This window comes from Bombyx mori, chromosome 19 (assembly GCF_030269925.1).
Source record: "Bombyx mori chromosome 19, ASM3026992v2".
NCBI lineage: Eukaryota > Metazoa > Arthropoda > Insecta > Lepidoptera > Bombycidae > Bombyx > Bombyx mori.
Genome location: NC_085125.1, coordinates 14,661,420 through 14,731,845, shown reverse-complemented (window position 1 = coordinate 14,731,845; position 70,426 = coordinate 14,661,420). Strand labels below are relative to the sequence as shown.

The window sequence follows — 70,426 nt, the reverse complement described above, 5'->3', positions numbered from 1 at the left end:
CGCCCGCCACTGACTTTGACAAGCCGTCGTCTTGCGGACTGGACGCTGCCTCTTCGGCGCAGTCCAGGGCCGCCTGCCGTGAGGCGAAAAATAAAAAGGAAAGGAAGCTAGAAGAGATTGAGCGCCTACAGAGAGCCCTGACGTTGGTGGGTCCCTCTGACCCCCTCCGATCTTGTCAGATAGTTGGCAAAATAGTTGCGACTATTGCAGCCAAATCGACTGGAGGCCTCAAGGGCACCGAAGTGTCGGCCATGAAATCGGCGGCCGCCACACTGGAGGAGAGGCTGCAGGACGTTGTGGACCGCACCACAACCGTGGAGACGGCGGGCTTGCGGCAGGAAGTGGCCCTGCTGCACACCCGCCTCGAGCAAGTATCGGCCGAGAATGGCCAACTTCAGGCGGCGAATGGGCAACTTAGAGTGGACATGGCCGAGTTGCGAACGATGGTTGCCGACCTCATTGAGCGGCAACGCAGCTCGGCCCCTGTCCTTCCTCCGCCCGAAGTAGAAGGCCTCACTGAGGTCGAGGAGCTGAGGCGGCAGCTCCTCATACAGGAAGCACGCAGCTCCAGGGTGGAGCGTGCGAGGCCGCCCCTCGCCCATGAGGCGAAAGGCAGTGCGCCCGTGCCAGCACCCCGGAAAACAGTGGCCGTCAGAACGTATGGCGGCCCTACAAAGGGCGCGACACCTGCGGCACGCCCGGTCGCCTCGGCTACTGTTCCGGCCAAGCCTGGACCATCGCGGAACCAACAAAATACGGGGGCACCAAAACCCGCCCCCTCAGGAGCACCAGTCACCGGCCAGCGGAAGACTAAGACGACTGCTCCTGCCCCGTCCCAGCCTGCGAAGGCGGGGCCCGGCAGGAGCCGAAATAAGAAGAAGGGGGGCGTCAACGCCGCCAAACCGGCCCCGACCCCCCTGCCCCGCCCACTGCCCCCTGCCCCGGCCAATATGGAAGAGGCCTGGACGACGGTAGTGCGGCGCGGGCCCAAAAAGGTGGCGGCGCCTCCTGCGCCGCGCCCCAAGCCCGCCCCTGCGGCCGCCGCTCCCCGCCAAGAGGGTCGAGCGGAGCCGAGGGGCCGAACTGGAAGAAGGAGGCCGCGCGCCCCGCGGTCGGCTGCAGTGGTAGTGGAGCTGCTGCCCGCCGGCAAAGAAAAGGGCATCACCTACCACGAGGTGATGACCCAGGCGCGCGGCGGCGTGAATGTGGACGCCCTCGGCGTGGAGGGGGGCATCAAGGTCCGGCAGACGGCCAACGGGGCTCGTCTTATAGAGTGCCCCGGCCCCAACACAAACGCCGCGGCCGAAAAATTGGCGGCCCGGCTGAGGGAGATCCTGCCGGACCCCGAGGTGGTGCGCATCGCGCGGCCCGTGAAGATGGGAGAAGTAAAAATCACGGGCCTCGACGAGTGCGCCACGAAAGAGGAGGTCGCCGCGGCCATCGCGTCGCAGGGCAACTGCGCCCTCGCCGACGTCAAAGTCGGAGAGCTCCGGGTGACATATTCCGGAACCCGGACGGCGTGGGCGCGTTGCCCGATTGCAACGGCGACCCTCCTCGCCACCCCTCCACAGGGGCGGCCTTCCGACAGCCCAGGAAGGCTGCGCGTGGGCTGGGTAGTGGCCCACGTGCAGCTGCAGGATGCCAGGCCGTGGCGCTGTCTTCGGTGCTTCGGCACCGGCCACGGCCTCGCCAAGTGCCCGTCGACCGTGGACCGCAGCGGCTTGTGTTTCCGCTGCGGCCAACCGGGGCACAAGGCAGCCTCCTGCACCACAGCCGCGCCGCACTGCGTCTTGTGCGACGCGGCCAAAAGGAAGGCCGACCACCGGGCCGGGGGCCCGGCGTGTAAATCCGCCCCCTCCTCTACAAAAACGAGGAGGGGCGGAAAGAAAAAGAAGCCGGCTGCAAAAAGGGCAGCCGGTGAGTCAGCTCCCGCCGCGGCACCAGAGCAGCCGCAAGGCGGGACAGACGAGGGAGTGATGGACGTAGCCCCGTAATGGGTTGCGTCCATCGCTTCCTCCAAAGTAATTTGAACCACTCCGCCAGGGCACAGGATCTCCTCGTCCACACCATGGCGGAGTGGTCAATCGACGTCGCTGTCGCCGCGGAGCCGTACTTCGTCCCCACCGACCAGGACTGCTGGATCGGGGACGTCGACGGCTCCGTGGCCATTGTGTTGAGACAGTCCGCGGCGTTACCCCCCTTGGATATGGTGGCCAGGGGACCCGGGTACGTCGCGGCTAGGATCGACGGGACCGTCGTGATCGGGGCGTACTTTTCTCCGAACAGGAGCCTCGCCGAGTTCGAGCGGTTTCTGGGCGGGCTCGAGGCGCTTTTACACCGCCTCGGGTCCCGCCCTGTCATCGTAGCGGGGGACTTCAATGCCAAGTGCACGGCTTGGGGTTCCCCCCGCACGGATGCGCGAGGCGAGGCCCTTTCGGAGTGGGCGATCGCGACCAGCCTCTGTCTCCTAAACAGAGGCACGGTCGCGACTTGCGTGCGGTGGAACGGGGAATCCCACGTGGACGTGACGTTCGCGTCCCCGTCCGCCGTGCGCCGCACCCGCGGCTGGCGCGTACTCGAGGGGGCGGAGACGCTCTCGGACCACAGATACGTCCGATTTGAGCTCTCCGCCTCCTCCTTGTCTTCGTCGTCAGCCGCAGCCGCCCGCGGTGAGGAGGAGCTCCCGCAAGGTGCGCCCCGTTCGTTCCCCAGGTGGGCCTTGAAAAGGATGAACAAGGAGTTGCTGATGGAGGCGGCCGCTGTTGCTGCGTGGGCGCCAAAACCCGCGCGGCTCGCGGACGTGGATGCGGAGGTCGACTGGTTCCGGGGCACCATGGCAAACATTTGCGATGCCGCCATGCCCCGGGTCGGCCCCCGAGCACCACGTGGGGGTGCGTTCTGGTGGTCGCCCGAGATCGCAAGACTCCGCGAGGAGAGCGTGAGGGCGCGCCGCCGGAGCGCACGCCACCGCCGCCGCCGTCGTCGCGACGCTGCGTTCGCGGAGACGGCGGCCCAGCTGCACGCTGACTGTCGTCAAAAGCAGACGGCGCTGCAGCTGGCCATCGGCGAGGCCAAGAAGCAGAGCATGAAGACTCTCCTGGAGTCGCTCGACGAAGATCCCTGGGGGCGCCCATACAAGATGGTTCGCAGGAAACTGCAGCCGTGGGCGCTCCCCGTGACCGAGCGGCTCCAGCCTCGGCAGCTGCGGGAAATTGTTGCGGCACTCTTCCCGCCGGCAGCAGGGGGGGACTTTGAGCCCCCCCAGATGGACGCCACGTGGGGCACGCCACCGCGTCGCCCCAGCGTTCCCGCTGCCGAGGAGCCCCCTCCCCCTATCACGGGGGCGGAGATCCATGCGGCCGTGTCCAGAATGAGAGCGAAGGACGCGGCCCCCGGCCCTGACGGCGTTCACGGCCGGGTCTGGAGCTTGGCCTTCGAGGCCCTAGGGGACCGGCTCGGGGGGCTTTTCGAAGCGTGCCTCGAGTCGGGACGGTTCCCGTCGAAATGGAAGACGGGCAGACTGGTCCTTCTGCGGAAGGACGGGCGCCCCGCGGACTCACCCGCGGGCTATCGCCCCATCGTGTTGCTGGACGAAGCGGGCAAGATGCTCGAGAGGATCGTCGCGGCCCGCATCGTCCGGCACCTGACCGAGACGGGTCCCGATCTTTCGGCGGAGCAGTACGGCTTCAGAGAGGGCCGCTCGACTATCGACGCGATTCTGCGCGTGAGGGCCCTCTCCGACGAAGCCGTATCCCGGGGCGGGGTGGCGATGGCGTTATCCTTAGATGTAAGGAACGCCTTCAACACCCTGCCCTGGTCGGTGATCGCGGGGGCGCTGGAGTATCACGGCGTCCCCGCATACCTCCGCCGACTGATCGGCTCCTACCTCGAGGGCAGGTCGATCCAGTGCATCGGACACGGTGGGGCGATGTACCGCTTCCCCGTCGAGCGCGGTGTTCCGCAGGGGTCCGTCCTGGGCCCCCTGCTGTGGAACATCGGCTACGACTGGGTCCTGCGGGGCGTCATTCGGGGACCCCTCCCCGGGCTCAGCGTAATTTGTTACGCTGACGACACGTTGGTCGTGGCTCCGGGGAGGGACTACCGGGAGTCTGCCCGTCTGGCGTGCGCAGGCGTGGCACACGTCGTCACTAGGATCCGACGGTTGGGGCTCGAGGTGGCGCTCGACAAAACCCAGGCCCTGCTCTTTCACGGGCCGGGACGAGCGCCGCCTGTGGGTGCCCACCTCGTGATCGGAGGCGTCTGCGTCGGGGTCGGGGTGACCGGTCTTCGGTACCTCGGCCTCGAACTGGACGGTCGGTGGAACTTCCGCGCTCACTTTGAGAAGTTGGGCCCTCGGCTGATGGCAACGGCCGGCTCTTTGAGCCGGCTCCTTCCAAACGTCGGGGGTCCCGATCAGGTGGCGCGCCGCCTCTACATGGGGGTGGTGCGGTCGATGGCACTATACGGCGCTCCCGTATGGTGCCACGCCCTGACCCGCGAGAACGTCGCCGCGCTGCGACGTCCGCAGCGCGCGATCGCGGTCAGGGCGATTCGAGGATACCGCACCGTCTCCTTCGAGGCGGCGTGCTTGCTCGCCGGGGCGCCACCCTGGGACCTGGAGGCGGAGGCGCTCGCTGCCGATTACAGGTGGCGTAGCGACCTCCGCTCTAGGGGGGAAGGGCGCCCCGGCGAAGGAGTAGTTCGAGCGCGGAGGCTCCAATCTCGGCGGTCCGTGCTGGAGGCGTGGTCTCGCCGCTTGGCGGACCCGTCGGCCGGCCTCCGTACCGTCGAGGCGGTCCGTCCGGTCCTCGCGGACTGGGTGGGCCGCGACCGCGGATGCCTCACCTTCCGGCTAACGCAGATGCTTACCGGCCATGGTTGTTTCGGCCGGTACTTGCACAAGATAGCCGGAAGGGAACCGACGGCGCAGTGCCACCACTGCGCGGACCGCGACGAGGAAGACACAGCGGAACACACGCTGGCGCGTTGCTCTGGATTCGACGAGCAACGCGCCGCCCTCGTCGCGGTCATTGGAGAGGACCTCTCGCTGCCGCGCGTCGTGGCTACGATGCTCGGCAGCGACGCGTCCTGGAAGGCGATGCTCGACTTCTGCGAGTCCACCATATCGCAGAAGGAGGCGGCGGAGCGAGAGAGGGAGAGCTCTTCCCTTTCCGCACCGATCCGTCGCCGTCGAGCCGGGGGCCGGAGGCGGGAATACGCCCGTACGTCCCGGCCCCTGTAGGTGGTGGCCTCCCCCCGGTGAAGGTCAAGGGGCGACCTGAGGGGGTGAGGCCGCGCGGCGCACTACCAGCACTCTAGCGCGCTGCCGTGGAGTGAATAGAGCGACCGGTCGACGGTGTATCGCGTCCCGACCCGGCAGGCTGGTTCTGGTCCAGCGGGGTATTCCGGGACACCAGCGGCACCGTCTGGGCGGCCCGACGGGCTGCCGTACCGAGACGGCCGACGTTTCAGAGCCTTCGATTCGCCTCGAAGGCTCCGTCGGCTGGGCGTCCTTGGGGTGAGCCGCGCCGTCTGGTTGTAGTGTTGACCGCGGTAGCCCCCCTACCTCATCCGGGTTCTGACCTCGGAGGGGATCGGACGTCGGGTGTAAGAGTGCAGGGGAGTCGTTTAGTGGGTGGGTCCTAAAATCCTTGGGCCCGCGGTCTGCTCACAACACCATGCAGATCGTTGAGTCTCACATACCCCGCGCGCCCCTTTTGCGCGGGGACCTCGTAGGAGGTTCGGCCCTCTACCCGAAAAAAAAAAAAAAAAAAAAAAAAAAAAAAAAAAAAAAAAAAAAAAAAAAAAAAAAAAAAAAAAAAAAAAAAAAGGTGAGAGGAAATGACCCGAGGGACCTGGGCGGTCCCCCCGGCGCGCACTCTGCGTGGCCGGGGGCTCCGTCTGTGGGGGAGTTTTGCTGGACTTCCACCGGGCGCGTCCGTAGGTGGCGGATAACGGGATCCTCTGGGAACAGTCCCACTCCCAGGGGTATCGTCCGATCTTTTTCGTTGCAAGGATTCTTAGGTGTTAGGGAGGTACGTTAGGTGTAGGAGTAGGGTAGCCTAGTTAGGCCTTGCAACGAAAGAGATCGGATGACGCGGACCAAAACCAGCAGGGGGAGTTGCGGGCTCTCCACGCCCTTCACTCGCTGAAGGGTGTTCCTCCTGGAGACGCTCGGGCTCCCTCTCTTTTCCCCTTTCTTCCCCCTTTTTCTTTTTTCTTCGGGTCACGTCCGACCCGTTTCGGACGTAACCCACGGGTGGTGGTGGGCCACTTTTGGCCTGCCCTTTGATGGAGAAGTGAGCCGGCGTTGCTTACGCATCTTCCGGCCGCTGGTCGCCATGTCCCCGGCTTCGGCTACAGGGGCACGCCCTCCAGAGGGGGGTACCGGTATACCGGCGTGGCTTCGTCGTCGTTGCTCGTTTGAGCGTTGGGCGGTGGTCTGTCGTGTTGCTCGTTGCACTCGGCGGGCTGCCGGCCAACCCGTAATCCTCACCGCGTGGGGGACGGGGGCCGCTGCCGCGAGGCACGGGGCCGCGAGGACGTAAACCTCTTTAAAAAATGCCCCAATCCTAAGCTCTGGTGCCCGGCGATGGGATGAATGGCTGGAGGGAGTCCAGTCCCAAGGGTACCAACCAGACCCCAGGGGACCGACCCCTGGTTAATAAAAAAGGACAAAATGAAATATGGCACCTGTTAAAGATTTATTACCCCAGGAGGGTACCTCCCGCTCCGCGGGGGGAGAATCCCTCCGTGCGGTCGAGCAATCGGCCGCACGCTGCCCCACCGTTTCTGGGGGGGGCAAACAATGCCAAAACGTAGTGGGCGACAACACGGGTCGCGTAAGGGACAGAGTCCCAACCGTGGTCCTAGAGCGCTGCGAAAGCTTAATCTCGCTATACTCGGCACGGAGCTCCGCGAGGGGCGACGCGTCTAGTGGGCGGGAGACGCCAGTGCTGTTCGCAGACAGCGTGCAAAAGCGGACTCGGCGGAAGAGGAAGTCGGCTCGTCAGCCGGCATCTGTTCCTCCGTCCGACTCCTCGGAGGGTGAGCCCGCCAGCGCCAAATATATGGCGTTGGCGGAAGGGCCGGCGGCTGCTGCGGCGCCGCCTGCCACCGATTGCGACACAATCTCTTTCCGCGGACTGGACGCTGCCTCCTTGGCGCAGTCCAGAGCCGCCTGCCGAAAGGCACAAAACGGGACAGAGGTGGGAGAGGTCGAGCGACTGGAGCGCTCCCTAACGGAGGTGGGTCCTTCTGACCCCCTCCGAGCGTGCAATATTGTCAAGGAGATGGTTGCCACTATAGCCAAAAAATCGGCTAAAGGACTTAAAGGCGATTATGTGCGGGCACTAAAATCCGGAGCGGCGACCCTGGAAGAGAGACTGCAGGACGTCGTAGACCGCACCACAACCACGGAGACGGCGGGCTTGCGGCAGGAAGTGGCCCTGCAGCACGTCCGCCTCGAGCAACTGGCCAAAGAGAATGGCCAACTTCGGGCGGAGAACGGACAGCTCCGCGTCGACATGGCCGAGTTGCGAACGATGGTTGCCGACCTCGTTGAGCGGCAACGCAGCTCGGCCCCTGTCCTTCCTCTGCCCGAAGCAGCAGAACCTGGCGATGAGGCCGAAGAGCTGAGGCGGCGGCTCTTAATCTTGGATGCACGCAGCTCCAAGGTGGAGCGTGCGAGACCGCCCCTCGCTCACGAGGTGAAGGGAAGTGTGCCTGTGCCAGCACCCCGCAGGGCCGCTACAAAAACATACAGCGGCCCTAAGAAGACAGCAACATCCGTGCAGATTCCCGCCGTGACTGTTTCTACGTCTGCGGCTACAAGGGCTTCGAAACCAGCCCCCACGAAAAAACCGGCGTCCGCTCCTGCCCCGCCCCAACCTGCGAAGGCAGGGCCCGGCAGGAGCCGAAACAAGAAGAAGGGGGGCGTCAACGCCGCCAAACCGGCACCGACCCCCCAGCCCCGCCCGCTGCCCCCGGCCCCGGCCAACATGGACGAGGCCTGGACGACGGTGGTGCGGCGAGGGCCAAAAAAGGTAGCGGCGCCTGCCGCGCCGCGCCCCAAGCCCGCCCCTGCGGCCACCGCTCCCCGCCAAGAGGGTCGAGCGGAGCCGAGGGGCCGACCTGGACGAAGGAGGCCGCGCGCCCCGCGGTCGGCTGCAGTGGTAGTGGAGCTGCTGCCGGCCGGCAAAGAAAAGGGCATCACCTACCACGAGGTGATGACCCAGGCGCGCGGCGGCGTGAATGTGGACGCCCTCGGCGTGGAGGGGGGCATCAAGGTCCGGCAGACGGCCAACGGGGCTCGTCTTATAGAGTGCCCCGGCCCCAACACAAACGCCGCGGCCGAAAAATTGGCGGCCCGGCTGAGGGAAATCCTGCCGGATCCCGAGGTGGTGCGCATCGCGCGGCCCGTAAAAATGGCGGAGGTGAAAATTACGGGCCTCGACGAGTGTGCCACGAAGGAGGAGGTCGCCTCGGCCATCGCGTCGCAGGGCAACTGCGCCCTCGCCGACGTCAAAGTCGGGGAGCTCCGGGTAACCTACTCTGGTACCCGGACGGCGTGGGCGCGTTGCCCGATTGCAACGGCGACCCTCCTGGCCACCCCTCCACAGGGGCGGCCTTCCGACAGCCCAGGAAGGCTGCGCGTGGGCTGGGTAGTGGCCCACGTGCAGCTGCAGGATGCCAGGCCGTGGCGCTGTCTTCGGTGCTTCGGCACCGGCCACGGCCTCGCCAAGTGCCCCTCGACCGTGGACCGCAGCGGCTTGTGTTTCCGCTGCGGCCAACCGGGGCACAAGGCAGCCTCCTGCACCACAGCCGCGCCGCACTGCGTCTTGTGCGACGCGGCCAAAAGGAAGGCCGACCACCGGGCCGGGGGCCCGGCGTGTAAATCCGCCCCCTCCTTTACAAAAACGAGGAGGGGCGGAAAGAAAAAGAAGCCGGCTGCAAAAAGGGCAGCCGGTGAGTCAGTTCCCGCCGCGGCTGTTGTCGAGCCGCAGGGCGGGACAGACGAGGGAGCGATGGACGTAGCCCCGTAATGGGTTGCGTCCACCGCTTCCTCCAGTGCAACTTGAACCACTCCGCCAGGGCACAGGATCTCCTCGTCCACACAATGGCGGAGTGGTCAATCGACGTCGCTGTCGCCGCGGAGCCGTACTTCGTCCCCACCGACCAGGACTGCTGGATGGGGGACGTCGACGGCTCCGTGGCCATTGTGTTGAGACAGTCCGCGGCGTTACCCCCCTTGGATATGGTGGCCAGGGGACCCGGGTACGTCGCGGCTAGGATCGACGGGACCGTCGTGATCGGGGCGTACTTTTCTCCGAACAGGAGCCTCGCCGAATTCGAACGGTTTCTGGGCGGGCTCGAGGCGCTTTTACACCGCCTCGGGTCCCGCCCTGTCATCGTCGCGGGGGACTTCAATGCCAAGTGCACGGCTTGGGGTTCCCCCCGCACGGATGCGCGAGGCGAGGCCCTTTCGGAGTGGGCGATCGCGACCGGCCTCTGTCTCCTAAACAGAGGCACGGTCGCGACTTGCGTGCGGTGGAACGGGCAATCTCACGTGGACGTGACGTTCGCGTCCCCGTCCGCCGTGCGCCGCACCCGCGGCTGGCGCGTACTCGAGGGGGCGGAGACGCTCTCGGACCACAGATACGTCCGATTCGAGCTCTCCGCCTCCTCCTTGTCGTCGTCGTCAGCCGCGGGCGCCCGCGGTGAGGAAGAGCTCCCGCAAGGTGCGCCCCGTTCGTTCCCCAGGTGGGCCTTGAAACGAATGAACAAGGAGTTGCTGATGGAGGCGGCCGCTGTTGCTGCGTGGGCGCCAAAACCCGCGCGGCTCGCGGACGTGGATGCGGAGGTCGACTGGTTCCGGGGCACCATGGCAAACATTTGTGATGCCGCCATGCCCCGGGTCGGCCCCCGAGCACCACGTGGGGGTGCATTCTGGTGGTCGCCCGAGATCGCAAGACTCCGAGAGGAGTGCGTGAGGGCGCGCCGCCGGAGCGCACGCCACCGCCGCCGCCGTAGTCGCGACGCAACGTTCGCGGAGACGGCGGCCCGGCTGCACGCTGACTGTCGTCAAAAGCAGACGGCGTTGCAGCTGGCCATCGGCGAGGCCAAGAAGCAGAGCATGAAGACTCTCCTGGAGTCGCTCGACGAAGATCCCTGGGGGCGCCCATACAAGATGGTTCGCAGGAAACTGCAGCCGTGGGCGCTCCCGGTGACCGAGCGGCTCCAGCCTCGGCAGCTGCGGGAAATAGTTTCCGCGCTTTTCCCGCCAGCAGCGGGGGGAGACTTTGAGCCCCCCCAGATGGACGCCACGTGGGGCACGCCTCCGCGTCGCCCCAGCGTTCCCGCTGCCGAGGAGCCCCCTCCCCCTATCACGGGGGCGGAGATCCATGCGGCCGTGTCCAGAATGAGAGCGAAGGACGTGGCCCCCGGCCCTGACGGTGTTCACGGCCGGGTCTGGAGCTTGGCCTTCGAGGCCCTAGGGGACCGGCTCGGGGGGCTTTTCGAAGCGTGCCTCGAGTCGGGACGGTTCCCGTCGAAATGGAAGACGGGCAGACTGGTCCTTCTGCGGAAGGACGGGCGCCCCGCGGACTCACCCGCGGGCTATCGCCCCATCGTGTTGCTGGACGAAGCGGGCAAGATGCTCGAGAGGATCGTCGCGGCCCGCATCGTCCGGCACCTGACCGAGACGGGTCCCGATCTTTCGGCGGAGCAATACGGCTTCAGAGAGGGCCGCTCGACTATCGACGCAATTCTGCGCGTGCGGGCCCTCTCCGATGAAGCCGTATCCCGGGGCGGGGTGGCGATGGCGTTATCCTTAGATGTAAGGAACGCCTTCAACACCCTGCCCTGGTCGGTGATCGCGGGGGCGCTGGAGTATCACGGCGTCCCCGCATACCTCCGCCGACTGATCGGCTCCTACCTCGAGGGCAGGTCGATCCAGTGCATCGGACACGGTGGGGCGATGTACCGCTTCCCCGTCGAGCGCGGTGTTCCGCAGGGGTCCGTCCTGGGCCCCCTGCTGTGGAACATCGGCTACGACTGGGTCCTGCGGGGCGTCATTCGGGGTCCCCTCCCCGGGCTGAGCGTAATTTGTTACGCCGACGACACGTTGGTCGTGGCTCCGGGGAGGGACTACCGGGAGTCTGCCCGTCTGGCGTGCGCAGGCGTGGCACACGTCGTCACAAGGATCCGACGGCTGGGACTCGAGGTGGCGCTCGACAAAACCCAGGCCCTGTTGTTTCACGGGCCGGGACGAGCGCCGCCTCTGGGTGCCCACCTCGTGATCGGAGGCGTCCGCGTCGGGGTCGGGGTGACCGGTCTTCGGTACCTCGGCCTTGAACTGGATGGTCGGTGGAACTTCCGCGCTCACTTTGCGAAGTTGGGCCCTCGACTGATGGCGACGGCCGGCTCTTTGAGCCGGCTGCTTCCAAACGTCGGGGGTCCCGATCAGGTGGCGCGCCGCCTCTACATGGGGGTGGTGCGGTCGATGGCACTATACGGCGCGCCCGTATGGTGCCGCGCCCTGACCCGCCAGAACGTCGCCGCGCTGCGACGTCCGCAGCGCGCGATCGCGGTCAGGGCGATCCGAGGATACCGCACCGTCTCCTTCGAGGCGGCGTGCTTGCTCGCCGGGGCGCCACCCTGGGACCTGGAAGCGGAGGCGCTCGCTGCCGATTACCGGTGGCGTAGCGACCTCCGCTCTAGGGGGGAAGGGCGCCCCAGCGAAGGTGTAGTTCGAGCGCGGAGGCTCCACTCTCGGCGGTCCGTGCTGGAGGCGTGGTCTCGCCGCTTGGCGGACCCGTCGGCCGGCCTCCGAACCGTCGAGGCGGTCCGCCCGGTTCTCGCGGACTGGGTGGGCCGCGACCGCGGATGCCTCACCTTCCGGCTAACGCAGATGCTTACCGGCCATGGTTGTTTCGGCCGGTACTTGCACAAGATAGCCGGAAGGGAACCGACGGCGCAGTGCCACCACTGCGCGGACCGCGACGAGGAAGACACAGCGGAACACACATTGGCGCGTTGCTCTGGATTTGACGAGCAACGCGCCGCCCTCGTCGCGGTCATAGGAGAGGACCTCTCGCTGCCGCGCGTCGTGGCTACGATGCTCGGCAGCGACGCGTCCTGGAAGGCGATGCTCGACTTCTGCGAGTCCACCATCTCGCAGAAGGAGGCGGCGGAGCGAGAGAGGGAGAGCTCTTCCCTTTCCGCACCGATCCGTCGCCGTCGAGCCGGGGGCCGGAGGCGGGAATACGCCCGTACGTCCCGGCCCCTGTAGGTGGCGGCCTCCCCCCGGTGAAGGTCAAGGGGCGACCTGAGGGGGTGAGGCCGCGCGGCGCGCTACCAGCACTCTAGCGCGCTGCCGTGGAGTGAATAGAGCGACCGGTCGACGGTGTATCGCGTCCCGACCCGGCAGGCTGGTTCTGGTCCAGCGGGGTATTCCGGGACACCAGCGGCACCGTCTGGGCGGCCCGACGGGCTGCCGTACCGAGACGGCCGACGTTTCAGAGCCTTCGATTCGCCTCGAAGGCTCCGTCGGCTGGGCGTCCTTGGGGTGAGCCGCGCCGTCTGGTTGTAGTGTTGACCGCGGTAGCCCCCCTACCTCATCCGGGTTCTGACCTCGGAGGGGATCGGACGTCGGGTGTAAGAGTGCAGAGGAGTCGTTTAGTGGGTGGGCTCTAAAATCCTTGGGCCCGCGGTCTGCTCACAACACCATGCAGATCGTTGAGTCTCACATACCCCGGCGCCCCTTTTGCGCGGGGACCTCGTAGGAGGTTCGGCCCTCTACCCGAAAAAAAAAAAAAAAAAAAAAAAAAAAGGTGAGAGGAAATGAAGTCTCAATTTAAGATTGGGGATTTATTAATAACATCATGTAGCAAGACTAAAGGATCAGAAATTGGCTGCAAGAATAACTGCATGGGAAGGGCCACAAGGGAAAAGAAAAAAGGGTCGCCCGATATCAAAATGGGAGAACGATATAAAAGCTATCGCTGGCCCTTGGTGGATACAGGTAGCCCAAAACAAAACCAAATGGAAGGCTTGCAGGAGGCCTTCACCGTGTTGAATGGATTCCTGCTAAACATTCGTGAAAATAAACAAACATTAAATACCTGTTTACTTTGTATTTTAGCAGGAAATAAAAAGCTTTTTATTTTATTGTAGTATTATTTAATATAACATAACAAATCGAAATAGCCTCGCATGCACACGCACACTGATTTGAATGCAATGTATGAGCCAATTGTGGGAGATACTGTAAAGCGTAAATAATTCATGAATGGAAAATAAACATAGGCCTGGAGAATTCAGTCATCCTGTCAATAAAACAATTCGCACATTGGGTAGTTTTTATTTTGTTGCACTGTTGGGTATGCAGCACGTCACACGTGTCGTTAAAGGAACGAATACATTACACAAGACCAAAGCAATATAATACACTTAATATATGACCCAAGTTAAATTGCGTAGTAGTAGACTTTTGACGGGAAATGCGAGGAGTGAATACGTGTGATTTGTTACATTTTTTCTATTTAGTGTTTCTTCAGGTTTAAGTTAAACTGTGGTTTATTAACTGTTATAATGGAGTTTGAATATGAAAGTAATGGCAGGCAACACTTGACACATGTAAGGTTACCAATTTCGAATATTGGAATTAAATAAATGTTTAAAACAGAAATAATTGTCTTCTCTTCAGTGAAGACAATGACTTCTCATCTAGACACGGTCAGAGAAACATCTTAGAGTTTTATAAAAATAAAATATTATAATAGTGTAATAGTGTACAAAGTATTTGCAATATAATTATATTGACCATGAAGCAAAGTGTTTTTAAATAGCCCCTCACCTACAGAACCCGATCCCCTCAAATTTAACTGTCCGATATGTTTAATATCTGTGAAAGTGCACAAATGTGGGAAAATGAAACAAATCCGCTGGACGTAATTTCTCGGGATCCTCCAAAAAGTCCACTGAAAAAATCTCAGTAAATGACCACCATTTTACTAAGGTTATATTTTATCCCATATCAACTCATTTTATTTAATTTCATCCCAGTTGATTAATGTCTCAAATTAATCATCTTCATTTCATTTCACTCCATATTATCATTTTTCATTAAAAACTTCTATTGTTGATCGAAGATTAAAAATAAGAATATGAATTTAAATAAGACATGACTTAAAGGTCTTAGTGACCAGGTCATAAAATCCCTTAAAAAAATCATAAAAATTGTTTTCATCAACATTAAAATAAGACTTGACTTAAAGGTCTTAGTTACCAGGTCATAAAATCCATAAAAAAGTAACATATTGGTCAACAATTTTTAGATGAAATCTAAGACAAGTTTGATGTCTAAAAAGAGCTAAAAATGGAAAATTTTCAATCAATATATTCAATTAAAGGATTAATTACGAATGAACAAAGAACAATAGCCTAATTAGAATTACAAAAAATACGAAAATGTCATTCTTGCGCGGTTCAGAGAATTACGTGTGGAGCACGACCAGTGTCCTCGGGAAAGGAGCGACAGGTGCTGTATTCCAAGGGGTTAACAAGAACAACGGAGAACCTGTGGCTGTGAAAACCTTCAACCAACTCAGCCACATGAGACCTCATGATGTACAGATGCGAGAGTTCGAAGTTTTAAAAAAAGTTAAACATGAGAACATAGTTAAACTGCTCGCAATTGAAGAGGAACAAGAAGGGCGGGGTAAAGTAATTGTGATGGAGCTTTGCACGGGTGGCAGTCTATTTAATATTTTAGATGACCCTGAAAACACATATGGTCTTCAAGAGTATGAGTTTCTCCTGGTCTTAGAGCACTTGACGGCTGGTATGAAACATTTAAGAGATAACAATCTAGTACATAGAGATCTTAAGCCTGGGAACATCATGAAGTATATTAATGAGGATGGTACTACAACATACAAGCTCACAGACTTTGGAGCAGCAAGGGAGTTACAAGAGGAGGAGCAGTTTGTATCGCTATATGGTACAGAGGAGTACTTACACCCAGACATGTATGAAAGGGCTGTCTTAAGGAAACCTGTGGGAAAAAGTTTTGGTGCTACAGTGGACCTTTGGTCAATAGGTGTGACATTATATCATGTGGCTACAGGACAACTACCCTTTAGGCCATATGGAGGAAGACGAAATAAAGAAACTATGTTTTATATCACAACTAAGAAGGCTTCTGGTGTCATATCTGTGAGTTTAATTTAAGATTCCAATAAAATAATTCACAAAATTACTATCGAAAAATCAAAATATAGTTGATGCTGTTGATACAACCATAAATATCAAATGTTCTGATTTATTTGTTTATTACTTGAAATTGATTCTTTAATTGACTTTTTCACTAAAATACTAGAAAAGTGAAAGGTTTGAAATATGAATATTTTCAATCATCTTCAAAAGAAACTGTATTATTTCAATAGGGGACACAAACAACTGAGAATGGTCCTATTGATTGGGCAAGAGAACTTCCACCACACTGCCAACTCAGTGTTGGTCTTCGCAAGTTAGTTACACCTCTCTTGGCTGGATTGTTGGAGGTGGATCCTCACAGGATATGGACATTTGAAAGGTTCTTCTCTGAAGTGCAAGTTGTGACCTCCACTAAGCCTGTCCATGTGTTTTATGTTAATAAAGCCACAAGTATAAAGGTAAAATAATAAAATATAATTATTAAAAACATCCAATACATCTGAACTACGTAAACAATACAATTGTGTGTTCTGAATTCATTTATTGCTTTGATGCTTAACTGCCAAGGAGTATGTTCAGAAAAAGTAACACCTTGTGGTAGAGCCTCTTGTGAGCCCGCACAGGTAGGTATCACCAAGCTGCAGATTTCTGCTGTGAAACAGTAATGTGTTTCGGTTTGAAGGGTGGGGCTGCCGGTGGATTATAAAACTGAGACTGACAACTCATGTCTCAAGGTGAGTGATGGCATTTACATTGTTTTCTATGGGTTCTGATAACCACTTAACACCAAGTGGGCCGTGAACTCATCAACCTATCAAAGCAATAAAAAACCTTCACTCAAGTAACACCAGTAACAACTGAATTTAACTTGTTTATTGATTTGGCCCATCTAACGGCAAGTGATTACTATTGTTCATGGACAGCAACAATGCCAAGGATATAGCCAAGCTGCTATCTACTACTGAGGACTACTTCCAAACTTTCTTAGAAGAAGAATATTACTGTCACGGTGCTTAGGGAACACTAGTAGTTTATACCATGGTAAAAAGGACATGGCTTAAAAGACAAACTATTATTACTTTATTGGTAAGTAATGCAAAGGCAAAAAACTACATAAAATGAGTATTGCGGGGTCAAAATTCTAATTGGAGGTTTTAAATTTGCCTCATTACAACTGAATATGGTTTTTAAAATAAACTGAAAACATTATCATTAGCCAGTATTGAACTTGTGTTCTCTAGCATACTTATCCATGCTTGATAAGCACAGTTCAATTCATAATTTCAAATGTTGTACATTTTGGAATGATTCTGCTGCAGAAGGAAGTTAATAATTACAAATGCCGCATCTAATTACCTCCAAACATTGCTTAAGACCTTGTTACAAGTTGACCTGAATTCTTGAAACAATCACCCACAATTATAGTTAGATAAAGAATATATATTGCACTATGCTAGTATAAATGTTGTTAAATAGATTTATATTAATTAGTTTCGTTCTACATTTATACCTACCTACAAACCAGAAAAATTGCAAAATAATTCACTTATGAACAATGGTCTGCCAATCATCACTACATATATATCTAAAATGGGATACAACAGAAATAAGCAGAAGCTTACTATCGATCCATGCAGACTCTCAAAGAGCGTGTTCCATGACAGTGCATTGTGTTTTCACTTATGTTTAATGTTAGGTCTCATATCACAAGGGACAGTGCACTGTAAAGCTGCTGTCCCAAAACATGTCTTGTTGGATCCACTCTCCATGCTTTTAGGCTCTTCAGTCATCGTCCTCATCAAATTCGTCGACTACGACGAACAGTTTGACGAGCGAACTAACCCATAGACACAACCCACTGAGTTTCTCGCTGGATCTTCTCAGTGCGATTCCGAACCAGTGGTAGATTCTGCAAAGCACTGCTCTTACTAGGGTTAGTGTTAACAAATTCTCCCAGGTTAAGCCTGTAAGCTCACCAACCCACCCACGAGAAGCTGGAATAGCCCCTTAGGCTACCAGCGAATAGGTATAGAGTTAATGTTAGGTTTGTACTATTCTCTACTCAATATATTTGCATACAACTTAATTTTGGTATATGTAATAAATTTTAATATATTTTTGCATTTACATTTTTATGCATATACACAATCATATCAGTTTTTTATTATGGAGAATGAACATCATAATTGATTTACAATTAAAATTCTTTCGGCTTAATCTTATAGTATGAAAAAAATGTAACAAAAATATAATTGGTGGATCAAAGAACTAATAATAGAAAAATAAAAAGTCACTAAGACAAAACATACGTAATTTCAATGACCTCAATCTTGTTAACTGTTAGTTCAGTTAAGTTTCGTAGTCTGTGTGTTACGTTTCAAACTTAGTTTCAAAATCATGTCAGTAAAGTTGCTTAGGGCTTCAGAAGAGACAACATGACATTTTCTATGAACCGTCACCGTATTTAAATTTATTGTACCACAGTATTAGAATTAACTTGAAAGTCTAGGATTGTAATTGTGCATTGTGTTCTTGTTTCGATAGGTATTTTTAAAACTGGAGGAGAAATACGAACATCTCCAGACGTACGTTTGCGAACAGACGAGCGTCGTGGCAGAGTCTCAGATCTTACTGTACAAAGATTGGCTGCTCACCTCCGAAGTGAACGAGAACACGCCCGGGAAGAGCTACCCCGACACGAGCGCCGACGAGCCGCTCCTGCTGTTCAACAAGAACAACAACAACGTCAGCATGCCGGCCGAGCCCGACCCGCCCAAGTTCCCCGTGTTCCCCAACATGGTCTCCGTTGAGAACGACGCCAGTCAGGCCAAGGTCAGTTCCGGGGCGAAGGTAACGCGGGGACCGCGAACTACTTACGTGCAGTGACTGAATCGATGATCGGACGCAGACGGCGTGCAGCGTCGGGCACGTGATGCGGCGCCGCGTGGAGGCGCTGTGTGCCGCCTCCGAGCTCTGCGGAGCCTGCGTGCGGCGCTGGGGCGCTCTGCTGGCCGCCCGCCTCCGCGCCGTGGCCGCCCGCGCCGAGCACCTGCACGCCAGGGCGCAGGCGCTGCACATGGCGGCTCGCGCGCTGGAGCTGGCGGGCGGCGCGGCGGGCGGGGGCGCGGGGGCGGGCGCGCTGGCCGCCGAGACCGGTGCACTGCACGCGGGGGCGGCGGCGCTGGTGGCGCGGCACGCGGGGGGCGGCGGGCTGGCGGCGGAGTGGGAGGCGGGGGTGGCGGGGGCGGCGTGCCCGGCGGAGCTGCGGCTGGCGCAGCGGGCGCGCGCGCTGGTGGAGCGGCTGCGGGACTCGTGGCAGCACCTGGTGCGGGACCGCGCCACGCGCTCGCTCACCTACAACGACGAGCAGTTCCACGTGCTGGAGCGCATCACGGTGGCGGAGACGGGGCGCCGCCTGCGGGCGCTGCTGCTCCGGGCGGCGCCGCTCGCGAGGGCGAGGGCCGACGCTATAGCCGACTGGTGCGTATGTTCTTCCGACTGCGAACACACCTATCTTCTGACTTCTGCATACTAAATCCAACTTGTATCTTTAACTCCAGTCATTTTCATTGAAATAAGAAGTAGATTGATTATTTTCGCAAGTACACTAGACAGCAAGACCTGCCCTTGACCGGTCCATGTCTTCCCGCAGGTACAAGGTGGCGCAGACAGTCTACCTGCAGACGCAGATCTTAGACAAGGACGTCTCCGCAGCCGAAATTAAGCTGGTCGCGTTGACGGAGAGGTTGCAAGATGCCGAATTGAAGATTCGCGACGCCGTCAGTGAAGCGGTATGTTGTCCCGGGGCCGCACGAGACAGTCGCACAAACTCAGCGTCGCTGCATCTGGCGCGTAATTCAGACCGCTATCGATCCGCTAACAGAACTATTTGTTCGACCTCGTTGTGTGACTTCACGTTGCTCCACAGTTTTGACGACAAGGCCTGGGTTTTTGTTTTTACAGAAAAATGCATCAAAAACTTCTGCAGCGGTGAAGATTGAAGCCAGCGCTGAGGGCGGAGTCCCAGGGCTCCGCGCGCTGGACGCGGCGCACGACGAGCTCGGCGCGGTCCTCCGCCACAACTCCACGCTGCTCGCGCGCCTAACCGCCCTCACACACCACCTGCAGCCCTAGCACTCCGCCCCCGCCCTCTGCACTCCTGGGTCTCCACATCGAGTCAACCTCTCTGAGGAACTTTGTCAGCAATTCGAATCCATCCAGCTCCCTTGCATCAGCGATGTCGACGATGAGGACGGGGAGAGTCTCTCTGTGCACTGCAGTACACCATCCCCCGGAGCGCGCAGCGGGGGCGGGGGCGGGGGCGGGGCGCGGGGCGGGGCGGGCAACAAGGCCAGTTGTGCTGTCGCGTAGACTTGGAGCCACCGTCTGTACTCGACTGACCTCCCGATCAAATTTTAATTGTATTATTCATATGAAGACTGAAAATGTGTTCCTTGACTAAACGTTCCTTAGTCCGCTCGGTATGATGATCTTATTTCATGTAGAAGGACATGTTGTCAGATGTGTAAAATATTAATTAAGTATAAGTTAAATAAAGTGTATTATAAATTTAAAATAGGATTTGTGAGTAGTTGTAAATAATAAAAAATAAATATTATAGAATGCTCTTTCAGTGTCGCAAGTTGGTCCGTGCGGCCGACTGAGCGATTCGTTTTACTATCATTCCTGTAAAATAAGCAACAAAGTGACTGATTAACAATGGCGTCCCGGAAGTAAACGTTTCAAGTATATATACGTCTAACAGAATTCAAGGATCAGCGGGCACCAGAGGGTGGGTCTGCTCATAACTACTCAAGGAAAAAAGATACCAAATATTTTTTTAAATTACAGCAAAAATTAAATCTTTCGAAAATTAATGTTAAGACATTTTTAACCTCAACGACCACATTTTTTCAAATATTTCTATTTCAAATTCAATTTATTCAATTTTTTTATAACGGAATCTTAAGTAGCACTTCTATCTATCACAACTTTTATAAATCTCCAAGTGCATGTAATTTCAAAAATCAAACGAAATTTATTTTTTCCCTAAAATGTTGAAAGATTTTTACTTCCGTCTACTTTGTCTAGAATAGTCTACAATCTAGATGATACTATGGCCAGTTTTTTTTAAATCAACGCAACTATCTATGATTCCAAAATGGTACAATAATCTAGGGAAATTAACCAACAAAAAAAAGTTCACTATTTCTAAACGAGAACCAAATCACAAATTGTTGTTGTTGACAGTATATGAACAAGCACAGCCTTTTAACACAGTAGTTCCCCGGACTGCGCGACCCGTGGATGCAATTAAAACTACTTTAACGGATTGATATCGCGTTTTTATTGTCATTATATTACTTCCCACGTTACAATCCCCGGCACGTAACTTGGCAAGAGTCGTTAAATGGGCACAAGTCGTTTTTTAGGTCTCTGGTCGTCAAGCGGGCCGCGGGAAATGACGTAGTACCTACCGTTCCGAGCGTGCGATTGGTGCGTCAGTCAACCCTTGCCTCTCGCACCGCGTCTACGTTCCGTTCGCTCCCGGTTACACTTGCGTGTACTAAAGTTGTATCCTTTGTTTATGTTGAGTTTTTGTTACGAGTTGTTATTATTGTTTTTATTTTAAATTTAGTTTTTGTTCCGAGTTTTATTGTTTTAAATTTGATTGCAATGCCAAGACCAAATACCATTTTACGCAGACATGCCAGAAAAATGGTTTATGATGTGTACTGTCGCAATTATGCGGAAAGGTAAAAAAAATTGAGACTGACTACAGTCAAAGTGACTACATAGTCGATTCAGTCACTGAACGTTATATTATTTACGCCAGTGACAACAGCGACTCTTCCAGCGACGAGACTTATATCGAGGATGAGGAGCCAACTCCTTCCACCAGCTCAGGTGCTACCATAAATTTAATGCAAGGAGTAGCACTATTAGAAAATGATATTGACGACGGCAACACATAATTTTTAATATTATGTATATTTTTTAAATAAACTTCTTAACTTTTATTTATTTATTTTATTTTAACACAATACACTTCACGATTTTTTTTCTTTTCTTTAGCTTTCTTCTAAACAGACATGATTAAAACTAATTATGGTAATAACCGTAGAATAATGCGGGTAATAAGTGACAATTTTTTGTTGCATTAAGTGCACTATGCCCGACCTTTTTTAATTTTTTTATTTGCGTAGATGGGTGTACAAGCTCATAGCCCGCTTGGTGTTAAGTGGTTACTGAAGCCCATAGACATCTACAACGTAAATGCGCCACCTAACTTGAGATCTAAGTTCTAAGGTCTCAGTATAGTTACAACGGCTGCCCCACTCTTCAAACCCAAACGCATCACTGCTTCACCCTATCCGGTCCTACCACCAATAATTACGCAAATTATAATTTTGCTTGTTTGATTTTTATTACAGGATGTTATTCCTTCACCGTGGAAGTCAATCGTGAACATTTGTTGAGTACGTATTTCATTAGAAAAATTTTAGAAACATTAGAAAACCTTACCCCCACTGCGCCAAAACCTTGCCAACTTACGTGTCGGCGAGTATACGAATGCATTAGATGTCCTGGTCGCGGAAAACCGAGTTATTATTTGTCGATATTTGAACATTGCGCTAACTGATTGCGATAACTATCTTTCTATAAAAATATTTCTAGACTCTTTTCATTTCTCGTAGAACGAAATAACAGTATTTTAACGTAGTGACAATGAGAACCGCGAGATCGCGTACTGTAAAATTAGTTATAATTAAACTTCATAATATTTAAATCGGGCCAAAAAATCTTTGAAGGGTAATAAACTAAGTCATTGTCATTGACGATGCACACAAAAAAAACTGTACTATAATACACTTTATTGTACGTCTCAAGTTAATTGGAACAAATATACTAAATACATAAAAATATTAAAATAATCAGACACCCAAAATATTAAAAATTATAAAAATTCGATTTTTACATCCAACATATAAAACTCTTGTAAAATATCTTTAAAATGTTGACAGCATCACTAAAAGTGAAGAGAGAGGATGTATAATTAGTTAGGTAAATTACACTACAGTTTCCTTGAGATGTAGGTTCGTCACGGCGATAACGAATAACGTCGTGTAAACAAATGCAAACAGCGCGGCCCTCTACGCAGCGAAAGTAAATTAAACAATCATATTTATATATTTAAAAATATCTCTTAAAAATTTTATAATTTTTATTATTTAAAAAAATTCATAATAAACATTCTTCAATAAACTCAATTGATATAATAATATATAGTAATAATTTTTTTTAAACAATATTCCTAGCCTTCTCTATCTCATAATAATAGCGAAATAAAACTTATTCAAATTCATAAATATTTGGTCCGAGAATTCAAGGTAACGTTCGGAACGAAACAATTTGCCGAAACACCCATCGCTACGTTCAGCCATGTCATTGATAATGTCAATGCACACAGGCAGCCAGACTGCGGCAACCGAAACATTTGAGCAGCCAGTTATAGCGGCCAATCGACGTCCATTTATGATCCTTTCGTCGAGCGATTTGGACTTTTATCTCGCAAAAAAACGCAAAGCCAAGAAAAACCACTGGATTAATTCTCTTTTTCTAGAACGGCACTCAAAAAGCTTATTCTATAGTATACTATTTTAGAGATGTATGCAGCGGCTTGGCTCTGCCCCTGGCATTGCTGAAGTGCATGGGCGACGGTAACCGCTCACGATCGGGTGGGCCGTATGCTCGTCTGCCTACAAGGGCAATAAAAAAAAAGATGTTCATAAATATCCAGATTGGTTTTTTTAAATACAAGAGATTGTACAAGCATGCTGTGTCATATAACGAATATGCATTGGGTGTTACAGCAGGTCGCGGGGACTGACAGCGGCAGTGCGCGGGGAGCCCCCACCCGGGCGTCGCGGCGGCGGACTCCACTACGCTTACTTATAGCTAGATAGAGTACAGGGTGCTGTGTCGGCGGCTACGAGTAGGGCTTGTCGTACAGCTTGTCCCGGGAGCGGTCGAGCGCGCGGTACTGGCGGTGTTGTGCCTGCACGGCGTGGAACTGTGCTAGCAGGGCGCCGTAGTCCAGGGGCTCGTCGTCGGCCGCCTCGGAGCCCTCCCTCTCGTCACCTCTGGAAACGATCACACCGGCTTGGAGGAACTTACATACAGAAAAGGGCCGTTCGGAGGGTGTGCGGAGGGATTCAGTTTCCTCTGTATTTTGTACCGTATATTTCATGGAGTAATCCGTACTGCTTGGAGCCACTGTGTTCATTCACAGTGAATTTCTAAAGAAATTTTTTCCAAGTACCATCCGGTTTTGGAATGAGCTCCTCTCCACGGTGCTTCCCGAACGCTATGGCATGATGTGCTTCTTCAAACGAAGCTTGCGGAAAGTTCTTAACGATAGGTAGCGGCTTGACTATGCCCCTGGCATTGCAAACGTCCATGGGCGACGACCATCAGGTGGGCTGTATGTTCGTTTGTCTACAAGGGCTATAAAAATAACACGTGTGGCACGCGGGGACTGCCGTAGTAAAGCTATTGCATAGCATTTTTTATCAACTTATGCCATTATAATTAGACAATAATAATTTAATATTAAGATAATAATAAAATAAGATCACGCTATAGTTACAAACGTTAACAAAAGCAAAAAATTTACTGTCCCCTTCACACTCACAAGCTAGACCGCGCGAGAGAGAGATGAGCAGACTTTTCATGATGCGCATGCAGTGTGACGTCACGCCGTGCGCCTATTCACAAACACTACACAAGCGCAACGTGAGAATGTGTTGAACGCGAGCTACATGGTAGGCGGAGTGTTAGGTCTTATTTTCGTTACGAAATTTCTTGGTTCGGTCGAGGCGCGCACAAAACCCGCGATAAAAGCTATGCAATAGCTTAAAAAAACAAGTATTTATTAGGAAGGTAGTTGGTTGTCCGTACCGCGGGCGGTGCGGCTGGTGCGGCGGCGGCAGGCAGTGCAGGCGGGCCCGCAGCGCGTGGAAGGCGTCGGACTGCGGCAGCAGCATGAGCAGGCCGAACAGCGCGGCGCGCAGGCCGGCGCTGTGCTCGCCCACCAGCTCCAGGCGCAGGTAGGCGAATATGGGCGACTCAATGAGCTGCACCAGCTTGTCCACCTCCGTCAGGAACTCCACGGTTATCTCGAGGTCGCCGCTGCGCCGCGCCGGTTAAGGTCATGCTCGAGCCGTTCAGTGGAAAAGGTATATACGCGTATTCATCGCATCATTTTGATCCTTTGTTTTTTCTATTTAGTGATCGCGAGGGGTCATAACTAGATTCGCCGAGTGAGTAGGTGAGCTCACGGGGCTCTTACCTGTTGACGTTGCTAACACTAGCCCTAGCAAGAGCCGTGCTTCACAGAATTTACCACTATAATCGCAATCGCGACCCACTGAGAAGATCCGGCGAGAAACTCAGTAAGCCGTTAGTTCACTGGTGATAGGACCTCTTGTGATTTCGCACGGGTAGGTACCACCACCCTGCCTATTTCTGCCGTGAAGCAGTAATGCGTTTCGGATTGAAGGGTGGGGCAGCCGTTGTAACTATACTGAGACTTTAAAACTTAGATCTCAAGTTAGGTGGCGCATTTATGTTGTAGATGTCTATGGGCTCCAGTAACCACTTAACACCAAGCGGGCTGGGAGCTTGTCCACCCAACTAAGCAATAAAAAAAAAAGTTAATGGATCGAGAGGATCCGTAACGATGTGTTTAAGACGACTTCGACCGTTTACCATTCGGTCCGCAGGATCGGGAATGATTCTAATCCAATAACGTTTTGAATTGTTATCATTTAAAGTCGGTAGAGATCTTAAGGTCAGTCTTTCTCTTTCTCACCACATACGACAGACATAGTGTGGGGCGCGGGTACATTGACGTCATCGTTGACAACTATTGTTAGCATTACAGACATGATGTTATTGCATCGGATTGTGGAGCAGCTTCCTGTCGATTGAATTAGATTCCGCCTGTGTGGGTTGCGAAGGATACAAGGTGGCGATGAGCGTGTTGCAGTGCCGGTAGTGGTGCGCCAGCAGACACAGCGCCAGCAGCGACACGGGGCTGTGGCACCAGCAGCCGTGCAGCGCCAGGAACAGCGAGCGGCTCCACTGCAACAAGCGCCGCGTGAGCCCCGGCCCGCGGGGGCGCCGCCCTCCGCCCGCGCACACTCACCGGCTTGCTGCGGTCCTTCAGCAGCGCCCGCAGCTCGTATAGCTCGGCGGACGTCAGCAGTATGGTGTTGAGGATGTCCACCATGGTGGTCACGAAGCGGAGATTCTTCTCCTGCTGCAGAATGTTCGCTAGGGCCCTGTATATGTCCTCCGCGTTCAGCAGGACGCACAGCTGCCTGCAACATGGGCGCGCAGCCAGCACATGTCATTAACTTTCCACTGTCCTGTACTTTACTGCAATTAACTCTATTCAAAAGTTAAGTTCGCCTTTTGTGCACTGAGATTGTTCCGTTTTAATGTAATACTAACATGCGCGTGGAGTGCATCATAATATTTCAAATACATAATAAAGCGAGTTCCGACCAACGTCAAATTTTGTGCAGCCGCTACTCGAGGCACAGGAAGAACACTTTTTACTCAGAAATAAAAGCTTTTTTTTAATAACAAAGAATTAAAAGGGTAAAAACAGACAAATACAAATTTATACCTGATAATGAAAGCTCCTCTGTCTTCCAACAGGTTCTCGTCTGCCGCCAAAAGCCTCAATAAAGCTTGTAGGAACTTGTAGTAGTAAGGACTAGACTGCAAATCTCCTGATCCAAAAAAATACTTTGTTGATATTTAGTGGTTAGGTCACGTCACGGCGGCCGCGTGAATAATTACTTCTAGTTAAACTATTATAGTTAGACTAGGGATGGAAACAAACAAATCTTGCCTCTTTATAATATTAGTATAGAAAATAAGACATCATTTAAAGGTCTTAGTTACCAGGTCTAAAAATCCCTTAAAAAAAAAGATAACAATGTGTGGCAGAGGAGACTGACCGGCGGCGGAGCAGATCTCTGCCAGCACGGCGAGCGCGCGCCGCAGCACGTCGTGCGCCGCGTCCGTGAGGCTGCCCACCGCGCCCGCCCACACGCGCTCCGTCTCGCCGCACATCTGCCGCAACCCACAACCAACAACCGACTCAACCTACGCCCTCAATCTCATCTTTTTTTATTTATTGCTTAATTGGGTAGACGAGCTCACAGCCTACCTGGTGTTAAGTGGTTACTGGAGCCCATAGACATCTATAAGTAAAAGCCGCCACCCACCTTGAGATACGAGTCCTACCTGTGCGAACTCACAAGAGGTCCTACCGTCGGCAAGAAATCCGAATTCTAGCGAAGAATCATTTTGTCTATTGAGATCGTTACAATTTTTAAATAAGTTCAGTCGCGACCCGGCAGCTCTCTGCAACTTGTTCATATTTATGATATTTATTGATGTGTTATCGGCAACTCAAAAAACGCGACAAGGGTCACGTGTTATTGCAGCACCAGCAAGGGTTGCCTGTATACGGTTTTTTTCGCTGGTAACCTAAGAGGCTATTCCAGCTACGCCCGGACGAGTAGGTGAGCTGAAAGAATGCAGCGGCTTTGCTGGGTCGGAAATCACACACCATCAGGGCGGGCCATATACTCGTCTGCCAAGGCTAGGTACGCCTTCGGGCTCGAACCGCTCGGTAATTATAGGGGGTGGGGTTACACACCTTGTAAACACTTTATTGGATGGAAATTTAGTTGTGCCCTATTCGTTATTACAATAGGATGCTACGAAATATAAAGGGACCTGTTTGGGGAGCTTATTGTATAAGTGAAGGATCCAATCCAGGGCGGCCACTTTAGTGTGCACGGAGCTGTGGTGCAGCATCTGCGTCAGCACCCCCACCACGGCCTCCAGGTTGAGCGCGCCCCCCTCCTCGCCCGCCGCCTCCTCACCACCAGCCTCCTCGCTCTCGGCAGCCAACAGTTTGATCAGTTGAAAGTTGACCGTGGCCGCCGTCTCCCGTATGCCTGTACGCTCTCGTTAAGGAAAACTTCGTTTGTTTCCGTCCTGGTGTTAGTTGCGTTAGTTGGGGCGCGTGGCCGGTGGCTGCAGATACATGGACAAAGGATACTCTTCCTTGGCTCGTCGGAGTATGCGTGGCAGGGCAGCACGGCGCACAGGATGCCCGAGGCGAAGGGCAGCATGGCGGCGCCGGCCAGCTCCACGAACTCCTTGAGCCACGTAATCGCCGTCAGCTGCGGACCCGACAACTTTACAATCAACGACTCTTTACAACTCCTTAGAGATTGATATTGTCATTGTATCATACGACGTTTGAAAACTAAGCACCTTGATACTGAAAGACTGACGAATTAGTGACAGGCACTGCAGGACCCGCCTACCTTACCTGCAGCAGTTCCTCGGGCGACTGCGCGTGTATGATAAGGATGTTGATCATGGCTTGGAAGTCTACTTTGGCTGGCTCTTTCTTAATGCTGCGGAGGAACTCGTTCAGCTGGACATCGCACCTGTAACGCCAGACATAGCTACGTCGGTACTTTGTGCTCACCGTGACAAACGTGATCAGGATTATTTAGGGCTTGGTAGAGAACGGAATACTCGTGGGTTATGCATATGACAATAACATTTATGCTTTGAGTATTTCTCAGTATTGAAAATTTAGGTTAGTCACGGCGAATAGATAAGAGACATGTGTTTTCCCTCTCTCACCTTAAGCAAAGCACTCAAAACAAGCCGAACTTACATCCTTCTGATCTCCGGGTTAGGATCGTCTAGCATCTTGAAGAGCCCGTCCAGTAAGTCCGGGAGATGGGCCAGCACGTTGAGGTCGGGCACGGCGTCCAGCACCGCCACCCAGGACACGGCGAGCTGGCGCGCCGGCGCCGAGCGCGTGTACATGCGCTCTCGCACCAGCCCCACCAGCGACGACAGCTCCACGGACCCGCTCTCGGTCACGATGTCCTGCCGAATACACTCATGGTATTGACGAAGCAAAACGGAGCTGTGCTTGCGGCTACGCTCGCATTATGTTATTTGTATCAAAAAATGTGATTTAAGCCATAGCGCAAACTGAAATAACTAACGACGCCCTCTACGAGTCCTACTGTACTCAGTAGGCGGCGGCGTAGGAAGCGCCCGTGGTTTTTAAAACTGTATTAACATTATATTCTGTAAATAAATGTAATGTTTTTCTTTAGTTATAGACCAAATATTAAAAATTCGAACTTGTAATATATTGGATATTCTTCCTTTTTTTTTTTATTGTGTATATGGGTGGACGAGCTCACAGCCCACCTAGTGTTAAGTGGTCCACGGAGCCCATAGACATCTACCACATCTTATTCAATTTTGCAAAGTTTAATGGGCGATATTTAACTCATAGATTAAGCAATTCACACACACATGCTTTCTATGTTTACACTAAATTTATTTTGCTTTATATATATGTCTCTATGCAATAATAAAAAATGTCAACATTATAAATTTTTGTGAATTTTATGATAATCATACATTATCTGTAATATACATTTTCAACAGCAGTCACAAATAAGAGTCATTTTACATATATGAAACTTGTGTTATCACATTCCTGTATTAACTACATTTTGCATGGCTTCTCCTTATCAGCCCACAGACATCCAGTCCACTGGCTTCACTTAAATTAATTTAAAAAAGTGTGTTCCTGGGGACAGTGGATGAAAGTGTCCTTTTCTGTCAACTTAAAATTATAGTACTTTCATATTTACATAGAATTAAATTTGACACTAAATTTTGAGTAATTTTTTCAATAACTTGTATTAAATATTTTAGGATATTACTAAAATGAAAATTGCTGCTTAACTCTACTGAACAACAGAGCTAATCCAACTATCACCTATTTGTCAAGAATTTAAATAATTAATAACCTGCCAATAATATATTTGGATTGTTAAAATCAAGCATGCTGTCATGGACACATTTTAAACTAATTCCTCTCAGCTAAGAAAACAAAAGTAATGTGGGACGCCCCCTGACTAGGTGTTGCGATGACCTCCAAACGGTGGCCGGAAAGAAGTGGATGAGGAGAGCCGTAGACCAGACTCAGTGGTGTGGATTGGGAAAGGCCTATGTCCAGCAGTGGACGACTGTGGGCTGTTGATGATGATGATGATGATGAAGAAAATAAAGGGAAGCTCTTTTTACCACAATACCTTGAGCAATCTATCCAACAATTCAGCAGCATGCTTCACCTGCTGCTCAGGATCAGCAGCGAGTTTAGCCAGCGCATCGAAAATTACAGGGAACTGTGATAAAGAAGCGCCTCGGACAATCTTCAGCACGTTGAACAATGCCTCAGCTGCTTGGTACCTTACACGAGATTCGCTCTCGCTGAAGCAAGCCACTATTGGATTTGTTAATTCTGGTAAGTAATCTACTGATGCCTGCAAATAATATAGAACTGTATACAGGATATGACAGCAATGCCTAATTCTGTAAGAGTAATATTTATTATTGATTTTATGTTTATATGTTAGATAGTATATTCTCCATAAATAATAGTCAAATTAAAAAATCTTAAGATTATGTAATTCATGGTATTTGATGTAATACATTTTGTAAAGTTAAAAGTGGAACTGATAGACATGCTGAAATAAACAATATTAGTGTACCAAATGTACCTTGCCAAGCCCCACTGCTACAGTAGACAGACCCATAAGTGCTCCGTTTTTCATATTAGGATTAGTTGAAGACATCAAGTCCTGGCCCAAGACTTTGATCAATTTTTTTATTTGGCTAGTATTTTTTGCATCATTAAAATCTTTCACCATCCTGAAAACATTTTCCAGACCATCACTTAACTATTGTTTGTGATAACCACACATATTGTTGCATCAACAATTTTATTTGAATTAGTAAAAGCTCTTTATTTGCAGGGTATAAGTTCCGTAAATATGCTGCAGATATGGAATGGTAATTTACATAAGTATATGAGATTATAGTGGATATGTTCCCAGGTAACAAAATAAAAACAAGTACTTACATAAAAAAAACAAAATTTAATATAAGTTTTTGTCTTAAAGTTTTTGAATATAGGAATTAGGTTGCATTTTTTTATCCGCAAATAGTGAAAATGCATATGAAGGAAGCACAAATCAGGAGCTTTTACTGTTCTTGTACATTGGTTCACATTTAAAAGTACATACTTTAAGCTATAACAATAAATATCTAGTAGCTTCAAGGTGGTGGAACATAAACTGTGGAACCCATTCTGTGGAGAAACTGATGACAATTTAAGATAGAAACATTCTCATCTGCAACGGCTTGTCCTCAGTGAGCCAAAACCTATTCATTGGACTCACAATGTATAGAATGACTGATGAACATCCCCTTCGACATACTAAATTGGTGAGCTTTTTCCACTGCTTAATATTTTAAACATTCCACTTTGTTATTAATTTTATTAGAATAAAAACAAACTTTCATTCATATAGAATGATAATCTATTTATTAATTTGATAGAACTATAGCCTATTTAAAAATAATTGTATTTTGTAATGAATCTGTATCTGTGACAGTTGGAATGAACAAAAGATAGTGAGGGCATCTGTTTCATTTTTATAACATTAATTTAAGGCTGCTAGCACATTTTGGATATGTAAATTTCGTTTCATCTTCTAATATTTACTTATTTATAAATTTTGACCAACAACAGTGCATCAATTTTACCATTATACAATTTTTTTAACTAAAAACTTGATTTTCTAAGAGATTAAAAAATTATCAAAATTCAACAAATAGTAATTGGAGAAGTAAAATAGCAAAATTGAAGTCTAACAACAAAATTTGGTGAAACAATCGCACGGGTAGGTACCACCTCCCTGCCTATTTCTGCCGTAAAGCAGTAATGTATTTCGGTTTAAAGGGTGGGGCAACCGTTGTAACTATACTGAGATCTTTAGAACTTATATCCCAAGGTGGGTGGCGCATTTACGTTGTAGATGTCTATAGGCTCCAGTAACCACTTAACACCAGGTGGGCTGTGCGCTTGTCCCATCTAAGCAATAAAAAAATAAAAAAGGATTGAGTTTAGGAAATGGGCTGGGAAATGGGATTAAGAGGAACACGATGAAATGATTATGAAAATGAAAGAATTACTTCTCAATCTCGACTCCAGCAACTTTTCTCTTCTCATATAATTTGTCGCAAAGCCCACGAACACAAGCTATGCTCAGCGGTGCGTAGTCTCGCTCGGACATCGTGTATGGAATAGTTTATTTGAAATTTACAGAAACAGTAAAAATAATCTAATGATGAGCAATCCACGAAATCAATAAAAACTAAAACTACAAAACCATATTTTTTTTATAACTTTAAATTGACACATTTGAATAAATAATTACATAATTTATAATTTTAAAACCGAAGTGGAAATATGAATTCAATAAACTTTTGAAAACAAATGTACATTTACAAAACCCTTTGTTTATTTTGCAGTTGTCAAAAACATAGATAATAATACACTTTTTTTTATTGCTCGATTCTCTTCTTTGTCGAATGACTCTGCCAATGTCAGGTAGATAAAATAAGTGATATCAGTACACTTATTGAGTCAAAAATGTAAATTTCAGTACAGTTCAAATTTCAAATGTACGCTGTAATATCATTATTAAATCAATATTTCTTATCATTCTTTTTTCGGATAATTTCATATTATTTGCCTATAAAGTCCATAAAACACTTGTTATATAAAAAAGGAACGGAGTAAAATGAAATTCAGTTGGTTTTTAATTGTAATCAGTTTTAATTAAAGGACACGAAATAGCATTTCACTAAAATTGTGAGAATTTACTGAAACTTAAATGTATATAATATATGTAGTTATTGAAAGAGTTGCAGAATTCCCGTCCAGTTTTTTTACTTCATTAAAAGTGCCATTTTACACAAACTGAACTATTATCCAATAATAGTTATTCAACTTTTGTAGTAGTATTTGTACTTTTTATGAACAAAAAATTGGAAGAAAACAAAATTCAAAATAATTTCTTTCTTACGGCTTGGTGGTTGGAACTTAAAACTTCGTTTGTCGGGTCAGTTAGGTTTTCTATTTTCCGTAGTTATTGGTTTCTTGAAAATATCTTACTGTTGTAATTTTAACATTTTAGACACTTTTTACGACTATTACACATTGCTTTATATTTGTAGTTTTCCAATTACAGAGCATAATGCGACTCAGTGACGCACAATGCCGAATTATGCTGAAGCTTAATTGGAACGTGAATTAGTTTTCAAATACATCAGCAGAGTGCGCTAAGTTAGCACAGTTTTAATTAACATTGATTATTTCTAAGAAACTACGACGAAACGAAAGCCTTACAATTTTTTTCAACATTAAATAATATTACTAACGATAATATAAACAAAATTTCGATCAATGCCAACTTAAAGAAAAAACACTTGTCAATTTTCTGTCACTGAGTCGGTATCGATTGCGAGTATCACGCGAGAGCAGTACTTTTGAGAGTGCTCGATTGTGCGAAGCGTTGCTGTAGTTGGAACATTCAACGTTGAGCATAATGCGCTCTTGTGCTGTAATTGGAAAACTACCATAGTAGTCTATGCGGCATCATGCGTAAAGATCTAATAATAGTCTCCCCAGACCATGGAGTTAATAAATACCTACTAACTCTATGCCCCAGACCGATAGTGAATATATCAGTGGTGACATCTCTATTCACTATCATATTCATAGATTAAAGACTTTATATTGTTATCTCTCTTGAAGTCTGTGTGTAGTGTCGACTATTGAGCTGTCTTATTTACACGTAATATTTATTTTGATTTTGGTACACTAAAATAAATTTTCGGCGGTGATACTCATTATCAAATGTCGTTGAGATCTAAGCTATGTTGTGGCGCGAGTGATAAATTACCACAATAGTAGAAAAAAGTAACAAATATGCCCGGGACTTTAGTAGACAGGCTGCCCTTGCCGAATCTCAAGGTTTACACAGCGGGAAGTGTTTTACTTCTTTCAATAGCTGTCTATCATGCCACGATTGTGACTAGTGATCCAAACTGGCGCGCCAATATCACTCTACAGCGTCAGGAAGCATTGGCTGAGCCTGATGGAGAGGCGCAGCTGGTAGACCAAGCTGAAGTAATGCCGGCGCTAAACCTGAATGCCACCAGGAACTTGAACGAGCGCATGGTGGTAATAATAACCTTCATGATGCAGGAACCGCTTTGTATGTGGGTAAGTAATTCAAAATAGAAATTTATTCGGAAAAAAACCTCATTAAATAATAATAAAAAATACTCAAATTGTTAAAAGATTTATGAACAGTAAAAAAACGTATAATAAAATTTAGAAGAGAGTAGTTTTTAGTTCATTAATAAATAACTCCATAAAATATTAAAATCTGTCTAAAGATGGTTGACTCTGCTTTTATGTTTGACAGGCATTACTCAAAATTATTTACTTCAAACTAGCTGCTTACTAGTTTGCTTATGCTGTAATTTTGCTTTTTAATTGTCAAAGTAACAACAGTTGGAAAGTTCTGGAACAAAAGTAAAATACTAGTAAATGACTCATTACTTAAATCTACGCCAGGTAGTGATCAAGTGTCTTGTTGAGAAGGTGCACACTTGGCCCACCTAGAGAGTTACTTGTTTTCTTGTTTAAAGCTACTGAAAAAAACTAAAAATACCATTTGTTTTGTAAATGTGATTTTCTTATAGTTGGGTAAAGTCATCTAATATGAATGCAGAAGAAGAAAATTAACAATGTAAAAACATTTGCTGAAGGACATGGTGTCCGTTAAAATAGATAAATTGAAAGCTTATTTTCCTGCCTCCTTATTATAAAACTCGTTAAAATTATCAAATTCATTCAGATTAAGGGACAATTCCTTTGCTTAATGAATTTGATAATCAGATAGTAAGTAGAGTTAATTCAAGTTGTGCACTTTTAGTCAATCTACAAACAATCTACAGCTCTACAATTTACTGCACAGGTAATAAGTGATTATTTGAGATCATGGATGTCACTGTGTCAATGCTGCCTTCAACTTTGATACATGGAGTTGAAGTCTAAATGGGGTTCTATAACTAATGCACGCTAAAAGAAAAAAGTAGAAAAATTAAAATTCTGTATTGTTTAAAAGTAATCTGGATGCCATTCATAAACATGTAGATTTCATGGACACTTCCTAACTTAATTACCTAATTTGCATTTGGAAAAAAATAGTGTGCTTATGATGTCATGGGGTGCCAATGTAGTTCCATTTTTTTATTTATTTATTTAATTTATTTATTTAAATAAGCACTGCCACATCACAAACATCTAACATTGAAAATAAATTTAAACAATTTAATTTATGGCCTGATGCATGTGACAACAATGGCGTACATAGCATTGGCAATTCATCGGCTCGAATCGGCATCGGCATCGGTTCCATGGTAATGTCTATTTTCATTGCCTTTGGGGTCTTAAAAACGGGCCACTTTGTGACTGTATAGAGACCATGAGGGCCAGAGCCTTCTTGCCATCTTGTACAGACAGAACTGTACAAGTTTGGCAACAATGATGTGGGGTCAACTCTGTTTCAGCAAGTCCAAGTGAAGAGTTATTGTGTGCTTGAGCAAAGCATTACCTATTCATAGATGTGTTGGTTGTAGATTTCAATGCTCATCGCCAAGAGTGAATGTAATCCATAATCACCAGTTTTACAAGTCCAGTCTTTCACCACTAAGTTAGTCTAATGAGAGCTTAAGTGTCAGAGCGAGTAGGAAGGCATCTTGATTTATGTCTTTGCCTCCAACTCGGGTTTGAACTTCAAAGGGGCATTACCATCCAATGATCCTGGTCTGTTAGCTGCCTTTGATCTGTATGATTTCTGTCTGCTGAATGAATAGAATCACATCCCCAAAGTAGTGCTAAAAATGATAAATAAAAAGATAAATATGTCAACAAATAAATGATCATTCGTTTTTTTGTTACTATCTGCGATGGGCAGACTAGTTTGTTACACAAATGGTTATTGGCCTCAAGACATAGCTCTCTTGCTCGTCAAATTGGGAATCATAACTTTCTGTAGAAATAAACAGAGATACTCCTTCGTAGGAGTTCACAACATACCCATCCCTATAATTGTTTGAAAAAAAACAAACATTTGTTGAAACAGTTGATGGCCGTTTGTCAGTAACTTTCACGCAATTACCGTTCAAAATTGTAGTCTATAAAGTTTCAATTCCGTCGAATGTATAATGATCGAATTCAGACAAGGTTAAATAGTTACATATACAAAAACATCGGACGTACTCGGAGTTTTTGTTTCTAATCTTAAATTTATTTTGCTAAACTCATTCCTATACTCCATATTGCATTTCAAGAGATCATTTTTGTCACGTACTATCTATCACTTGACTAAAATTCTGTCTCGCTGTGACCGCGAGAACATTGCAACACTTACTTATTGTGACGTAAGGAACGGTCGTAGGGGTTTAGCAGTACTATTAGTATTACTGATGTCCAACAGCTCTGCATGGAAAATAAATCATTTTAAATATTAACCAACTATGTAAAATTACCTAATTATTCTAATATTGACACGGCCGCGCAGCGTAAACAACTCCGCTCACACACAAACACAAATTCCCGCCTACACACAAACATGTGAAGAAGGAACCAAATGAATATTATTTGATCACCTTCAATAAAACATACGTATGATATATGTAAGTTGTTTACCTCGAATCACAACTTCCTCTAAGGTTCAAGAAGTTCAACAAACTTAAACAATCACACACCTACTCTCAGTACAATTTATATATTATGTATAACAATATGACAATGTACAGATCCTTGTTGCCGTTATTTTGACAACATAATATTATTTATTTTAAATATTCCGTATATTGTTCGAGATGATACCGGCATCTCGTTTTTACCATCGCACCGCCCGCCACCACCCATACTACCTGGAGCCACTGCGGTCATCCACAGTGCGTTTCCAGAGGTCTTTTTTGCCACGTACCATCCGGCTATGGAATGAGCTCCCCTCCACGGTGTTTCCCGAGCGCTATGACATGTCCTTCTTCAAACGAGGCTTGTGGAGAGTATTAAACGGTAGGCAGTGGCTTGGCTCTGCCCCTGGCATTGCTGAAGTCCATGGGCGACGGTAACCACTCACCATCAGGTGGGCCGTATGCTCGTCTGCCAACAAGGGCAATAAAAAAAAACTACTCAATTTACAAATTCGAAATTTTGTGAGGATGTATTTTGGTTACCCTTTCACGAAAAAAATACTGGACACGTATTTTATTTAAATTTCTCAATTTATGCTTAGGTATACATCAAAATAGCACAAGCTATAATACAGCACGATCAATGTAGGATAGATGACGCTCATAGTTATAGCAGACCGGGACCGTATTCAATTCGTTCGAAATAAAATCATTCCAACCTTTAGATATAAGTACTAAGATTTTTTCGTTCTGTTCTGACATTTTGAAATGTCCAGTTTGATCAAACGGTCTGCATACCATTGGTCCACGATCTGACGTAGATGTAACGACCGGTTCACCAAATGTACTCATGGAAAATGGAATGCGATCCTACTCTTCAAACAACGGATTGTGTGACGTTTGTGATGCAGCTCTGTACGAAGTTCCGTCCTGACACAGCCATCGCCGTAGTTCCCTCTTCCCATCAAAGTTTAAATTGATGTAATATTTATTAATTCTCCATTCATAATGCTATCGAGATTCACACATTCGTTCATAGCATTGGAATTCATACGACATCCATTATAAATTATAAATATAATTTTACTAGTTCCAGTTTGAATGCAATTTTGCATAAATATCTCCACGAAACAAAACAGAACGAATAATAAACTGGTTAAAACATAAATTTCAACAAAATAAAGCGCGTCGGAAACTCGAAAATATTGACCTCATTTGAGTGAAAGCTTAGATTTCATTTATTCGAAATTTTAAAAGAACATTTTGTGTTCTAGAACGGATTTAAACCGTTCTAGAACTTTCGATTGTCGACGGACGGTCCGGGCCCTCATAATATTGAGATATTCTGCTTCATTAGAGAAAAAAAACAAGTTTTAAGCAACAAAATAGCAAGCAACACTACTCAAATAATATTCACTATGAATCGACGTCGAATGTCAACAACACAGTCTTTCCAATAAAAATAGCAGAAAACTGGCTTACGGCCACAACGTGGACTTCAGTTCACGCGCAGTGACTTTAATAAACATAGAACAGTACTTTCCGAATAATAATAAGATCCGCTCTTCAAAACATAACCGACTTCTAGTAAATGTTTTTATTTTATTTCATAGATATTCAAATTCAAATTCAAATTCAAAATCATTTATTTCAACTTGGATGTCATCAAAAACACACTTGTTGAATGTCAAAATGTAAAAGAAAATGTTAACTCTACCACCGGTTCCAAAAAAAGCCACAGTCCTGAGAAGAACCTGCGAAACAAACTCAGCGGGCTTTTTTTTTTTTTTGTATTTTCTCAACTATTTTCTTTTCTTTTTTTTTTAAACGCACGTATAGTAATAGAAGGAGCTCATAATTCATCTAGTGCTTAGTGGTTACTGAAGCTTATAACCATCACAAGTTGAATGCCTCCCCCACCTTGAGGTATGAAGTCAATCTCTCACGAAACTAACTTCTCTCCGCTATACCCGCACAGCTGACGTCTATGAACGAAGCTGATTCAGTAAGATAATTTCACGCTGCCCACTGGAAGCTAAAAAACCGTAAACAATTCATTCAGATTGTTTTAGGTTACATTAACAAATAATGGCGGTCTCATAATAATATGGTCCATCCGTGTTAGCGAGCAAGTTTCCGGATACCTCTCTAATGAGGATTTTAGAACGAACGATCAGATCCCCTACAAAATCAACGCTTGTGAGGCTTGTGGGCCCGCGACAGTATCTGCTAAAACCACTCCTTCGTCTTTTGCTTCATAAGTGCCTCAAAGGCTAGTCTATGAGCATCAATTTAACAGAGATGGAATACAGCTTAATCTAATAATTAAATACAACATGAATTCAATGCCTTAAATTAATTTACCTTTCAAAAATTGTAATCAGAAACCAACAGTATATTAATGTGGATTGTGTACACATTGACTAATCCGAATAGCTACGCATGTAGTTAATAATTTGCGCGCTTTTCAAATTTGAATTGATATAATCAATTTTTCATCATGAAATCATTTGAGTCGGGCGATGGCATCTAACAGATGTTGCCTCCGAATCTAGCGTATTTGTGTTGTTCGGACAATCTTCTACGGAAACATTCTGTGGGATGATATGATGATGATTGGAATCAATTACACTTTTTTTAATTGCTTAGATTGATGGACGAGCTCACTGCCCAAGCCTTCCAAGGTTTTTATAGTACCACGGCTTCCTCACCCTTGAAACTAAAACGTATTACTGTTTCACGACAAATAGGCCACGACCTATCCGTGCGGACTCACAAGACGTCCTACCGATATTAAATATGAAAATTATAATTTTTCGTTTTTTATTACACGATGTTATTCCTTCACCGTGGAAGCAAATCGTGAACATTTGTTAAGTACGTATTTCGGTAGAAAAATTGGTGGCCGCCTGCAGGATTCGAACACGTGCACATACGACACGCAAGTCTGCGTCGTCCCTGTAGTTCTGTGTGCTTAGTGCGAGTTTTTTAACGTTCTCGATAGCGTAAAAGTATAACAGTGCCCCTAGCGGCAAATGTAGGCAAACGTTCGAACTCCTTACAAAGAACAATGCCCATTTTCTATGGGCGTTTGGGCCCCTAAAAAAAGTTGTCGGGTGATGATGATTTTAACTTAATTTGATAGACAAAGAAATATCGTTTCATATTCAGAAAACGATTTTTATATTCTCACCCAGGTTTAAGAGAAATCTGTTTTTTTCTGCAGCTAAAATTAAGTTGTTATTTGTTTTCTTCGAAATCAATACTCGCTCTCATCATTATTTACAGTATTAAATAAGTTAATTGTGCTTAATGTTGCTAGAAATAAGCCCTTACGTACATTTTATTATTATTATATCCTCATAATAATAATAAAATGAAATGAAATCCGGAAGCCGGCAACGATATTGTTGTTGTTGTTTTTAAATTCGCCAACAAGCAGGCAAAGAGCGTAGCCTATACAGCCTAGTCTGTCATAGTTATATTTTTATATATTTTTTATGTTAATAAAAATCCGGTGTGTTTCTATTTATTGCTTTTTGGGAGTTTTGACGTCAACTTGATGAATAGCACATTGAGTGAGCGTGAATTTCCGCAACCTTTTATCTTGAAAAAAAAAACAGTCACTGCTATGTTAGCCACAGTTTTATTCCAATGCCTCAATAATCGTGAACAACGATTATTGACATTTAATACACAAAACAACACCCAATTTGTATATTATACATCACAATAAGCTATTAAAAAAACATAAAATAAAACTTCAAGTGACGCTTCACTCGGGTTGCTGCCAAAACTCTCTGATCATATATAATAAGAATAGAGTAATGGTAGGCCATTGATATTTTTACTAATGGAATCATTAATATCTAAAAATATTAAATAATTCATGGTTTTAAGTAATAATTATTATTACAATACATAAATATTGAATTGAACAACAATAAACTAAAAAGTCTGTGAATTATAACCATTAGCATTTTTTTTAATTTGTTGTTCAAGTCACAGACAACTTTTTCGTTTGTCAGCATATAAGTTTACTATAAGGCTGTATGGGCTAATTTTCCCTTTGTCTATTGGCGAATTTAAAAACTATGGCACTCAGTTTTGGGATGTTATCAAATAAGTAATTTATTTTTTTGTAAAACAATGCCAGGGTGAAAGAAATGTTGATACATAAACTAAACAACATGAAAAAATAAGGCATAGTTTTTCAAGTACAAATAGTTTTGTCATGATGTTGGCCCACTTTTGGGCATTGTCCTTTGAGTTAACTTTTACGCTATCGAGAACGTTAACAAATTCGTACTAAGCAAATTGAGGGGCAGCTACGTGAGCGAAATTTTTAGCGCACTATGTTGACCAATAATAGTTGCGCGGAACATCGTGTTCCCTCGAACACACTGCGTTTTGTATCCAAATTCTCGAGCTATTCTGCCAAGATTTTCTTACGTAGGATTAAAGTCGTTGCTGTATAAATAATGACATTTGAATGTGATTCTCACACAATGACATAATTATTCGTATAATTTTGACAACTGTTTACTCAGTTTGAACACAATTAATTATAATATGAAATCATCAAAATATAAAATTGAGGATAAGTTTGTTTGTGTTTTCTATTAAGCGAATTATTGTAATTTCTTCATGTTTCGTCAATGGACTGATGTTGTGCTGGCATCCGGATTGTTATTAATTAGACAATACCTAGTTGTAATATATTCAAACCGCCAAGATATAAATTTCGCCGTAGTCAATTAATAGACAATGCTTCAGATAGAGTTATTAATTCCTATTTGGCAAGAGATGATATTTAGGGTTTGATTTTATTATACGATGTTATATCTTCATCATAGAATTCATTCCTGATTACGTGCTACATAAATAATTATAGTTAACCTTGGAACCAGCTAAATGTAATTGGATTCAGTAGGAAAATTAAAATAGAAAACAAGTAAATGATGCCAGAGTGCCTATGGACTGTTGAGGGCTTGTTAAGTGAAGTAGTCAGTTGAGGAGGTCGGAGTTGTGTACCTGTATCATAACCAGATAGATTAATATCACAAAAATTGTGACTAGTGGTAGGATCTCTTGTGAGTCCGCGCGGGTAGGTACTACCACCCCGCCTATTTCTGCCGTGAAGCAGTAATGCGTTTCGGTTTGAAGGGTAAGGCAGGCGCTGTAACTATACTTGAGACCTTAGAACTTATATCTCAAGGTGGGTGGCGCATTTACGTTGTAGATGTCTATGAGCTCCAGTAACCACTTAACACCAGGTGGGCTGTGAGCTTGTCCACCCATATAGGCAATAAAAAAAATCCTCTGACTTGTAATCAATGTGAGCCTCTTGTACTCAAAGTTAGTAGTGATGACAAAATACTGAAAAATGAATACACGATAGCTATTGTCTAAACGCTGTATACAATATGCAGTCGGTAGAACTTTCCAATCTAATATTTGAGGCCGTCAGCGCAAAAGTGGTCTAAGCTTACCATAGTTAGTATGGAGATAATGAAGTTCGAATTTACCTTCACAATATACTTCGTAGGCAAAAAAATACGCGCTAAAATGATGTTTACAAAGTCATCTGTTATCTATGGATTGAAATTAGGGATAACCCGATTTTGCATCAAAATTTATTATGTTTTAAATAAATTGCAATACATAAGCATGAATATGAATCGTGAGTTAGGCCACTTTTGCGCTGACTGTCTCATTTATCTGAATATCAATGTAGCTGTTCATACCTCGCGAATTGAGATATGAAAATCCTGATATCTTTATTAGTTGCGGCAGGCAGCGGACTGGCTTGGCCCCTGGCATTGTTGACGTCCATGAGCGACGGTAACCACTCACCACCAGGTGAGCCGTATGCTCGTCTGCCTACAAAGGCATTAATTATTTTTTTGGAATACTAAACGTTGGGTCTAACTTGGCGTACCACCATCCACCGCACTATGTTGGTCGTTCTAAATAGACATGTTAGGTATATTTCATAAGGTGCGTGTTCTTGGGGGTCAAAAGCCGCGATGGAACAACATGAAACTAAAATTCGACCAATACGGTCATTTATAAAATTAGTGAAGCGTCGTGACGTCACGGATCTCGTGACAACACGTAATGCACAACGCTCTATCTCTATTGGCACGTAATGCCATTGGTCCGCGATATAATTATAAGGTTTCCGATATCTTTATACATAAAAATAATTCACATGTTTTTAATGCAAGATAAAAATACATAAACAGAAAACAGTTCGAAGGAAATGATAAAAAAATAATGTATAAGTGAGTACATTGTACGATAAAGTATTGAGGTTAATGAAAATTTGTGTCGTGTTCAATCTTATTACATATGTTATGTTTCAGTTCGTATTGATGCCGCATACGAACTGTAGTACCTACATTACGCTGAGGGGTTCTAGGGGTAGAATAATGAATTGTTATCTCAATGCAAATGTGGTGCCGAACATACACGAGATAACAAGTATGTGTATACAGACACCAAATATACTGACACAGACTTGAGAATCGAACTTCGTTCCCTTGGTATTGTGTCCAAAGTTACTAACGCTTTGACTGACTAGAGCGTCTATAAAATTCAAAATTCAAAATCATCTATTTCAACTTAGATGTCAGTATAACACACTTGTTGAATGTCAAAATATAAATAACTATGTTAACTCTACCACCGGTTCCAAAAAAAGCCACAGTCCTGAGAAGAACCGGCGAAACAAACTCAGCTAAAAACAATCAACTCGACGGACAAATCGAATAACTCAAAGCTAAAAAAAAATGAATCCTAATGTCCTTAATATAATCGTGTTGTAAATGTTTTATGATACTAAAAATATATCGATTCGCAATGATAATTTAATATTCACACATCTGGCGTTTAAGATAAAATATCATACATTACAGATATAGAGTCAGATATTTTAATTTTTCGAAATATAATTTGTTCTAATATGTATGCGATCATTGCGACAGACAAATACTTCATTGAATAATTAATCTAAAAACGATGTGTACGTCTGTAGCCATATCGAGTTATCAGATCGAGAAATTGCTGAAAACGTAGATAAGACAAATATAATAGCAATCGACTATGAAGAGTCTCCTCAGGGTCGCATCCCCTTCAGCTTAGTTTCCTACCCAGTGGAAGGGAAACGACCCGAAACGAGGACCCTCGGGACGGTGATGCTGTTTGTAGCGACGATCTTATCTGTCCTTACTTCTGACACGATAACATTGAAAAATCGCGAACGAAGAAATATATTTAGAAAGTTATACGAATATAAAAGAGTTGAGCAGCGCGCTTCAATATCTCAGTGGTTCATGAATGTAGGTAATTCTGTTTTGCTCATTTAAATACACCGTTATAATACTTTAGCTGTACATGACTCATGCTTCAAGATGTACCGTTACTAATTAGGTAGCTTATGAACAAAATAATCTTAATGGCTTTCAACAAATAAAATTTGAACTCTCTAATAATAATAAAATTATACATTGTGTTAACTATCCGAAATTTCTTTGCTTACATATTTGATTAAAATTTCAATTGAGTTCTTATTTGTTTTGGTATTACGAAGGTCATCTCTGTTCTGCGAAACTGGAAGATAAGTAGAGAATTAAAATATTTAATTTAATTTAAAGCTATTTACAAAAAAATACTGGGCCTAAGCGAATTGTTTCCAAGAAACGATATTAATATTATGGGTTACATCGCGCGAATTTGAAAAAAGAGGATAACGAAAATTTCGAATCCCGATTGTAACTTATTGTTTCCAAACCGGTCACCTTCTTCTTCGAACCCGTCGCTTGCGACGAAGGGCTCGACGAGCGAATTAACCCATAGACACAGCCCACTGAGTTTCTCGCCGGATCTTCTCAGTGGGTCGCGTTTCCGGTTCGGTGGTAGATTCTGCAAAGCACTGCTCTTGCTAGAGTCAGTGTTAGCATCTCCGGTTTCAGCCCCGTGAGCTCACCTACAAACGTTAGGGGGAAGCCTCTCAAGGGTATCAGCATAGGTAGGAAAAAAAATATGTTTCCAAAAAAAAAAAAGTGCAATAGGTAGGTATTCCCTTTGCGTCAATAAAAGTCGAGACATTTATTATTATAACTTCGACAGAGACTTTGTTTGTTAAAATACGAAAAAGGAGCTACCAAAAAACGTAGCCACATTCTGTTAGAAAGCAACACTTGAAGCACACTCTTAGTCGAAGAACTGATAAACCTAATTACCTTCAGAATCGTAGGTTTACTATTTAAAAATAAACACGCGGAACTATTTCAAGAAACTAGTAGGCCATGAAGTGACGTCGGTTCTTTGGTTTGATAAAAAAATAACATTATATTCCTAAATTTCATCACACAACAGTAAATTTTTATACATATCTATCTGGATTATTAACAAGTACGCACTTTATCTTTACATTACTACATTACATATATTGCTTAGATGGGTGGTCGAGCTCACAGCCCACTTAGTATTAAGTGGTTACTGGAACCCATATACATCTACAACGTAAATGCCACCCACCTTGAGATATAAGTTCTAAGGTCTCAGTATAGTTACAACGGCTGCCGCACCCTTCAAATCGAAACGCATTACTGCTTCACGGCAGAAACAGGCAGGGCGGTGGTACCTACCCGTGCGGACTCACAAGAGGTACTACCACCAGTAATGAGATCGAAGCGTCACACGAAAGAACACGTCACGCTGCCTACCGTGTATTGGGTGTACGCCAGAGATGGCCCACAATACGCCCTACCACCACCAATGTAGTGTTTTACTACTTTAAGTTGATTAGTAACATACTAATATCGACCTGCTTATATACCATTGATGAGGATTCTGACGATTTTATTCTATATTAGCGTAATATCCTTAATTTGTGATTATTGTTCTTAATTGATGAAACGACTTAAATGGAGTGATTGATTTATCCATTAATAATTCGGTTGAAAAAAAAAGTAAATATAACTAGTTTAGCTAGCGAAGCTGAATTTAATTTGTTAAAAAAATTAGCGTTAATTTAAATTGAAAATTTGAGAACTAAAAAAGTTTTTAAATGAATGTAAGTGCTTTAATAATAGGAATGAATTTAAAAATATAAATATAAAGTAGTTAGTTTAAAGGCTGAGCAACCGAGTTTTGCCGTGCACCAAGAGGGCGCGAATGAACCGTAATGCCAGGATTTTAGACAAACCTCTTCGGCTCTGAGTGAAATTGAATGCTGATTCTATTCGATAACCCATCCGAAAGCGAATAATGGGAGCAGTACTCCATGCCTCCGATCGTTTGCACCAACCAAAAAGTCTGTGCCAATTTCCGTCCACACTATCGATAAAACTACACAAACGAACTGTGCAGTTAAATCGTTGTAGTGTGTACCGACTATAAGGCAGAACTTATGTTTTGTAACACAAGTATTTGTTCAGACGAGAAGCGCCACTTCTATTACCTACTTCAACAAAATCCAAATCGGTCTTATCTCCCAAACAACTCCGATACTGAGCACCGCTCGAAATATCAACTACAAAATTCCCAATACTCTCGAAAGTTTGTGTGTATGAAATTGTTTGACGGTTCTTCTTCTCACTGAACCCGCAAACCTGTTCCATCAATGTAAAATACATAATTAAGTAATTTTATATTTCCCACTGAAATAAATTTGAATAAACGCATAGGTTAAGCAGCTGATTATATCGATTGAACGTGTCTGAATAATAAATGACATACGATATTATTGCATACTTATGTTTTTATTCAGCCAGCTTGATAAAACTGATAAAAGTATGTATACTGTTTACGGATAATTTTTTTATTGAATAATAAAGACGTAAATTGCGTAGTTTTGGTTTATATAAAACGAAAAAAGGTAACATTTTTGACTCTCGAGAGATAACCTATTAGTGTACTAAGATTGAAAGATATGAAAGATGTCATTTAGACCTAGTGTACCTACATATACGTGACGATTCCGCTATTCGGCAAAAATACTTCAAAAATGTTATTAGACAATTAGAAATTATCAACGTTTCCCGTCTGCCAGCCTTCCCGCGATGGTTCATTTTTTAATCACAGAGACAGTATCATAAGGATAACTTTTAAATATCTCGACGTTATAATAATATTACTTCATTGAAAGCGGAGAAAGTGATTTCTACAATTTGTTAATGTAGAAACAAGTTTCGATAGATGTGAGAGTTAATAAGTACCCACTTATTTATCATTAGTTTTGTAGGAAAAAAAACCTCGTTAGTGATAAGATGATATATAATTTTATTTAAATGTTAATAAGGATTGAAAGCTATACGAGTAGCTGCATTAGACGCGTGATTTTAAATACAACATTTTATTATAATAATGGAACCGAAATTATCCTTCATTTTGTCAAATTTGCAACGCAGAGTAAAGAGGCGGTTGAACGCAACTTCATTGCTGAGAACGTCAGTAGGCAGTATTGGCAGTAGGCAGCGGCTTGGCTCTGCTCCTGGCATTGCTGAAGTCCATGGGCGACGGTAACCACTTACCATCAGGTGGGCCGTACGCTCGTCTGCCTACAAAAGTCATTTGGGGCCAAAATAAGGGACGTGCTAACCATACAATGATAATGCATTTCATGTCTTTTTTTTTCCTACGTAAGCTGATATAGCCTTGAGAGGCTATTTCAGCGTAACCTTAACTAGTAGGTGAGTTCACGGTGCTCAAACCTGACGACGTTGCTAACACGAACCCTAGCAAGAGCAGTGCTTCGCAGAATCTACTACCGGATCGGAAACGCGACCCACTGAGAAGATCCGGCGAGAAACTCAGTGGGCTGTGTCTGTGGGTTAATTTACTCGTCGAGCCCTTCGTCGCAAGCGACGGGTTCGAAGGAGAAGGTGACCGGTTTGGAAACAATAAGTTACAATCGGGATACAAAAGCACCGTTAGTGGATCGGGACGATCCAAAATGACGTGTTTTGGGCGACGTCGACTGCTTTCCATTCTGTCTGCAGGATCGGGAATGTAGTTACCGTCAGTCACGATGAGAGGGTTCTCATGTCGTGCCGCTCCGCTTTATCGAAGTGGATTTCATGTCGATTTAGGCGCCTGCTACTGCTAATGGGTGGTCCCTGATGTTTTATATTAGGTCATGCCCTACGAAATTGCCGTTTTGTATACAGAAAGTTAAAATATATTTTTTATTAATATTTTTTATTTTTATCGATCAAAGTATGCACACATGGTATTGATCCATCTCTACTAATACTGTGGTGATTTTTCAATACCTTTATTGAAGAATTCGGGGTGCACGGAACCTAATAAACTCTTCAAAGGCATTTTGTACTCCTCGAGTACTTTCTTACCTATATATACCTGTCAAGAAGTTGTCCAAACTTTGGAAAGAGTAGAGGTCTGTCGGCGAAAGGTCTATTAAGTACGTTTGATGAAGCAAAAGTTCCAACTATAGCTCTTGTAGCTTAGAGACCGTCTGTTGTACCGTATGAGTTAACCAAAGCTGGCCGGAGGTTTGCGAGTTACTCCATTATTGTGTCCAGTTTTTCACCGTGCACATCCGCAGTGATTCTGGTGCCATTTGATAAGAAGCTGTAATGAATTTTACCGGCACTAGATCATCAAAGAGTGACCATGACTTTTTTAGGAATAAGTATTCGTTTGAGGTTTCGTTAGCTTGGGTGTTGTACCAGGGTTTAACCAAAATAATGATCGCTGACAAAAAATATTTTTTAATAGCAAGCGACAATGTTGTTGTTGTGGTCCTAGGGTACCCCGCTGGTCCATAAGGCCTTCACAAGCTGTCTCCACTTGACCCTGTCTTGCGCTTGCTCCTTGACATTACTCCAGGTCAAGTCGGCAGTCCTCATCGTGCTCTCCACGGTGACAATGCGGTTCAATATCCCTGTGTGTCTGTGTCTGTTAAGCAACGCAAGGCTTAACGCGTTCGTCGCGCTGACGATCCTTGGATTGGTTAGATTAAATCCAGCGATATTCCACGCGTTTATGTACCTACTGACCTTATATTTTCAACATTCCTCAAAGCAATGAAGGTTTTGCGGTTTAATTACGGATGTTTCCGTACAACAATCGAAGTTAGGTATAAAAAGCTACTATTTATTTACTATTTTTTTGTTAAATTAACTTACTCTGGCGGAAGATCAGGTTATTTAGTTCGGAACCCTATTGTTGTACGCCGTCGCTGAATCGACTGAGTGAGTCGAAAGAGAGATCTGTTAAATTTGCAGCAGCTTACACTCTAGTACTGTGTGCTTAGTGCGAGTTTTTAACGGTCTCGATAGCGTAAAAGTTAACTCAAAGTATGAAGTTGGAACGTATGCCTACCTATGCCGCTAGGAGCGCTGCTCACTGAACACTTGCCGGTTCGACACAGCGCACGTGCACCCGCGCTCGAACTAAAGCCCACCATTTGTGATTGATCATTAACACGTGCACTGTGCAACATGGACTTACCATTATCGAGCGCTTATTAAAAACAGATTAAATTTTTATATATATTATTATTTATTACATATTCACTGGTGGTAGGACGTCTTCTGAGTCAACTATGAATCTAGGTCGTCTAGAAACGAAGTGACGGACCTCCTAAAATTTGTTAACAATAAAGTTTTTTTTTTTTGTGAAATCCGCCGTGAAATCGTTTATACTAAGTGCAATGATAAACTCTTTCAAGGCTCTAGCGCCGGCCATTCATCCGAACAAATCCTTCAATGCCTCCATTCAAACGTGACCTCTCCTTTGTTCTTTACGTAAATTGACTTTAATAATTTGGTTGAACTTTTTGAATTTCGCAAAGAAGTCGCATTGTCTACATTTCACATCTCGACGTTATGATTGATAGCACTGGTTTTATTACTCTTTATGATCAAACGAGCCATCAACCCATCATACTTACAACTGATTTCCGGAGCTCACAAAAATCACAACACTAAAGTCGCTGCCTACCTTGAGACAAGTTACCGAAGTCTAGATTATTATCTATTGTATTGTATTAAGACGTGAGACCCATAAAACGGGACGCGTGGCTGCCCCGCGGCAACAACAAGCAAAAAAAACTATTCGTGCCCTTCAGGTGTCCGTGTAAACTAAAGCACAAGCTATATTGTGATAATCACTGAATACAGAATCGCCTATTGTTGTATGTCGATTGTATTATTATAACGCGCATCAGATGTTATCGTGGAATTGCTAAAACAATAGCTATCAATTTGAATCGGATGTCATAGAACACGTTCAACAAACATTTATTGTACACAAAATACTCTTCAGTTGGAATGGTCGATAATGTAAGTACTGATGAAAGAATCGTGTTTCTCGTTAAATCCAGAGTCGGGTAAACGACCTCGACCCGAACCAGACTGCTTCAATTACGAATGAATCTAGACTTAACGTGTTTTATATAAACAATATACTAATCCGAGAACGATCTATTCATGTACGTACACATTCACACAATGTTTATTGTATGCCCGAAATAAAACAGCAACTATTTCTTTGAATGCACACGAGGCTACATTACACAGCCCACATTTAATTCAGTCGCCATCTTCAGACTATGTTGTTAAATTAACCTTTAAATATATAAAATACTACATTGTGCACCAAGGTAGAAAATTGAAGGAAATGTCCTACTTTTTCCCGCGGTGCACATACTATTTTTTCTCCTACCAGGCCGAAAGTTCGTAGAGTACCGAGCCGGGGACCAGGGGCGAAGCCCTGGTGGGGGCCGAGCCCACCTATACTCATAAAAAAAAAACAATTTAACAGTTTTTAATTATTATTTTTTTAATTATATAAACTACTACTAATTGAATAAGAACTGACTGATGAACTCATCTTTGTTTAATACTTCACTATTAAATTTTATTGCCTTTTGTTTATTTCACTTTTACACTAAACACAATATTGCAAATTACCCGAGCACAACAATGGCGGAGAATTTTAAGTGCGTGAGAGCAGACGTAGACACTAACGCGCATGCACACTTGTCAGTACCCAGGGAGGAGAAGTTACACTTTCATCCCTGTACAGCGGTATGAAAAATTTGACTTTCTTCCCTGTACAGCGGGAGGAAAACCGAACGGCGTAGGTAGGAGAAAAATAGATATCTAGTTTTGTTTGTTCAGTTGAAGCTTTTTACAGTGTTTATGATTACGATAAGTAGGACGGTAACGAGGAGCTAAGTACCAACAAACGTATTTTTTTTATTGTTATAATATAATCATATTTTGTTGACAGACATTAATAAACATAGCGTACTGCTTCCTCGCCGTCTTCGGTTTCCTGATCCAGCGCGTCGTCTTCGGTCAGCTCCGGGTCTCTGAGGCTCAGCGCGTCAAGGACAAGTTCTGGAACTATGTCTTCTACAAATTCATCTTCATCTTCGGAGTAATCAACGTTCAGTACATGGACGAGGTGATGCTGTGGTGTTCTTGGTTTACTCTCGTCGGCTTCCTGCACCTGATGGGGCAGCTGTGCAAGGATCGATTTGAATATGTAAGTTAGCTAAACTTGATTAACTTAAGATAACATAACAGCAAACTGCGATAATATTTCTTCACTCTTCTAGCAATCAGTCCTTTATTAGGCCATACAAAAGAATACAATATCCTAGAACTAGGATAACTCACGTTAAAAGATATACTAAAAATCTGAAAATACTACTAACATGTGTACCATGTAAATGTGTACCATTTGTGTGTAAGTGTATATGAGGGAGTGGCCCACAGTATCTTAAGAAAGCGTCGGAACGCTACTTCGACAAAGCGGCGACTTATCCGATCGAGACGGAGCAACGCAAAACCGCCGTCGTCCGAAACATGTCTTGTCGGATCTCCCGCATTCACTCTCGGTGCTTTAAGGATCCTCAAGCACCGATCACCATCCTCGTCGAACTTATCGATGACGACGAAGAGTTCGACGGCACAGCCCATAGATATAGCCTTTTGAGTTTCTCGCCGGATTTTCTCAGTGGGTCGTGATTCCGATCCGATACAAGGTTATCCCGTTTTAAAGTTGAACAAATTGCTTACAGCTCCTGTGTGTAGGAACTAGCATATTATTATAATTCGTCGTGAAATCTCCTATCCCGCGTACAAATATAGTTTTCGAGAAAATCTAATAAAACTACTTCCTGAAAAAAAATATGCAAATATTTTTTTAGCACATACGATACTTCGATCTACAACACAATACAAACCGACACTTAGGATTTTTTCATAATATATGACATCATTTTGGCCCAAAATGACACATAGGAGATTTTAAATTTGCAACGACGAATTGTAATTTGGGAATATTTTGTTCAGCTAGCGTCGTCGCCCAACACAGCACGTTGGGTGCATGTTCGACTGGTCGGTCTACTCCTGGGTATACTGGCCGCCTCCACTGCCTTATTGGGCGTTGCAGTCGCATGGGGCTTGCCCGCCGGAAAGGATACTTTCGCGTTTATGGCTGCTGAAGTAAGTTTTATTTTTGGATATCGATTACAAGTTGTATACGAGTCTGCGGACAGGGGAGATACCGGCTGCATGATGAGCACGTAGTGTACTGATGACAACAGAGAGCAGATAGAGGTAATCTCGAGCGACGTGCTTGCGCCGACACGTCGCGTGCTTAGATAACTGACTGACTATGAGTATATGAGATGCATCAGGATAATAAACACAATTTACAAAACACATTTCTATGTCACTAATTTCTTATACCTATGCATAACACGAATTGTTTTTGTTACAATATAATCTATACTGGTTAAAAAAATAAATGGGTGGAATAGTTTATTGTCTCTCTCTTTCTTTACTAATTAATTAAAAAATATTGTATTTTTCTTCCTATTTTCCCTACGCAATCGTTGGTATCCTGAAGGTCTATTCTATAACTACGCGCGGGCAGTATCTGCATCTATTGAAAGTAATTTTAGCTGCATTAGTGGGTTTCACCCGCGTCGGTGTACACGAGACACGGTGTAGTTATGCGTTCGCGGTAGGCAGCGGCTTGTCTCTGCCCCTGGCATTGCTGAAGTCCATGGGCGACGGTAACCACTCACCATAAGGTGGGACATATGGTCGTCTGCCTACAAGGGCAATAAAAAAAAGTTACCTTAATTGAAATGAAGTGAGAGTAGCGCGTTTTTTTTTATTGCTTTGATGGGTGTACGAGCTCACAGCCCGCCTGGTGTTAAGTGGTTACTGGAGCCCATGGACATCTACAACGTAAATGCGCCACCCACCTTGAGATATAAGTTCTAAGATCTCAGTATAGTTACAACGGCTGCCCCACCCTTCAAACCGCAACGCATTACTGCTTCACGGCAGAAATAGGCAGGGCGGTGGTACCTACCCGCGCGGACTAACAAGAGGTCCTACCACCCGGAATAAAAGCGCGTTCCAAGTTCCCTGTGTGGGTCTGTTCCAGTGCCTGCTGGTGCTGATGTCGGTGCTGCACGTGGGCGCGCGCTACGTGCTGCAGCAGCGCGGCGCGGACGCGGCCGGCGCGCTCGCCTACTACACGCACCTCGGCTTCGATGTAAGCTCCGACACCGCGCACCCTCACTGCACTAGCACTCCACACCCGGCAACACTAATGGCGCCGCCGTTTGCAGTCGGCGTCCCTTGTGCTCGAGCTGATGCACGTGGTCCACATGGTGGTGTACAGCAACATGTTGGTGTCGATGGCGTCGCTGGTGCTGCTCATGCAGCTCCGCCACCTGCTGCACGAGCTGCAGGCGCGGCTGCGGAGGCACCGCCTCTACACATCGCTCGCGGACCACATGAGTCGCAAGTACGTCACCGTCACCTCTCAACCAGTCCCTTACAGTGTGCTAGCGGCGTGGCCTGCCGCGTCCCTCACGACCTTCATGTTTTACAAATCAAATCATATCAAACCAAAAAAATTTTATTCAACATAAATGAAAGTACACACTTGTTGAACGTCAAAAAGAACTACCGCCAATTCACAAAACCAGCCTCCGCCCTGAGAAGAACTGGCAAGAAACTCAGCGGGCATGTTTTTTTTTTTTAAATATTAGATTTTTTTTAAATATTCATTTTTACAATGATTATTATAACGTAACAATTATTGCATTATTGAAATGCCCTGAGCGAGCAACTCATTCCCACTTTGTGCAATCTTCTAGATAATCATTGACTTTATAGTAAGCTTTATTGCACAGATGTTCTTTAATAGTTTTCTTAAACCTATGTATATGTAGGCTCTGAACATCTTGTAGGATTTTGTTGTACATTACCCAAACGCTGGGTTACTGATTAACTTATTCGTTTACCTACTTATTAACTGCAAATGTATAACTTGCCACCACATCGGCAACGGGCGCACGATCTAATTTTTATTTTTTTATTGCTTAAATGGGTGAACGAGCTCACAGCCCACCTGGTGTTAAGTGGTTACTGGAGCCCATAGACATCCACAACGTAAATGCGCCACCCACCTTGAGGTATAAGTTCCATGGTCTCAAGTATAGTTACAACGGCTGCCCCACCCTTAAACCGAAACACATTACTGCTTCACGGCAGAAATAGGCAGGGTGGTGGTACCTACCCGCGAGGACTCACAATAGGTCCTACCACCAGTATAGCGACCGGTGTCTTTAAAATAATTATCGATAAAATAAAAGTGTGAATTGCTCCCTAATGCTACCGGTGGGAGGACGTATGGTGCCCTCGCAAGTTTGGGTACCACAATCTTACATATACGGCGATCTCATATTGAGTCGCCCTAATATATTGACATTGAAACAGAGACCTACCTGGTTCCGACCTGGTCATCGCCACAAGCTGTGCCCGTGGAACTACTAATTAATACAAATTTTTTTTCCTACCTAAGCTGATAGCCTTAAGATGCTATATCAGCGGAACCTTAACTAGTAGGTGAGCTCACGGGGCCCAAACCTGACGACGTTGCTAACACGAGCCCTAGCAAGAGCTGTGCTTGGCAGAATCTAACACCGGATCGGAAACGCGACCCACTGAGAAGATCCGGCGAGAAACTCAGTGGGCTGTGTCTGTGGGTTAATTTACTCGTCGAGCCCTTCGTCGCAAGCGACGGGTTCGACGAGAACGATGACCAGTGCTTGAGGTACCTAAAAGCACCGTTAGTGGATCGAGAGGATCCGAAATGACGTGTTTGGGGCGACGTCGACCACTTTCCATTCTGTCCGCAGGATCGGGAATGTAGTTACCGGCGGCCACGATGAGAGGGTTCTCGTGTCGTGCCACTTTATCGAAGTGGACATTATTGTAATGCATATTGTAATGAACGAACGCGTGTCATTACATTTTGTAAGCGATATCGATACTTATAGACTTTATGGTTCAAGCTATTAGTGCTATAATCACTAAGCAATTAATGTGACAACATTAACTCTTTATACGTGACCTAATACAAGTGCTTATTGATTTTGTTATTGTATTGATTATTTTGTTGGTTTTCCTTCTGAGTAGTGATGTGCGCACCGGCGAGACCGTGTCCCGGAGGTCACGTGAGAACTCGCGTGACCCCCGGGCTTGAAGCGTTGTTAAATTAGATAGCAGATGAGCTCACGGTGTCTCAGGAGATAAGCTTGCATCGTATTGAAATGAACATTATTCTAGTCACAGATAGAAGAAACAAGCAGCACTGTTGTGTGAGCCCGAGTTAGGTCTCCAATAGATCAGCAGCACCCACTCGACTGAGTGAGAGGCGCCATGTGCAGTCAGCTAGTACAATGTGCAGCTGAATAGGACAATAAGGGAAGGGAGGCCGCTATTTAATGACCTTCTCTATTTATCTTTTTATACTGGGTTTTTTTTTATTGCTTAGATGAGTGGATGAGCTCACAGCCCATCTGGTGTTAAGTGGTTACTGGAGCCCATAGACATCTACAACGTAAATGCGCCACGCAGTTTGAGATATACGTTCTAAGATCTCAGTATAGTTACAACGGCTGCCCTGCCCTTCAAACTGAAACGCATTACTGCTTCACGGCAGAAATAGGTAGGGCCAATACAAATACAAATAGGCAGGGCAAATACAAATACAAATACCCGCGCGCACTCAGAAGAGGTTCTACCACCAGTAATTACGCAAATTATAATTATGCGGGTTTGTTTTTTATTACACGATGTTATTCCTTCACCGTGGAAGTCAATCGCGAACATTTGTTGAGTACGTATTTCATTAGAAAAATTGGTACCCGCCTGAGATTCGAACACCGGTGCATCGCTACACACGAATGCACCGGACGTCTTTCCTTTAGGCCACTTTAGGTTGTTAGTAGACCTCTTCTGAAAACGAAAACAGGCGATAGTACTAATGACACCTTTGATGACGGGAAGGGAAAAAACATTTAAAAAATTTTTGATTTTTTAGTTTAGTTTTTGATTTATTGTTTCAATGTTGTTGTTTTTTTGGTAAAGTAATGTATTTTTTATGAAACTGTCGTTTCATTTAGCTGCACTAACATGATGGAGCTTAAATAACGCTAATAAAACGTTTTAAAAATATGATTTTTTTTCCGATCATGATCAATTTTTTTCCGTCTCATCATCATTGGTGTCATTAGTACTATTGTCTGTCTTCGTTTTCGGAAGCGGTCTCCTAACACCCAGTGTATAGTTTGCCAGAGCTTTTGCAAGGCGACTCTGAGGAATAATCTTCTCACTGGTGTACAGATCTGCACAAGATGTATCGCATATACTCATTTTTTATATAGAGTAAGCTTCGGTTATATTGCTTATGTTAATTTTGAACGCGCGCTGAGGAATTCACAAACAATGAAGGCTGTAAAAAATGTAGCCAATTATGCATATCTCATATAATGAAACAATCTTTAAGCAATGAGTTTTAAACATTATAACAATGCAATAATAAATCGTGTTGTGACTAATACATTTTTTTTATTTCTATTGTTTTATTCGTTTGTTATGCTGTCGGTACTGTGACGTCATCACGGTTTTTACAATAATGCATCTCAAGTTGGTAAAAGGAAATTCTCGATTCAATAAATAGTATCATAAATATCATTGATTGTGAGTTTATCTATTAACTATTTTTTTATTGGTCAATTTGAAGATAGCATAGCAGGGAGAAGTCACGTGCTGCGTGTAATGTTCTTCACGTCAACACGAAATAGCCTTTCAGATCATATGAGTTTGTTTCTTTTATTATATCTATATATTAATACGGGTAGCAAAAATGTGTACCCCTTTTTACGAAACTTGCACGGACGGAGGAGTATGATATTACCTACACTTATAGAGAATATAGAGGAGTGCAGAATACTATTTTTTTTATTGTGCATAAAAAATACATTGAATCAATAAAAAAAAACATGACACACAACACCATGTATTTGACACACACACGCATATATACTCTTTTGTTTACTGTTAAAGTCTGTGGTCAAATTGAGAATAGATTAATATTGTTTGTTTTTAATATTATTTATCTATAGTATAGTCTTGGCGAAATCTGTGATTATAGAAGTCTTTGACAATAGAATCATAAAAATGTTGAAACTTATAATTTAAATCAATAATTATAGTTGAATTTCGACTACATGGCGGCCACTAGTATATATAGTTACTAGCGACCCGCCCTCGCTTCGCTTCGGAAAAATTAAAACACACATGAAACCAAAAAAATAAAATAAAATAAAAATTAAAAAAAGTAGCCTATGTTCATCAGGGACAATGTCGGCTTCTAATGGAAAAAGAATTTTTCAAATCGGTCCAGTAGTTTCGGAGCCTATTCGAAACAAACAAACAAATCTTTCCTCTTTATAATATTAGTATAGATGTAATACTAAAGATATATATATAACTATAATAGTTTCGGCGAGCTAATGATGATATGCACGATATCGCTTGCGGTTTTTATACCTAATAGTCACCATGAATGATGTGATAATGGTACCGTTTGTATATCTACCTATCTGCGAGTAGCCTCAAGGGGCTATTCTGGCTGCTCCGTGACTGGTATTAGATGCAGTTAACCGGACGCCATTCGGATCCCATTCTCAACAAAGATGACCGGTTGTATACGAGCTGCTTGTCCTAATGTTGGTAGCTTATGTCCTTCTGTGGACTCCTGGTGATTAGATTATTCCGCGACTCAATTTTCAAAATGCTGCTAGGGCTGATCTGAGGGTCCAATTCTGCGGCAGAACACTCACAAATATGGTTTAAATGAACCTTTCTTTCCAGTTACCCAATGGCAAGCAAAGAGGAGGTTGAAAAGAATCAAGACAATTGTGCAATCTGCTGGGAACCGATGAAGGAAGCTAGGAAACTGCCCTGTTCTCATCTCTTCCACAAGTATGTCATTTTGTTGACAAATAGCTGGGGTATATCGGTAATTGAGGTCGTCTCCTGCGGAACCGGGTCACGGGTGCAATAAGGTATTCTATTGCGCTCGTAAGTTGCTGTGAGTACAATCTAAATATTGGAAGAACGAAGGAATCATTATTTTCTGGAACATAAATATCCTTGTGAAGTTTCGGTTTTTTCAACTTTTTTCGAAATACATGTACCATATATGATATTACTAAAAATCCATCCATGATGCATCTTCCTGCAATTCACCAGGGAGGAGAGAGGGGACACAGTAATGTTGTAGTAAATAGGTGGGACGAGAAGAGAGCGAGCATCAACCTTTGCCGCGGAGAGCCTTCTCTGTTTCTTAATTTATTTCTAACTAGCAGACCCGGCCACACGTTGCTGTGGCTAATGTTTTTGTTTCTAAATAACACGTGGCCGGCTAATACCCAAAATTAACAAAGTAAGAACAATTGGTTCTCACTGTATTCTGTTTACTACGAAATAAATTTCACTTATCTCATCAGCCTCAGCAACACGTGGTGTTTATGCCGTTACATTGTAGCTTATGTGAAACGTTGGTATTTTTAACACAGCGCCATCTATGAGATATTAATGTCAGACAGTATTATAACTGTCTGTAAAAACTGACTTAAGGCGTCACGTCAGAAATCATTTTGTTGTTAATTAATAAATATCACAACCATAAATCGAAATAAAAACCATCATGTGGTCTAAGTTGAAAAAAACATATTTAAAAAAAAAGGTTAAAATCGGTTCAGTAGTTTAGGCGTCCATCGCGGACAAACAACGTGACACGTAATTTATATATATTAAGATGTATGGTCGGGTTTTAAATTGCATGAGGATAAAGTGACGGTAGAGTGAGTGCGGTGTGTTGTGCGCAGCTCGTGCCTATGCCAGTGGGTGCAGCAGGACGCGTCGTGCCCCACGTGCCGCCGCGGCCTCGCACACGGCGCGCCCCCGCCCCCGCCCCCAACCCCGCCGCACAACCACCTCTTCCACTTCGACGGTACGACAGTTTCTGGACATTTCATCCCCGTGAAGGTAGACTAGGGAATGAACGGCTGTAGGGACAAACAGTACAAACTTGTTTCTTGTTTCAAATAATAAATTTACAAATGATATTAAAAGTAATACAAAGCTTTATTAACTGTAGTGTAGTTTCAACTGACTCCTGATCGACCCGAGCGAAGCCGGCGCGGGTCGCCAGTCATGACTTAAACTTAGATACAATCTGTCGTGTGTCAGTATTATATAAATTCAACGATTGCCTACTGGGACGAAAAGAATCCGTGCCCTGTGCGGCGCCGGCACGCACACTGTGCGGCGCCGCGTGCTGTCAGCGACTTATGGAGCATTCCACGTTTCCATTCCGTTGCAAGTTTTTGTTGCTTTGTGCAAAGTTGACTGATCGCTCCTCTTCCATAGATGTGTCAAAACTGTAACTGAACAGTAGGTAGTGTTACTGGTGGAGCATGACGTGTTGCAGGCTCCCGCTACGTGTCGTGGCTGCCCAGCTTCTCCGTGGAGGTGACCCGCGCCCGGCCCTCCGCCGCGCAGCTGGACGCCATGGTGGCGCAGGTGCTGGGCATGTTCCCGCAGGCTGACCCCGCCGCCCTGCGCGCCGACCTGCTGCTCACCCGCTCCGCGCACCTCACGCTCGACAACATCCTCGAGGGCAGGCTGCAGCCGCCCGCAGGTACCAACCCATACATTATATTTCATCTCATTTCATTTAATTTCATCCCAGTTGATTAATGTCTCAAATTAATTATCTTCATTTCATTTCACTCCATATTATCATTATTCATAAAAAATAAGAATGAAAATTAAAATAAGACATGACTTGTCGCCAAGGCGGTGATACATACCCTTGAAGGCTTGCAAGACGCTCTACCACCTGTAGTTGAATGTTACTAAATAATAAATGGCAATGAATTGAACAGAAGCACCGACAGTAAGACCGATCTCGCCCCTCGAGGCGCCCCCCGCCCCGGAGCCCGCGCCCCCCGCTCCGGAGCCTGCGCCCCCCGCCGCGGAGCCCGGCCTGGACAAGTACGTAATGCGTCTAGTTATGTTTCCTACACACGCGGCGTATATACAAACACCGCTTACTGTATATGTATGTATATATGTATGTAGATGGAGACAGTGTAAGACATCCTGTGCCTCGAACAGCCAGAACGCGCACAACTACTATTTGCTCTTCATTTGTTTTCGTTGAGACGATTAAAACAAAAGAAAACAAAACACATATTATTTTCGATAATAAATGAATTTAATAGAAAATTTATATCCACTAAAGTTAAGCAAATTAAAAATAATATAAAAATGAAAATAACTTCAGTGTAGCCGAAGTCAACTAAATATGCATCGCTAACTGCACCCGAATTTAAAAGGTCGCTTTTGTTTATGATTAAGTCAAGAACCAAAGGTTTGGTGTTTTTTCGTTACATGATAATTTCAGTGAATCCTACCCCAATCTTCACTAAGGAACTTCGTGCCAATGGTACAAAATAGGCAGACTTACTAATTTATTACTTCACGAAAAGTGGAGGTCGTCAAATAATAACGTTCGGATTCCAGTCTAGACGTCGGGTCGACCAGCGCTATATTCTCGAGAAACGCGCCCGAACGAGAACAGAACCTGAGACGCAGGAAGGAGATGCTGGTGGCGGCGGCGCGCAGGCGGTACCTCGAGCGGCGCGGCGAGGCGGCGCCACCACGCAGCTGACTCGCCCCCCCGCCCCAACCCCCCGGCCCCCAGTACAATGCGCGCTCGCGTGCCCAGCGGTCGTGTCCGGTGCACCTGCACTAGCGCCCTTCCGAATGTATTTTTGTATGTCGATTAGTATATCTACTGTCTCGTGTGAAAATTTACCGTAGAGTCAGTAAGCAAATTAAATTTCAACCGTCCTCGCTGTTTCGAAAAAGTAATATTTCAATATTGGCAACATTTATGTACAAATTGAAATTTAAAAAAAATCGGCAACTTTAATTAAGTAATGATTCAATTTATAACTTGAACGCTGACGCGCAATGTTAGGAGTATCATAAAAAGTTAAATTAGCATATGACGTTTTTGTGACATGCGAGATTTTTGAAGGAGATAATGATCACTGTTGTAGTAGCGTTAAAACATTTAAATATAAAAGGAATATAAAAATATATGAAATTTAATAAAATAAAATGGTAGAGCAATCAGAAGACGTTTTAAACGACTACGAATGCAGAAAAGTACGTACTCATTTAATATTTGTGTAAAGTAAACTTGTGTCGTCGACTGTCCGGCGCCGACACGTCGCGACAGTACCGATTGGACTTGTTGTAGCGCCTCGAGTTGTATGGAGTGCTGCGCGATATTCATACACGCCCGTTACCAATACGTTACCACCTGTGTTTGATCCAGTTTTCAATTATTATTAATTTGTCCAGTTTTCCTGTGCAATTTTCAAAAAAATATTAAAATATTGTCTTAATTTGGTTTTTCAATATTTCTGCACTTTATAGCACTACAATATTTTTACGTAAAATTTAAACGCTTTCTGTACCTAATAACTCTCGTTATGCTTTGTATCCAGATTAATTTTAAAATGAATTGTTTTTAGAAGTAAATTTAAATATATTTTAAGAAATAATGCGAGTTCAGTACCGGGACGAAGCAACGTAAAGTTTGTACTTAGTGGTTATGTAAGATGTTGTTTCCCGTATCTGTTCCGGCCGCTTCAGAACACTGTACGTCTATTGATTACTAGTCAAATAAAATAATAAGACTTAAAATTATTTTATGTTTTATTTCCTTTCCACTCTCTTTGTAATAACCTAATGTCAACCCTGATTGTCTGTCCAACAAGAAGCCCTTCGACGATCCAGTTTTCTTTTTAAATGTCATTCAAATCTACTTATTTATATTTCACGATTAGAATCACTTTGGGAGACCATTTGAAAGGTCGTTTATCCTCATCGATACTTAACCTTCTGTGTGACGTTAAGACATGGCACCTCGAATATATTAAGTGTATAATCTATGCAAGGCACTCAAAGACAAGGAAAAAAGCGACTACACGCGACTTGGGATTCCCTCTGTTGTCAGGTTTACTGGTGGTAGGACGTCTTACGAGTCCGCACGGCTAGGTACCACCACCCTGCTTATTTCTGCCGTGAAGCAGTAATGCGTCCCGGTTTGAAGGATGGGGCAGCCATTGTAGCTATACTGAAACTTTTTTTTTTTGTCAACATTGAACATTGATAAATCTAATTGTCTAATAAATGGTTTGAAGAGCCTAGGAAGGTTGGGCTCCATACACCTGCTTTGTTCAAGAAAGGCATTAAAAAATTACCACTGCACTGGTAGAGTATCGATATCATAGGTGCATAGTTTGATTAGTAGTATCTCTACAAGTATAATTATGTGTGAACCTTTAGTAAAGGGTCAATAAAACTAAATTGTAGTTCTTAAGTGCAATTTATTGAGATAATATATGAAACAGTTTATATTTTATCCTATGAAATTGATAACAACAATATGCAACACCAGATGTGCAAATATGAAATCTGCAAAGCCACGTTCTGCACTCAGCCCTTGGAACTCATTCTTGTTTTCTGGATTAACTTGTAGCCGAAGGCACACTGTGAAGAAATTCAAATCGTTTATTTCAACTTAAAACGTGATTAAAATATACTTACAAACCAAACTTCGCAGGCTAATCTTTGTTTATCTTATTTTGGTAAAGTTATAGAGAAACTTGTAGTTAGTCTTAGATTAGTTAGGAACACGAAATCAATGACGCCCAATTAGGCTTACACATTTAATGTTCGGAAGAAATAAAAGAAGTGTTCATATTTATTAGGCAAATTAAAAAATGAACACATACAAAATGACTGAACTCAGTTTCTGCAATAGTTTAGAAATACATTTACAATTTTATACAAAAATACATATAAAAAATAAATTGAAACAGTGGAGTGAATAGCACACTCCCACATTGTTTATATTAATATCATTGTTTTGACAGAAATGATCTTCCTTAATAGTTTTCTTAGGCCTATATATAGGTAATAATGTAATAATTAAATGTTTTTTGGGATCGTTTTAGGTGGGTTGTAATAGCAGAGGAGCCGAGAGGTCATTCATTTGTATAATAATAAATAAAAACTTATTGTTAGCACACACAGTAAAATATGCAAAGCCCCTTAAAAGATTTACTTTTTTTTCACTTTAGAAAAGTGAACAAACTCATGGTTGTCTAACCCTACAACCGGAGTATGGGGCAGCTTTGAGGCTGAAAGAGGAAGCATGGTGGGACCTACCAGTGTAGGCTCACAAGACAACCTACCATCAGTAATTATGCAGTTTGGTTTTAGTTAGTGTTTATTTAGTTTGGTTTATTGTTTATTTTTTTGAAACAAACAAACAACTTAACTTATATTAGGCATAGAAGTTAGTCTCAGGTACAAGTGTGAATGCAACACCCATTTTGGTTATTAGTTTTATAATCTGTATTATAATATATTAATTATAATAATTATTCAATTATGTGATATATTTTTTTCTAAGAGTAGTAATAAAAAAGAACGTGCAACATCGATTAAATGCACTAAACAGTGTGGTTACTATGTTATCTTTTTCGGTAGACTAAAGAATAATCCATACAGAGCGCCGTACCTTAAAGTTTCAAATTATAACTACTAATTGATCAGAGACCATTAGTGACATAATATAACGATTATATTATTAATAATCCCAAGTTTAGGTAATATAATGGCTCAGGATGAAATGTGCAATTTTAGATGGAGAATCAAATGCGAAGTTATTGTGGGTAAAAATATTAATAGGTTATGCGGTTATCATTCATGTATGGCACTTTTTGAAATATATTTTTTATTTCTACTAACCTCCAAGAACAAAGCAGCTTACTGTAGATATAAAACCACTTAAGAAAGAATTAAATGGGAAAGTGCCGACAAGGCAACAGTAGCCGAATTGTATGACCGCAGTAAGGAAAATATAGAAAAGGTATGCATCAATTATTTTAAGCTTCTTAGGAGTTTTCGTTGTGTATTCTTGATACAATTTTGGAATTACAGCAGTAAGTGAAGACATTGTGATTTTATTTATTTTGCAATAGTAAATAATACACGTCAGTCAATTAAGTGAGTAGTAGTAGTTCTAGTTTTCCAACTGGAAAGACAAAGGTATCTTACCATAATGCCTAATATTTTATGTATTATTTTATGAAAAATGATAATATGCAGTGAAATGAAATAAAGTTTATTAATATGGAACATTAATCAATTGACATAAAATTAAATGAAATGAGATGTGATGACATAGGATGAGAAATAACCTCAGTAAAATGGCGCTTATTTTTCTGAGACCTTTTTAGTGGATCCCCAGAAACTATGTCCAGCGGCTTTGTTTCATTTTACCACATTTGTGCACATTCACAGATATTAAACAGTTGATAAGCCACCAATATTACACATTACAAAACCTGAAGAAATACTAAATAAACTAGATAAAAATTCACACAACTTCACTTCTCGTTTTCCCGCCAAAAAGTCTCTGATAAATAGAATGACAAAATTGAAGAAGACTAGAAATTGCGTTAGGTTTTTTTTATTGTCTTTGTAGGCAGATGAGCATACGGCCCATCTGATGGTAAGTGGTTACCGTCGCTCATGGACGTTAGCAATGCCAGGGGCAGAGCCAAGCCGCTGCCTACAGTGCTACCAGATGACCGTGTGAATTTCCCCTCAACTTTTTTCAAAAACCCCCCTAAATGTTCACGATTGACTTCCACGGTGAAGGAATAACATCGTGTAATAAAAATGAAACCCGCAAAATTATAATTTGCGCAATAACTGGTGGTAGGACCTCTTGTGAGTCCGCGCGGGTGGATACCAACACTCCGCCTATTTCTGCCGTGAGGCAGTAATGCGTTTCGGTTTGAAGGGTGGGGCAGCCGTTGTAACTACACTGAGACCTTAGAACTGATATCTCAAGGTGGGTGGCGCATTTACGTCTTAGATGTCTATGGACTCCAGTAACCACTTAACACCAGGTGGGCTGTGAGCTCGTCCACCCATGTAAGCAATAAAAAAAAAAAAAAGCTTTTTGAAAAAAAAGCCCCAAAGCAGTTTTTACTTATTTTAAAGAATAAAAAAAAAGTATTATTTTTTAATCAAGCTCTCCCATAACTTCAACCATCTCTAGACAATTATTACAATCATATTCACAGTATTCACTTTTGTTTTTATTATTTAAAGCATACACGTTTTCGGAGATAAAGATTTTTAACATGTCCGATGTGGGAACAAAATGTATGCATCCATTTGGCAGCGAATATCGAATATCGAGTACCGCTTCGGCAGTTTCTATTGCCATTCGGTTGCGTAATTTGTCCTTTATAATTTATATATTGACTTGTGAATATATAGAATAGACTATAAATATTCTAATAGCGATGGGAATTGCAATTGTGGCTGCCTACCATTGGAAGGTATTTTTAATACGTATAAGGTATATTTAGGTACTGAATTTTTTATATATATATTTTATTAATTCCATTTTGCATATTTTACGAAATTTAATTCAATTATATGAGTTGAAACTCATATCGTTGCAGTAAAATGGTGCAAAGTCAGAAGAGATCCCAAAGTGTTTTTTGGAAAAATCATGAGCGACGGTGACCCCTTAACATCAGGTGGGCCGTATGCTCATCTGCCTACAAAGGCAATAAAAAAACCTGACGCAATTTTATAGTCTTCTTCAATTTTGTCATTCTAATTATCAGAGATTTTTTGGCGGGAACGCGAGGAGTGAAGTTGTGTGTGTTGTTTTATTTTGTCTATGTAGTGTTTCTTCAAGTTTAAAAGTGTAATAACGGTGGTTTATTAATTGTTTAATATCTGTAAAAGTGCACAGATGTGGGAAAATGAAACAAATCCGCTGGACATAACTTCACGGGATCCTCCGAAAGTCCACTGAAAAAATCGCACTAAATGACCACACTGAGAACACACTTTACTGAGAATAAAGTACATCCAATATCATCTCATCCCATTTCATTTAATTTCATCCTAGTTGATTAATGTCTCAAATTAATCATCTTCATTTCATTTCACTCCATATTATCATTTTTCATAAAATAAGAATATAAATTAAAATAAGAATTGACCTAAGGGTCTTAGTTATCAGGTCATAAAATCCCTAAAACAAAAATCATACGTCAAATGTCAATGTCATTTTAATTCGAAAAAAAATCAAACAATTTGTGCATGTCACTCGATTCGAAGTATTTCGAAGCGAATAAAACTAATTTTTCCATAAAAATCATACAAAATGTTGAGCGTTAACGAGAACTTTCCTGAATATGCTGTGCCTGGTGCGAAACAGCATCGTTTCGAGCCCTACGCGGACAACGGAGGTAGTATTGTAGCCATCGCCGGCGATGATTATGCCGTTATCGGAGCAGACACTCGTCTCAGCACTGGATTTTCCATATATACCAGAGACCAAAAAAAGCTGTTCAAATTATCTGAGAGTACAGTATTGGGAGCGACTGGCTGCTGGTGTGACACATTAACCTTGACGCGTCTTCTACAAGCGAGGATGCAGATGTACGAACACGAGCATAACAAATCTATGACCACTCCGGCAGTCGCACAGATGCTCTCAACTATGTTGTATTACAAACGATTTTTCCCATACTACGTATCCAACGTGTTGGCGGGTTTGGACAGCGACGGTAAGGGATGTGTATATAGTTACGACCCTATCGGACACTGTGCGCGCCATAACTTCCGCGCTGGTGGTTCCGCTGCTGCACAGCTGCAACCGCTCCTCGACAATCAAATTGGCTTAAAGAATATGCAGAATGTAACAGAAGCTCCTTTGCCTAGGGAAAAGGCCCTTGCTCTTCTGAAGGATGTGTTCATCAGTGCTGCAGAACGTGACATTTACACTGGAGACTCCATCTACATTCTCATCATCACTGCAAGTGGTATTCAAGAAGAGAAATTTGAACTTCGCAAAGATTAATTTGTTACAAAAAAAAGTAATAAATATTTCATACAAGAAAATAATTTTGTTACTTATATTTCTGAATAAAAACTCATTTATAACAAATAACAAAATTTATTTATTTTTAATTATAAGGTAACTTTATTAGATCTAAAAATTTGTTCAATTATATACAGTTATTAACTCAACATTGTAATTGCAATTTACATTCTGATTTAATTATTGTACTTAGGCACAACGAAAATAGTTTCAGGGAAAGCTTTTTCAAACATTTCACTGACTGCATCCTGACTTGAATTATCACCTATGACTGTTGCAGTAATTCTAGGGGGCATTGTGTTACCAGCAAATAAGGGACGGATATTATATTTTAGCTCTACTTGTCCCTTGGGTGGGACCATTACTGATAGTTTCTTGTATCCAGAAAATATATAGTCATCTGTCCATTTCACTACAAGACTGAGTCTTATTGGAGTGTTTGTGTTTCCTTTTAAAATACATTTGAGTGGAACTGATGTTAGTAGTTCTATTACAGCAGGGTAGTCTACTTTCACTGAGACAGGACATTGATCTATAGGCAGTCCTGATAAAGCAGTGCTGCTCATCACACAGAGCCCATGAAGATTAGATTTCCGTCGCCAAGTTATGTTGTACAAACCAACTCGAGTTGGATTATCTTTAGGATTGTATTTAGCTTGAATACAAATTGCATCTGAAGCTATGTTTTTCTCTGCCACTTCTAGATTTCTGATGCAGGATATAGGCTTAGTTTTGTCTGTATTTTTAAATGAATCGACCACCTCTAATTCTGTGTCAATTATTAAAAGATCCCAAGGACTTAAAATTTTAATTTGTGGCATGACAATAAAGGGGTCATCAACAAAGCATTTAGAAATAGGACTAAAGTCTGTACTAACAAATGCACTGGTTACTTCAAAAGGTTTGATGACAGTTATTTTACATGTAAAATCTTTCATGCACTCTAGTTTCTTGATTGCAGGAAGGTCTATGATGTATGATATTCTAATTTGAACTGTTATTGTGGCTGTTCTGTTTGTTTTTAAGTAGAATGTATTAGTGTGAGTTCCTGATCTGTTAACATTGCCCACAGAAATATGTAAAGGTTGTAACTGAGCTTCACCTTCCTTCAAACTTAAATCTGTTACTGACTCAGGGTTAGGATTTTCAGGTGAACTTAATAAAGATAATGCTATCTTTGTACTAGATACAGCAATTTCCTCATTGTTTGTTACTGTGAAAGTGGTTGGAAACCATTCTCCCTGTAGAGCAGGACTACAATTTGTAACTTCAATGGACCATTTACACTCTCTTGATGTTACTGAAGCTACTCTCAAAGGCACAATGCAATCAAATTCATAGTCAGATTTAGGGCTCATGATGAAGTGTAACAATTCTGGATGTATAATTGACTCTGACTTCTTGTCATCAGTTTTAAAATTCAATATAATTTTTCTTTTCCTTTCAGAATCAAGAACAAAAGATACACATTTTATCTGTAAATCTGATCCAACATCCTTGGGATTAGGTTTGAACTGACACAAAAACCTTTTCACTTTGCTCCCTTCTAATGTTATGGTCTGATTAATATCATCAGTTACTGGGATCTCAATAGTCTCAGATTGACTTGATATTGTCAAATACACCTTCTTTACTTCTAGGACAGCTGGATATGTTAGCCTAACATACAGTTCCACTTCAATTAACTCATCCATTCTATATTTCATCTGTTTGAATTTAGGTTTGATTTCCAAAAAACTGGAGATGTTGGCCATATCCACAGCAACCTGCAAAGGCTCTTTTTCGATCATGGACTGCCACAATTCCACAGCTTTGCTTTGAGAAGAGGATGGCAGGTCGGGTTCAGGAGCTGGAATGTTTAAATGTATAACAGACATTATATTTCTGAATATCCTATCTTTATCATTGTTTGGCACCTGGATATTTTTAGAGAGTGCTTCAATTGACAGCTGTAAATAGTCTTGTATTTTTGCTGCAAGGTATGCACACTGCAGAGCTCTGTTCAAGACATGTGAAGCTAAATACCACCATTTTTCTCTCCTGTAATCCCACAACATGTGAGTCAGCAAAGTTAGTGCTTTCCCATAGTCAGCAGAATAAAAATATTCATTTGCCATTTCAACTACTAGTTGCTTCCTCATTCTAGGAGAGTGAAATGACTTAAACTGTGAGATAGCACTGCCAAGGAAGCTGATGATGATTGTAGAATGATTGAATATCCTTTCATTGTATTGTAGAGCTAAGATAGCTGCCTGTTCTTTTTGAGGGTCATGAGGATCTGCACTTAAACGACCAGGTCTCCAAGGTCGCTGACCATAATATTCTAGAATACCATCTAAAGGATCTGGAGCAGGTGGATACTGTAATGCTTCAGCACAAAGAGAGCGCATAGCCTGTCTTCTTTTTACAGTAAACTGAGCTGCATGCTGGTAGTAAAACCCAGGATGCTGAGATTGAATGGCTGGCAGACCAGCCCTGATAGCTTCATCAAAAAGTTCTCCAAAGGCACTGTACTGTCTAGCTAGCCACGCATAATGTTCAAACAGTAGGTCAGTAGAACCAACTCTACTTTTGTATTTCTCAATGTGAGATTTTAATTGTGAAATTGCATCTCTTGGCAAATTTAATGCAAAAAGTATCTTGCACAGTTTGTAGTTAATATAGCCAGCAACTGTTCTAACTTCATGCAGGTTTGTATCTACTGTTCTTGTTTCCAGCAGGTTGTTGTAAGCATGAACATAATGCTTATGTGCAGTATTGATGTCCTGCTTCAACTCATTCAGATAGCCCAGTTTGAACTGATGTCTGACAAAGAGATACTGATGTGTTGTTTTATTGAGGTGGTCTCTGTGCTGCTTAATGTTTTTTGCTTCATGGTGGTAATAATTTTGTGCAATATCATAAAATGCATTTTCTAACCGGACTATATAACCCATTAAGTGATCACCATGAGGAAGCACAAACAAGGATTTAGACTGGATCTCACAAGCAGCACAAAGTGCCTGGGCACGCTCGGCTCCAAGCATGTACTCAGAAGGAGGAGGAGATTGCCGACTTTGTATGACTACTACAGCCACACGAGTAGCATGTCCCTCTACTGCAGCACGGATAGACTGGACTTTGGATGCACATTCTATAATTTTCTCATTCCACTGTGTATCATTCCAATCCATATCATAGAAAATGACTATGACAGCGGGTATTAGCGATACACGCTTGTGTATCCAGTTTTTTTTTAGTATGCCTTTAGGTATGTACCATTCGTATGAATTTCTCTTAGGCTTTACCACTGGAAACTCAAACGTATTGTTAAGTAATTTGAATCTCACAGGCGTGCGATCAGCGCGTCGGTTATTCGCGAATGCGTCCCAGATTTCTTTGTGAACGGCATTGTTAACTGCATCAAGTCCAGATAGTCCTATCAGAGCCAGAGGTTTCAGAATGATCTCCGTAGGGAATTCGGTATAATCATTAGGCTGGGTAGCCATTTTATATGAGCTTAATCATGCAGTAGTATAGCACACTTTAACTTCTAAATACTATTTTAAACATCTCAAATATCACGGTGAACACAAATTCAGATTCTTCTACACGACAGTGACACCCCCATCATTCGTTTCACAAATTTTTAACGTAAAACGTCAGGGAGTAATGTCAAAAGTAAAATTGAAAGCTTTGCTTTGACGTCTGACGTTTTAGAAAGATTTAGTATGTAAGTCGTAAATAGCAGTAGCCATAGAAAAAAATGTACCTGAGGGAGCTCATATAGAGTCCCTTCTTTATTTCGCCTGGTTGTGTTTTATGTAATTAACACCACAGTTGGAACAATATTAATTTTATTGTTGTAGCGGCATAAAGTAATTACATTAAATTAGTTATTTAACTCATTATAAATTATTTTTATGTTTTTCATATTTGGCGGTAAAAAAGGTATTGTGGCACAGACTATCTCCTTTTTCCCACATCTCGTGCGTTCCGGCTTACGCATAATAAAACGCCACACCACCCCCCT

The 70,426-nt window shown here is 44.2% G+C and overlaps 6 protein-coding genes and 1 long non-coding RNA gene across 10 annotated transcripts; 3 read left to right on the top strand and 4 right to left on the bottom strand.

Moving 5' to 3' along the window:
• The first annotated feature begins 14,277 nt into the window (after window positions 1-14,277).
• On the top strand, window positions 14,278-19,842 carry LOC101737865 (serine/threonine-protein kinase TBK1). 2 transcript variants are annotated; one of them, XM_038017598.2, is made up of 6 exons: window positions 14,280-15,219; window positions 15,450-15,677; window positions 17,764-18,051; window positions 18,128-18,699; window positions 18,872-19,010; window positions 19,183-19,842. In XM_038017598.2, the coding sequence occupies exons 1-6, from the start codon at window positions 14,473-14,475 to the stop codon at window positions 19,351-19,353; spliced, it is 2,145 nt and encodes a 714-aa protein (XP_037873526.1). In that variant the 5' UTR covers window positions 14,280-14,472; the 3' UTR covers window positions 19,354-19,842. The 2 variants fall into 2 exon arrangements, with proteins under 2 accessions (XP_062530112.1, XP_037873526.1); XM_062674128.1 differs by having other exon boundaries at window positions 14,278-15,219; window positions 18,872-19,842.
• A 2,237-nt stretch (window positions 19,843-22,079) lies between these two features.
• Window positions 22,080-31,744, bottom strand: LOC101737997 (protein VAC14 homolog). Of its 2 annotated transcripts, none has more exons than XM_021348800.3 (13): window positions 31,393-31,744; window positions 29,916-30,066; window positions 29,448-29,678; window positions 28,001-28,218; window positions 27,644-27,764; window positions 27,353-27,491; window positions 27,040-27,263; window positions 26,253-26,367; window positions 25,916-26,021; window positions 25,430-25,604; window positions 25,247-25,365; window positions 24,181-24,411; window positions 22,080-23,363 (listed from the first exon to the last, which is right to left on the bottom strand). In XM_021348800.3, exons 1-13 carry the CDS (start codon window positions 31,491-31,493, stop codon window positions 23,210-23,212), a joined length of 2,085 nt encoding a protein of 694 aa, XP_021204475.1. In that variant the 5' UTR covers window positions 31,494-31,744; the 3' UTR covers window positions 22,080-23,209. The 2 variants fall into 2 exon arrangements, with proteins under 2 accessions (XP_021204475.1, XP_012546864.1); XM_012691410.4 differs by having other exon boundaries at window positions 27,368-27,491; window positions 31,393-31,743.
• Window positions 31,745-32,998: 1,254 nt separating this feature from the next.
• On the top strand, window positions 32,999-61,133 carry LOC101737157 (E3 ubiquitin-protein ligase AMFR). The gene is made up of 10 exons (XM_004927333.3): window positions 32,999-33,490; window positions 50,251-50,508; window positions 51,321-51,473; window positions 52,429-52,539; window positions 52,616-52,794; window positions 57,216-57,326; window positions 58,235-58,359; window positions 58,840-59,049; window positions 59,297-59,405; window positions 59,937-61,133. Exons 1-10 carry the CDS (start codon window positions 33,194-33,196, stop codon window positions 60,082-60,084), a joined length of 1,701 nt encoding a protein of 566 aa, XP_004927390.2. The 5' UTR covers window positions 32,999-33,193; the 3' UTR covers window positions 60,085-61,133.
• On the bottom strand, window positions 33,554-37,038 carry LOC134200707 (uncharacterized). 2 transcript variants are annotated; one of them, XR_009975734.1, is made up of 3 exons: window positions 35,987-37,038; window positions 34,890-35,172; window positions 33,554-33,794 (listed from the first exon to the last, which is right to left on the bottom strand). It is a non-coding gene; the product is annotated as an uncharacterized LOC134200707 (long non-coding RNA). The 2 variants fall into 2 exon arrangements; XR_009975733.1 differs by lacking the exon at window positions 35,987-37,038 and adding an exon at window positions 35,709-35,812.
• Window positions 61,134-61,796: 663 nt separating the features above from the next.
• LOC101737303 (dolichyl-diphosphooligosaccharide--protein glycosyltransferase subunit DAD1) lies at window positions 61,797-63,573 on the bottom strand. The gene is made up of 2 exons (XM_004927334.5): window positions 63,246-63,573; window positions 61,797-61,979 (listed from the first exon to the last, which is right to left on the bottom strand). Exons 1-2 carry the CDS (start codon window positions 63,451-63,453, stop codon window positions 61,849-61,851), a joined length of 339 nt encoding a protein of 112 aa, XP_004927391.1. The 5' UTR covers window positions 63,454-63,573; the 3' UTR covers window positions 61,797-61,848.
• A 2,039-nt stretch (window positions 63,574-65,612) lies between these two features.
• Window positions 65,613-66,480, top strand: LOC100101166 (proteasome beta subunit). Its single transcript, NM_001099622.1, is given in 1 exon segment — window positions 65,613-66,480. A coding segment is annotated over 1 exon segment (699 nt). The 5' UTR covers window positions 65,613-65,694; the 3' UTR covers window positions 66,394-66,480.
• Window positions 66,470-70,091, bottom strand: LOC101737445 (trafficking protein particle complex subunit 11). Its single transcript, XM_004927335.5, has one exon. It carries the CDS (start codon window positions 69,900-69,902, stop codon window positions 66,591-66,593), a length of 3,312 nt encoding a protein of 1,103 aa, XP_004927392.1. The 5' UTR covers window positions 69,903-70,091; the 3' UTR covers window positions 66,470-66,590.
• Window positions 70,092-70,426: the final 335 nt, after the last annotated feature.

Excerpts from the sequence above, each read along its gene's own strand:
- LOC101737865 (XM_062674128.1), top strand. The coding sequence starts at position 14,473 with ATGTCATTCTTGCGCGGTTCAGAGAATTACGTGTGGAGCACGACCAGT. Across the intron at positions 15,678-17,763 it reads ATAAAGCCACAAGTATAAAG|GTATTTTTAAAACTGGAGGA; the intron begins GTAAAATAATAA and ends TTGTTTCGATAG. Across the intron at positions 18,700-18,871 it reads GCCGACGCTATAGCCGACTG|GTACAAGGTGGCGCAGACAG; the intron begins GTGCGTATGTTC and ends GTCTTCCCGCAG.
- LOC101737997 (XM_021348800.3), bottom strand. The coding sequence starts at position 31,493 with ATGTCCGAGCGAGACTACGCACCGCTGAGCATAGCTTGTGTTCGTGGG. Across the intron at positions 28,219-29,447 it reads TGTTGGATAGATTGCTCAAG|GACATCGTGACCGAGAGCGG; the intron begins GTATTGTGGTAA and ends TGTATTCGGCAG. Across the intron at positions 25,605-25,915 it reads AGAGGAGCTTTCATTATCAG|GCAGCTGTGCGTCCTGCTGA; the intron begins GTATAAATTTGT and ends CCCATGTTGCAG.
- LOC101737157 (XM_004927333.3), top strand. The coding sequence starts at position 33,194 with ATGCCCGGGACTTTAGTAGACAGGCTGCCCTTGCCGAATCTCAAGGTT. Across the intron at positions 57,327-58,234 it reads TGTTCTCATCTCTTCCACAA|CTCGTGCCTATGCCAGTGGG; the intron begins GTATGTCATTTT and ends TGTTGTGCGCAG. Across the intron at positions 58,360-58,839 it reads CCACCTCTTCCACTTCGACG|GCTCCCGCTACGTGTCGTGG; the intron begins GTACGACAGTTT and ends GACGTGTTGCAG.
- LOC101737303 (XM_004927334.5), bottom strand. The coding sequence starts at position 63,453 with ATGTCTTCACTTACTGCTGTAATTCCAAAATTGTATCAAGAATACACA. Across the intron at positions 61,980-63,245 it reads AAGCTGCTTTGTTCTTGGAG|TGTGCCTTCGGCTACAAGTT; the intron begins GTTAGTAGAAAT and ends ATTTCTTCACAG.
- LOC101737445 (XM_004927335.5), bottom strand. The coding sequence starts at position 69,902 with ATGGCTACCCAGCCTAATGATTATACCGAATTCCCTACGGAGATCATT.